General features: G+C 44.7%; 1 long non-coding RNA gene across 1 annotated transcript; it reads left to right on the top strand.

Annotated features, from left to right (window-relative positions):
- Positions 1-25,946: 25,946 nt before the first annotated feature.
- Positions 25,947-58,449, top strand: LOC122231527. The gene is made up of 3 exons (XR_006208764.1): positions 25,947-26,237; positions 27,615-27,716; positions 58,322-58,449. It is a non-coding gene; the product is annotated as an uncharacterized LOC122231527 (long non-coding RNA).
- Positions 58,450-72,089: the final 13,640 nt, after the last annotated feature.

The raw sequence follows: 72,089 nt of genomic DNA, 5'->3' as shown, positions 1-72,089 counted from the left end.
CACTACTCACCTTCTGCCTTGTCACTATTCCTCTGAGGCTGAATCAAGTAAAGGTGAGGAGGGGAGAAAACAGAAGAGGCCCCTTGGCTACAGGCGAAAGACCCATAGTTGATTAGGACTGGAGATGACCCCATTTGAGCGATTGGCTATCATGATGTTGTAGGGTTATTTTTGAATTTGTGTTGCCATACCCACGCCGTGGGGGATGGTGGAGAATTGACGGTCTTGATTACGGCCAACATTCAACTTTGCGTGGGCCATGCTTTTTAAAATTTCGCTTCAAAGAGTTTGTTTTTAAGGACCCCTTCTCCCCAAGGTTCTTTCTCTAGAAAGCTGCTCCAAGAGGGAGTCGTGCTCTGATATGTTTCTCCGCACTTCTCTTTCCAGTTCAGAATTTTACCAGTAATTCTTATGCTAAGAGGGGTCAGGAGAGGAGGCACTTCTCACAGTTACCCTTGAAAGTGCTCATGAATAATGGCCTATATCACCTCCATTGTCTGCCTCAAAACAGAAGCAACCAGACATAAAGGCAGAGGAGAAGTTAAAGATCAGTGAATCAGCCAGAAGAGCAGGCCGAGGCAGAGCTAGTGGGAGGAAGAGGTAAAAAAAAAAAAAAAAAAAAAAAAAGCAAGTTAGAACAGATGGTTATGTAGGGAGAAACGTCTAAGTATATGGACTACTCAACAGCTAGAGAATGAGCCAGATTCCCCGGTTTAAAGACAAGAAGCACAACCGAGAAGTACTCGGAAATCTTCAGAGTGAGGTTAAGGGCATCCCGACCAGAGAGTAATGTGGCTAAAATAAATTAGGGGGTCATTTTTCCAGGCTGAATGCGAAATGGACTAAGAAGCCCACTGGGCTTTTTCCTGCCCCTTCGTATCATTTCCTGTGATTTATGCTGCCAGTTTTTGCTGCGTAGGGGAAATCTGTCTCTCTGAATACTTTTCTTCCTTCATCTGTGAATTGATTTCATTGAACTCCGACTGGATGGAGTTTAGGCTGGGGTGGGGGGGGGGGTGGGGTGAAAGGGGGAAGGGGCACCGTGAGCACAGGGGTAGGTACTAAGCAGGACTAGAACAGTCCAAGGGAGCAAAATAATTCCAAACTGGTGGACCAGTAGGAGTCATCCCGGGAAAGCACATTCCCATTTCTTTGTGGGGAGGCTGCGTGTATTTTTTTTTTTTTTTTTTCCCTGCCTGCAGGTAGACAATAGGTAGGAAAGCCGTGACTTTCTCTGACTTGAAAGCCTGTGACCTGCCTGGCAGAAAACTCATCTGAGACTCCCAAGAGAGGGGCCACCATTTAAAATGAAAACTTAGCTGGGCTTCAGTTCTGTCCTGGCTGAGTTACTCTGAAGGGAGGGGAGGAAACAAAGAACACACCAACTGAGGAGGTCACGGAGTGTGACCAGGGGTGTGTAAGAGGCATACTGCGCTGCCTAACGAGAGAAAACCAAGCCCTTTGTGCTGGGGCACGAGTCCAGGGAGTGATGGATGCTTTCTGTACGGAGGCTCAGACCTTTCTGTCCCGCAGCCTGGCCGCTGCCGGACCCTGGGACAGGACTGGCCCTTTGTTTCAGCGGCTTCCGAGGCAGTGACATCGTATTTGATGGCTATTGGCGCCTTCAGAGAGGCAAGTTTTATGTTCCTGTGTGTCTTCCTAAAGCTTGTTAGAACTAGGTAGAAAGGAGTCCTTTAATCCTACCTGGGAATGAAAGAGCTAGGACTTTTAAATGAGAATAATCAGCTCCCCCAAACTGTCTCAAGAGGTTACCTGATGGGGGCGCCTGGGTGGCTCAGTCGGTTGGGCGTCCCACTTCGGCTCAGGTCATGATCTCCCGGTTCGTGGGTTCAGGCCCCACATCGGGCTCTGTGCTGACAGCTCAGAGCCTGGAGCCTGCTTCGGATTCCGCGTCTCCCTCTATCTCCGCCCCCCGGCACCTGCCCCGTCTCTTAAAAATGAACAAACAATGGGGCGCCTGGGTGGCTTGGTCGGTTAAGCATCCGACTTCGGCTCAGGTCATGATCTCACGGTCCGTGAGTTTGAGCCCCGCGTCGGGCTCTGTGCTGACTGCTCGGAGCCTGGAGCCTGTTTCCGATTCTGTGTCTCCCTCTCTCTCTGCCCCTCACCTGTTCATGCTCTCTCTCTGTCTCAAAAATAAATAAAAACGTTAAAAAAAAATTAAAAAAAAAATGAACAAACATTAAAAAACATAGAATTAAAAAAAGAAAAAAACCGGTCACCTGCTACAGTACTTCTATTAAGACAGGAAGAGAGTAAAACAGCACGTGTACCTCGGCCTGAATCTTCCTTGTTTTGCTTTCAAACAAATTGTTTCGGGCAACCAGTTTCTCTTTCTCCTCACTACCCCCCCCCCCATGTAAGCCCCGCGCCGGTGAAATTACCCCCCTGGCCGCACCCTGATGGTTTCTGAGAATATGCTTTGGTTTGGTGCTTGGGGGTGCTGGTGGCGGTGGTGGAGGCTCTTCCAGAGCCTAGAGGGATCTGATGTGTTCAGAGCATCTTTTGAGTGAGACGGTTCGGGACCCTGTTCCAGGGTTTGGCTAACATTCACACCATGGACTGTTGGGATTGAGAGGCCAACAAGTCCGAACCTACAGACCCAGAATTAGAAATGGAAGGGCTTACAAAGGTCTTTCTTGTCCATCACATGTTGCTAGGCGAAGAGGCCCTCTAACTGCCCTAGATAGATGTCAATCTCCACATCTAGGACGTTATGCCCTCCATTTAAATAACCAATCCGCAATGTAACACACTCTCCTAAAGTGACTCTCTAGCCCTAGCCAGGGGTGGCTCGGTTTTGTTATACTCAGAGCACCTTCTTCTTTTTTTAACCTATTGAAACCTTACAGCTATATGGATTAATTAAACCATTCAGTTCTCCAACAGGCATTGATATGTTAAATGCCTAGATTGGGCACGATGCTAAACTGAGCACCTCGTGGAATACAAAGGAAGGAAAGGGATAGTACTTGTCCTTGAGGAGTCTATCATACTGAGCGGGTAAGAAAATAATTCATTAAGTGACTGGAGAACAGTGCAGCACAGCGCCGTGGAAGTAGGAGATCGCAGGGGAGACGATACGTGCTCTGGGAGGTAGGGAAGTCGCATGGAACCAGGCCAGTCTTGAATTGGCTCTCGGTAGGATGAAAAAGGGTTTGGAAGGAACATCTTAACTTCTGTGTAGACTATCTGGGAGTTTAAGATTCCATTCCTTTCTTCCTCAGAGGCTCCTCCTATCCAAGCTGCAGGGACCATCCCATCTATGTTATGGTCAATAGTCTCCACCCTTCCCCAACCACCAAGGCCTCTGTTATTCATGTTGACGGAGCTTTGGGCTGCCCGGTCTCCAGAGAGGACCCTGTCTATGAGATGCAGAATAGGGGCTGTAGGGGGAACTGGCTCCGTGGAAAAGTCTCTGTGACTGGCCATCTTGTTTCCTCTGTGACCGGCCATCTTGTTTTCCCTTCCTCGTCCTAGGCAGTCCTGGACTGGCATGTGCTTTTACCTTTGTATCTTTTAACCGAGGGCTGGTAAGCGTAGGTAGTAAGGCTTCTTGCATTGCTAGACACGTGCTCACTAAGAACAGCATAACTTCTGGAGGGCACGATCAGTAATTTCCTCAACCTTGTGGATTGCTTCCTTCAAGCCAATGGATTTTTTTTTTAATGTCTATTTTTATTTTTGACAGAGAGAGAGACACACACACAGACAGAGCGTGAGTGGGGGAGGGGCAGAGAGAGAGGGAGACACAGAATCCGAAGCAGGCTCCAGGCTCTGAGCTGTCAGCACAGAGCCCGACGCGGGGCTTGAACTCACACTGCGAGATCATGACCTGAGCCGAAGTCGGACGCTCAACCAACTGAGCCACCCAGGCTCCCCCCTTCAAGCCAATGTTTATAAAAATTTTATTCTCAAAGCTGGTGTTGCTTCATGCTTCAAATAAGCTTAGGCGCCACTTGCCTGGGGCGATCTTCCCCTGCAGATGCACATGATCTTGTACTTTGATCACAATTTGTAATTATATGTTTACCTGTGTGGTTACTATATTAGCGATTGGCTCTCCCTCTAGAATGTAAGCTCCATGAGTCAGGAATCTGATTTGCCTAGCCCCTGGCCTAGGCACAGAAATAAATGTTTGATAGTTGGGTGAATGAATTTAAAAATAAAAGCGTGGGACGCCTGGGTGACTCAGCCGGCTAAGCGTCCGACTTTGGCTCAGGTCATAATCTCACACGATCTCAGCTCCTGAGTTCGAGCCCCACATCGGGCTCTGTGCCGACAGCTCGGAGCCTGGAGCCTGCTTTGGATTCTGGGTCTCCCTCTCTCTCTGCCCCTCCCCCCACTCATGCTCTGTCTCTCTGTGTCTCTCAAAAATGAATAAACACTAAAAAATGTTTTAACAATAAACATAAAAGTGTGGGTAGAGATGCATGGTTTTGGGAATCAGGACACTCAGGGTCTCCTCGGGATGATTATAATAGGCAGGGAGGTTTCCCGGCTCCTGGCTGGGAAACCACCCATAGGACCTCCAAGAGAGCAGTTGAGAGAGAATGCCTGCTGTCACAGTCTAGAGAAAAGACATCCCTGTGCCCTCCGAATGAACTCACTAGACCCTCGGAACCGTCATCCCAGCTGTTGTAGAGGGTGCTGCCTTGTCTGTGATTACATGCTGGAGGCCTCTAGCATTGCCACAGGAATCCGTTTTATTGCAATGTGGATTTCCCATTAGGGGTGGGAAAATCAACTCGGAACATCAGATTCGGTTATAGTGTATTTCCGGAGGAGAAGCAGTTTCCCCTGATTTCACGTTTTCAGTTTCTTACTGACTTTTGACCCCGGGGATTTCAGCCGCACGTCCTGGCTACTAAAACAAGAGTAAGAACAACAGCTGACTTTTACAGAGACAGGCGCTGTTCTAAGTGCCTCTGTGGATGTATCATTTCATTAAACCTTCGCTGCGGCACTGTGGAGTGTGGGTGGCGGTACACGTATGCCCATTTGGTAGACGAGACGTAGAGGGATGTATCCGAACAAACAAGTAAGAGAGCTACCATTTGAACTTGGGGTTCGTTCTCTGGCTGGCATTCCTTATATCGCCTCCTAACTCAGCCCGATATTTATTTGAATGCTGCGACGTTGTCAGACTCACGTATCGTGTGTATAGACCACAGGGGCTTTCTTACATAGGGTTAGAACGACGCTGTGAGGTCAATACAATTACTGTGCCCGCATTGCAGGGGATGGCACTGAGGCTCAGAGAGGTCAGGGAACTTACTCCAGATCACACAGCAAGCTGTTGGTGTAGCAAGACTCACGCTCTGATCAGCTTCCTCGAAAGGCCATGTTTCCAGCCACAGCGCGTTGCTTCCTACGCGCTCCCAGAAATGCGCATGTGTGACCATTCAGAGTGGTGGCAGCGGGGGACTAGTCAGTTGTGTGCCGTGCAGATGGTCCATCAAAACTGCAGGAGAAAGCTGACAGGTTTTTCCACAATTACGCCACAGCCTTTCGCTCCCTGCACCTTCGAAAGGGGAAGTGTTCTTTCTTTTGACAACCATGCATCGTCAGATTGACCCGTTCCCTCCCTTGGCACCTCTTCTCTTTTGCAGGACTAAGCACACTTCAGTGAGCTGCTTCGCCGTTCATGCTTTCCACTTGAATTGATTCTGCCGCTGCCTGGGAGAAGGTGAACTGAGGCAGGTCTCCCCTCCGTTCGTTGCAGTCAAAACTCAATCTTTGTACCAGAGAAGAAGAGGGGACTCTAAATGACCCACGTCAGTTCTCTATAATACATTCGTCATGTATTTGTCTGGGAGAAGTATAAACTTAGCAAGGGCACCCAAATGAATTTGTGCTTCTGGGCCTTGACTCACTCTGTCTATCCATGCAGAGTCCCTATGCCAGCTCAGGAGGTGAGCTTGGATACCCCTCACCCCCCCGACCCCCAAACCGTTCCAACACGACTTTCCTATTCTGTCTTCCTCTCTTGGCGCTGCTTTGGCTCCTGTCTTCATCGAGTTCTGTGAGGATGAGCTCAAGTCCGGTCTGGTCCCTTCAAACTTGAATTTGTAAGTGGTCTTGTCAGTACCCGAGTCTTGACTCTCTCCTGCAGATGTTTATTTGATTAACCCCTTCGACTGTTGCCTCTCCCTGTTGCCTTAAGGTGGAATCTTCTGCCCTAATCTCAGCTCCTATGAATTCAATTTCAGCCCTTTAGCCATCGAGGCCAATCCTGAGACCCAGCTAGTTTTAGCAGCTGTCTTATCACACCTAAAATCAGCAATACAACTCAGCCCAGTCCTTAATAGTAGGTTATTTTTGTCTCTCACCCTGATAGAAGTCTTCCAGTCTGAGAGATGAGGACATAGAAAACTGCTTTGACGGTTCATTTATTGGAAAGAATTTAAATATAAGCATCTGAATGGAATAGGTAGCCCTGAAACAGGTTCAAACATATACACTATAGGACACTTAAAATATCATGGAGATGGGGACGGACATTGGAAAATTGCCAGTTGAAGGGAAACAAACCCTCAAGTTATATCCGTATCTTACAAAATGCACCAAAATATATTTGGGGCAGATTACGTGTAAAACGTCTTCATATAAAATAACTTGAAGACGGCGTAGGTGAATATTTAATTTTGAGTGAAAAGTACTTCAAAATGTAAAAGCATCTGATGATCCCACAAAGGAAAATATCAATACATTTGCATATATAGAATCCAAAAGTTTGGTAAACTAAAAAAGTCATAAGCAACTTGGAAAATGTATTCTCAATAGTTTACAATATGTGTGTGTATAAGGTGTATATATATATATATATACACACATATATATATATGTATGTATATATGTATGTATATACACATATATATAGGTGTATAAGGTGTATATATATATGTATATGTGTGTGTGTGTATATATATATATATATAAGATGTGTATATATAAGGTATGTATATATAAGGTATGTATAAGGTATACATATATATATATGTGTCTGTGTGTATAAGTATACATATAAATACATATATATTTGTGTATATAAGGTAAAGGTACACAACTTTATATACACATATATAAGATGTGTATAAGGTATACATATATAAATATACATATATATGTGTGTATAAGGTATACATATATATGTATGTATATATATGACACAAACAGGTAATTAATAAAATTTTCGAGATGACTAATGAGTTCTTAAAATATCAGTCCAAACTTACTAGAGTCAAAGAAATAAAAATTAAACAGCTCTGCTAAATAACTAGTAGCTATTAAAGTAAATAAAACTCAAGGCTTATGATACTGCAGAGAAATGAGAATTTCCTCCAGTAACTAAGTATGTGAATTGGCAAAAAGGTTTTGGAAAGCAATTTTGCAAGACATAAAAAAAAAAAACCACTTCGGTCCAATCTGATCCACTCCCAATCTGTCCTAAGGAAAGAGGTCAGATAGCGATGTAAAAAGATGTCTGTTACAACCTTATACATAATACAGATCCTAGATGCATCCTAAATTTCCAGTATTGGGAAAATAGTTAAATAACTTATATCCAGAGAATAGAATATTAGATAATGTGTTACAATGTTTTGAAAGATACTAAACGCCAAAAAACGCTCTTAAAATGATGTCGCACTAAAAGGGTAGGAGGCAGAGTTATTCACGTGATGACCCAAATGCTGTAAAACATACATAAACATATGAAAACATGAACATCCACCTATATAAGAGAGTAGAGGGAAATGTATTGAAATAGCAGACGTGGCTACCTTTAATTGCTATTATTATGGATAATTTTAATTATAATCTTTAGATTTTTGTTATTTTTCTTTTCAAAGTTTGGTAGCAAGCGTGTGTTGCTGTTGTAATCGGGAAAAGTAATAAATATTAAAAAGCGTATACCTGCATTATTTGAATTTTTGGTTTTTTTTTTTTTTTTTGAGCGTCTGTTAAACATCAAGGGAGAGAGGCAGAGAGGAAGGAGTCTTCCTTCCTTCACTTGTAGTATCTGGGCTGGGGTAGGTTAAGAAGCAGACGACCCGTATCTTCAAGATACTCAGCAGGGACTCCAGCTGAGGAACCCATAGCACGCGGGTACAGAGACAATAAAGACAAATTAAAAGAAGGGACTGTGGTTAGAACACCACCAGATGAAAGTTCTATTGAGATGTGTTCCTCTCTGAGAAGTTTCTGGATGCACACATTGCTGATCTCCTGGAAGTTATCCTGGGTGGAAAACAAATATTCTGATTTTTCAATTCTAGTTTTTCTAACCAAGCACTTACATTATACTTGTTTTAGTGGCGGTCTCTTCCACTGGCCTGTAGGATTTGATGGGGGTGGGGAACCTGCTTGGTCTGGCAGGTAGTGAGCATTTGCTGAATAAATGCACAAATGCATGTGCTTGGAAACTAAACTAGAGGAAAGAAGACGGGCTTTCTAGCAGCTTCACAGTGTTGTATTTTGCTTCTGGCCCTACATTTTATTTGACCGTGTGTACTATTTCTCTTTTTCTCTCAGAGCTCACCCACAGTAGGCTTGGCTTGCTGGCCATTCAGTCCCACCTTGTGCTGCACATTAGAATTGGTGGGAGTCTAAGGAGAGGAGAAAAGAAATCTGAGGGATGGCTGAGTGCAGCGGTCAAGAGCGTGGGCTCAGGCATTCCGTTGCGTGGGTGTGAAATGTGGCACCGCCGTGTGCTAGCTGTGTGACGGGGGGCAGGTCACTTGACTTCTCTGTGCTTTAGTTTCCTCATCCGTGTAACAATGATGATAGCAATAGGATGTACCTCCCAGGGATGTTGTGGGCATTAGGTGGGTTTTTAGGCCTCAAACGCTTAGCACATTGCCTGGCACTGCTTAAATGCTACTTAAGTAGAAGCTTTTCTTCTTATTATTAATTTTTTCCTAACAAGCAGCAGGCGTTCTCTTCAGTTAACCATTGCTATAGTTTCCAGTGTCTCTAAACCTCCCGATGTTTTCCATCCAACCATGCATAGATAATGAACTTGATGTCTTTATAAAGCTGGATATTTTGTAGCAACTATTTTAAGCTCCCTCATCTATTGTCTCATTTCATTAGTTAATAACTGTCATGACAAAGTGATAGAAAGGGTCCTTTAAAAATATTTCCAATACTGCCGATGCCAAATATCAATTGCCACAAAACTTTATGCCAAGACGTGTGGTATTTTTCTTACTTAACACTTCGTAAATTATTTTCGTTTTATGATTTAAATTTTTTTTCCCTGGACTTCAAGCTCTTCGTGGGCCAAATCTTTCTTCCTATACCTCCCACACAGACTGCTCTCTGTGAATATTTTATTGTCATGCCAATATTAACAAATGAATAATTAGATCCTTTCTCTAAAAAGAATTTAATATTTTTGAGAGAGAGACCGAGAGCAAGTAGGAGAGGGGGAGAGAGAGAGAGAGAGAGAGAGAAAGAATCTGAAGCAGACTCCGGGCTCTGAGGTGTCAGCACAGAGCCTGACACGGGGTTTGAACTCACAGACCGTGAGGCCGCGACCGAAGCCAAAGTTGGACGCTTAACCTACTGAGCCACCCAGGTGCCCTGGTCCTTTCTCCTTCTATTACAAACACAGGGAACACTGAGTAGTGATAGGCTTACCTCTTAGCACAGGTGTCTCTGACACATTGCTAGATTTCGTCTTGGAATTTCATCGAGGAACTTCCAATCCTTATTTCTTACCTTTAAACAGTGTCATCCTCAACTAAGGGAGAATCCACTGAAGGCTGGTTGATGGTGACCAAGTCCTTGGCACGCCTCCATCGGTAGAAATGATGACTGAGATTTCTGAAATATATAATTGCACCCACGGTGAGATACTGGACTACATTATTCATCTTATACGTCTTGCACTGAATAAGGTGTGCAGTTTTAAAAAAGCCTGATTGTTATTTTATAATAATACTAATAACAATAATAATAATAATATACTTTTGCTATGTAGTGCTGGGCACTTTAGAGAGCATCCTAGACATTATCTCATTTAATCTGTGCAATAAGCTTGGATTTTTATTGCCGTGTTACATGTGGAAATTTGAATATCGGCAAGAGGGGGAGTTGAGGTGTCTCAGTCAGCGAAGCATCCAGCCCTTGACTTTGGCTCGGGTCATGATCTCACAGTTGGTGAATTCAAGCCTCATGTTGCTTGGGATTCTCTCTCTCTCCCTCTCTCCCTGCCCCTCCCCCACTCGTGTGCTCTGTTTCTCTCTCTCTCAAAATAAGTAAATTGAAATTTTTTTTAATGTTTGTTTTTGAGAGAGAGAGAGAGAGAGCACGCAGAGGAGGGGCAGAGAGAGAGGGAGACACAGGCTCCAAAGCAGGCTCCAGGCTCCATGCTGTCAACACAGAGCCTGATGCGGGGCTTGAACTCCTGAACCGTGAGACCGTGACCTGAGCCGAAGTCGGACGCTTAATTGACAGAGCCACCCAGGTGCCCCTCAAAATAAGTAAATTTTAAAGAAGTTAAAAAAAATTTAGCTAGTACGTGCACGTGTGTGACACACACGATGTCGTTCAAGCTCATAATAGCCCTTGAATTAAGCCATAATATCTCTATTTCGCTAACATAAATCTAAGGTTCAGAGTGTATGATACAATTGAGATTCAAACCCTAGTTTGGCAGCAAAACCTAAGGTCTTTCTACTATACCAGTGGTTGATTGGACCATATCAGAACCTTCATTTACTTGAGTCTGCCTCTTACCCCTGAAGTTACTGGGGTTTCCCCCAACTTTATGAGGTGTAATTGACAAGTAACAACTGTATGTATTTAAGGTATAAAACGTCGTGGTTTGATATATGTATACATTATGAAACGGTCACTATAATCAAGCTAATTAATACGTCCATCACCTCACATACTGTTTATGCGTGCGTGTGTGTGTTAGCAGATTTCAAGTGCACAATATAGTCTCATTAATTATAGTCACTACACTGTATACTAGGTTCTCAGAACTTGCTCATCCTGTAACTGGAAGATCGTATCCTGACTGACATCTCCCCATTTCCCCCATCCCCCTGCCCCTGGCAACTGCCTCTCTTCTCTCTGCTTCTGAGTTCATGAAGTCACTGTGTGCTCATCTCTAATGACATCAGGGTCTGGACGTGCCCATGATTCTAGAGGACATCGGAGGACAGCCTTTTTTTTTTTTTTTTTTTTTTTGCCTCATCCTTCCCACAGAGAATTCCTACTTGCCCCATCCTCTGTCACTCGTGGTAAACAGGGAGAGTGCAGACACTGTTGTATCCTTGTCTGTCTCTGTCCGCGTGGTCTGGGACCAAGGCTAGCGACTGGGGAGGTGGCCGAGCTCCATTAGCCTTCTCACCGTTCTTTCCCCGTCCCGCTCTTTCTAAATCTAATTCCTCTATGCACAATGCCCTAGAAAACTAAGATCACAAATTGGGCAGTTGGGCTGTCCTGGGAGGTAGAGAGCAATGGCTACCTCAGCCTATACTCTGACTTGCCTTTCAAGGATGTTTGTTCCAAAATTCCAGAAATTGACCGATTTTGTAAAATTTTGTAAAAAACAAAAAACAAAGTTAAGTTTGCTCCTTCCAAACAGTCTGATCTTTAGATCCTAATAACCCTGGCTGGAAGGTAGAAACTCCAGCGTTCACTTTTGGGTCAGGGTGTCATTGCTCAATATGCTAAGAGAATTCATTTTCCTTGAGTGTTTTTCCTTTCAAGTCACGTTTTACGGCTGGAGTTACTCAACGAATTAATAGGTATAGAAATGCAAAGCTCTTTTCTTATTACATTCTATCGATCTGATTGCAGTGTCATTAATTGAAAGACCAGGGAAATGTGATGGATAGTTCAGCTCAAGATTCTACATTCGTTTTGGCCCAGAGCTGTTGGAAAGAAAGCTGCATGAAACTGACTGAAAGAAGCCTTTTGGTCCGACATGAATTATTCTTTCTCTGTAAATCCTTGTAAGAGCATTCAGTCCTAGTGAGATTTACAATGTGAAATTATAAACTGTTTCTACTCTTAAAAGGCAAATCAAAACTCAGAATGCTTATTTGTGGAGTTGGAAATCATCCATCTTGCATGTATATGACATTGAAAAAAAAAAACAAACCAATCCTGGCAGAAACAAATTCTGACTCAAAAACAAGGAAGTGGGCATTTTGCTCTTTATCTGAAGTAATTTCATTTGGAAGATTGTGGTTGTGAACCATTATTTTCATTCATCACCATTGCGTCCATCTCATTCAAGTGCTGTGTGAAACTTGAGAGAGAGGCTATGTGGTTAGGGATTGTTTTTTATGGCTATTTTCTTTTTGGATTGTTTGACCTACTATCCCTTGAATTTCTCCCATAAATTTAAATTAACTTGAGAATTTTGTATACGTGTAGATATGCGCACAAGCATATTTCACAAGTGTACTCTAATATGGAAAATTCAAAGGAATGTTTCTAAATATTGTAATCCTCCACGTGAAGGGAAAATTCTTAGGCTTGGACCAGAGCATATACTACATTATATCTGATTTGTTCACGAAGGCTGAGCATGTCTCCTTTACTTTCCACTCATTCTATTTTTCTGTTGTGTTTATTATCTTTAAGTATTTGAAGCTTCAAGTGAATGCGTAGAATACTCGGATGTAAAAGCACATCTAAGTCATACCCATTCCTTGCTTTTAATAAACATTTTTGTTTGGAGAAGTTTAGAAGTTTCGTGCACGTTCCTAATAATACATGTCCTACTACATATTTATTTTGCATGTATTTATTTTTTTATCCTTAGCCTATGCTGTTTGAATCGCCTTTCTCAAGGTGCGATCTCTGATCCTGGTTGTGCTTTTGGATGGTAGCATAAGTCATTTGTGGAAAGATAGGAAGTGAACCAATTGCCACATGGAATGACCTCATTTGGGAACGCATCTTGAAAATGGATTTAACGCTCTCTGAGCTCAGAGACAATGGGTCAGGGCTTGGGGTGCTCCTCACTGACCTTCGGCTTGGGAAGAAATGCGGGCTGCTTCCGATGATCATCAGCTAGTCTGAGAGTGAAAAAGAGAAGTGGATGCTATTGATGAATGCACAGGCTGCCTTACCCCTGATATTATGTCTAAAAATACATCCACAGAGAGGCAGGCATATGCTCGCGCCTTGGTGTGAAGGAGCTCTCTCCCTCCCTCTCTCTCTCTCTCTCTCTCTCTCTCTCTCTCTCTCTCTCTCGCCTGTGTTTCTTGCTATACCCATCTAAATTCTGGAGTGAGGAGTTAAATTATTCCGGAAGCCCTGCCAGGTTTTGATTTGCCATTGTCTCTGCTTCTTCGTTGCCTTTGAATGGGACCCTTGATACAGGGCTTTCAGAGACCAGCCGGTGCTGCTGGGGTCCGTGACTTGCCGATGGCGCCTGCTCGTTCCCGTTGTGTGTTCTGTCCGAGGCATGCTTTTCTTTCCTTTTTGGGAGGCAGAGAGCACTGGGCAGAGGTTGCACTTGGCACATGGCAGCTCCGTTTGTCACTGCTGTGGCTGTTATCCCCCTCCGCAAGCGCCAAGGAGCAAACAGGACGGTGGGTTACCTCGCCAGCTATTTAGCACTATTTCCCTTCTCCCTCTCGACCTCGCGAGGGTTTCTTTCTTTCTTAAGTGACGGGGTGTGCTGGGGGAGGGGAGGGGGGATCCTGAGCCTCCCTGTCTACCCCGGCTTTATCTTGCTGGGGACCCGGTGCACCCTCCTTTCTGACACGTCTCCTCCTTGTGGAAGGAAGCTTGCTGGGCTCACTGCCCTTCCCTGCGACTCCGCTTTCAGGCTCCGTCGTTGCGGTGTTCTCTTCCAGGGTTATTTCCAAATTGCACGGCTTGCGTAGTTACCTGCCAGATTAAAAGGGGGAAAAAAATGACTGCTTGAGCCATTTTGTCTATAGGAAGCAAGAAAACAGAAATTGCTCTTTAGGGTGGCAGACCCCAGAAGAGGGGTAAATAGCAGATGGAACTAAGGTGACACTGTTTTTGCAACCCCTGCCACCGCTTGGCTGTAAATGCATGCCTTCAGGCGAGACTTTTCTGTCTTGTTTATGGAGTTAGAGAACATGCGTAACTTCCAGGATGTTTACCATACCTTGTCTGCAAATAGTTTCGATTCTGGCAAGAAGTGCTGGGGAAAAAATGCAGCTCTTCATGGCCCAGACAAGAGGGAAAAATCACAGAGCACACAGAGCACACCCTTCCCTTTGAAATTATCCATATTCAAAAGTGAGTAAGATCAACTGTTACTTAGACCTCTCTTCTTCTGCCTGTGTATTCAAGTTAGCAATATTTTGATGTCCTTGAAAACTGTAAGGCAAAGCATTGTTTTTCAAAAGGGTTGGCTTTTCTTTTCTTTCTTTTCTTTCTTTTTTTTTTTTTTTGAGGCTTCTGCAAAATGAGATAAAAGAATTCTTGATGTGGCTTCAGATTGTTAGCACAGAATATATCCGGAGAAAGTTACCAGCGAACTTTCCACTGTACGCTGGGACTCCCAACACGTACAATTAAAAAAAAAAAAAAATACACATGCACACACACCCCAGAGCAGACCACTCAGTGTTAACACCCAGACCTGCATTTTAATCAAAGTAATTTTATCTGTTATGGGGGAGAATTGATCTTTCACGTACGCTTTTCTATAGCTGAATCCCTCCCCCTCCTCTTTGTGTCACTATTTTATTAGCTTCTTTCATAAAAGCCACTGAAATGGACAAAGAACTCTACCGTATACTTAATTGAAGCTCTACTTACAGTTGTTAAAATGGAGCATGGATCAAATATGTCATAAACTCTGATTTGTCACTGGGTATTTCCTTTCAGTTCAGCTTAATGCATTTCAATGATGCCAAAGAAACATATATACCTAGAGGCGCTCCCATACCTAATTATGCAGCTGGATACATTAGTAACCTGTAATATCACATAGATTTGAGAGTTAAACAGAAAAAAAAAAAACAGGAAAAGATGCCCCTATTTGTAGCCAGCAAGTTGCGTGATCCAGGTGCCAGGGTATTTGCATGTCTTTCCACCTTTGTTCCTTCAGAGGCGTTGAGGGTCTCTGCTATTGCTGACTAATTGATAGTTCTAGTAACCGCTATAGGCTCCTTAGATTAGAAATGCATGCGGACGTGGGTCTTGATTCAAACACCAAGGAACGCACACTCTCACTTACTTACACAGGCAGAAAGTCTTCATACTAATAGAGGTGTGATGGAGATAGCAGGACATAAAACAGGAGAGAGAGAGAGAGAGAGAGAGAGAGACAGAGAGAGAGAGAGAGGGAGAGAGAGAGAGAGGGAGAGGGAGATGGCTGGCAGCAAGTATACCCCTGCAAATAGTTCTAAAATGCGTTTGCAACATGCAGAAGCCTTCAGAACCATCCAACAATTCAGACACCCTTTTTATTTCTTCTCCGCGGGACGCCTCCATCCAGACTATTCGCAAACACATGGAAAAGGTGAGAGCCCTGCCATCGTAGCTCAGAATTCATCTGATCTCCTTTTTTCCCCCCTGCCTTGTATTCCTCAGTCCATTGTCCACGCATCCGATGGCAGCCACCCTTGCTCTTGAATGCAAGTGTCACAGCAGGAGCAGAAAGAGGGTTGAGGGAAGGCATTGTCAAAGCCATGGTTGTCTATTGTTTCTTCGCTTTCCCTGATCTGCCTTTTTTTTTTTTTTTTTTTTCCTGAGGCTTTCCCTGACTAGTGGCCTCTGTCCAGGAGGAGGGAGAAAATTGCAAGAGTTCATAGAGTAGTAGAGTGAAGCCGATTTTATTGCACACTGTTTGATAAACAGCTCAGCAATCCAGTCCACGGAATTAGGAAATAAAGCAAGAGTGGAGGGTTCTGGTGGGAGAGCGAGGGGGGTGGTCTTTGGAGATTGTTTGCTCCAGACTAGATGCCAAAGGCAGTTTGTCTGCAAGGACTTCCGTGGTGGGATTTGTTTCCTGCTGCATTTTCGGGTTTAAAAAATCATGAGAAGAGTCTTATTCATCTGTCAAGGTTTCCATTTGTTTATTTTTGTTCCGTTCAACCACTAGATGGAAATTTTAAGTAAGGCCAGATCTGCTGTTTGTGATTTGCTCAAATGTTGAAATCAGTTCAGCCTGAGCCAGTGATTGTCTTTTTCAGATCATTTAAGCTTGCATGTGAAATGTGTGTGATAACTTGCCAATGTATATTATAAAAAAAAAAATGCTTTTGACCATCCCGGGTGTGGTTACGAATCTTGGGATTATGTTATTTTGCACCTTAATCAGAGAGCTGTTCTTTTGGGCGACATTTATGCAAAAGTGATTATCTGCTTTGAGCAGGCCAACTCCTCTGATAACTCCCAAACTTTTCAAAGGTTATAGAAGCATACTCTCAAGTAGATTTTTAGCATAGTATTTCAAATGGCCATTTGGCATAGGCATGAAAATGCTGGGAATTGTTTTCAGCCACTTTAACTTAATGTAATCCATATTTCTTCAAATGCATAAAAGCGATTAAACCGATTCTGCCTAGAATCAGAAAGCAGATTAAATTTGAACTCCACGTTCAAGCGATTTTGCCAAAAAGCAAACAAACTTCCAGATTCTTATAAACTTAGTTGTAGCCTGGAAAAATCACGTCTAACATTGATTCTCCATAGTTTTCTTCCTTCTAAATATTGTACTATCTGTAATTCTGTAGAAAATTATTCCAAATCGGTCATTTTTTTTTTTTTCTCAAGCCATGTAACAACTTCTTACAGGAGCCCAGGACTCTACTATTATCAGGATTTGCTAACATTCAGCCTTCCCGTCCTAAAATGTATGTTAAGTAGAGGAAGACATTTTTTTCTTTCAAGGAACCATTCCATTTTGTAACACATGCTGGTGGGTTGATGTTCCATATGAGCTCATAATTTCTTTCTTTTCCAAATAATGATTGTAGCCTGTCTGCGAATGTAGGAGAGAATAACTTTTGGGCTCCCCGAGAAAACACCCTAAATTAGAAGTCTGAGCATCCATGTATTTGAACAGCTACTTTGACACCCCACAACTACACTCCCCCCTTTCTCTTCTCACTGCCTTGATTTAGGGGACTTGGGCCCAGCCACCCTGCCTCCTCCTTTTGTGAAGGAACATTTCGAAATGTCTATAGAAAGCAAAGTTCTCGAGGAAATGCAGCACAGGGCATGGTTTGAATGCAAGTCTGAATTTAATTGCGGCCACCCTGGTAGTACCCTGTTTAATTTCCAACACACATCTGCATGATCCCCACATCAACTCCAGGCCAGGAATTGTGAGCAAGGAAAATTTATCTGTGATAAAGTTACATATCCCTTGCCAAGGAACAGTTGCTTGGGGTGGATTCAAAAGTCGAATTTAAACAAATGTTCCCAAGGCCTTTTGTGTATGGGGAAGTTGGTATTGCTAACTTCTTCTGAGCGTTTTGAGCCGAGAGAAATGGAGAGTCCCATCTTCTGACCCGTCTACTTTGGCAACATTGTGAAGTGAGGGGAAAATGGCTGAAATATTACAAGGCTGGCTAGTATTTCCACTTTAAAATGCTGACGGCAAAGAGGTTAATGACAGGCTCAGGGTCTCCCTCTGGTTGAAGTGCTGTAAACAAGTTCCTGCTGCACTCCAAACAGCGTGGTTCTCCAGGGAGCTGGAAGGGATGTTCAGAGCCATGGGGGAACAGACTTGGAGGGAGCCCCATCTCTTAGCCTGTGCCCCCCTGCAGATATTTAATTTCTGCTGGATCTACTTAAAAGGAGCAACTGCTCTTGTGGCCACGGTCAGTCCCCAGACATTTTAAAGGCACAAGTTCAAGCAGTAATCCAAATATTTTACACAGCTGGCTCTAGCTGTTTCAGTAGACGTAGAACTTACAAATCAAACAGAAGACTTAACCTGGGCATTTCTGAAAAATGGACCGCCCACCTCTATTATCGTACATATTGAACACAACGTGGTTGGCATATTATTGGTGCGTTGTATCTTCTGGGCGCTGAAAATACAAACCTCTTTAAAAATCAAAGGGAAGAATGGTTATCTGTTGGCATTTTAGAAGAATACCTTGCCAAGAATCAAGCAAAAGATCACACGTATGAGTGTGTGTGTGTGTGGAAGATAAAAGAAGGACGTAGCTGTTCTATTTCTGTTTGTCCACATGCCCTCAGGCTGATTTACTATAGCCACCAAAATGGCAGGGTTTGGCCCAAAATGCTAAGGAAACTCATGCTCAGTCCCCTCATTAATTCCAAACGCGTTCATTCAACTGAAAACATTTTTCCCCCCGAAAAGCATATGGTTTTTGAGACTCTGCAGTTAAGTACCAGACACACCTTTCAGGGTTACCACCTTTTAAACCCTTTTGGATTTCTTTTTTCTTTTCTAAATTTGTAGGTGAGCTGTGTTATCCCCTTCCGAATGAATAGTACACCTCCTACTCAACTGTATGAAGCCTTCGGAGATAAAGTCCCTCATTTAACTTCCTTTGTGACACAGGGTTCCTTGTACTCACAAGAAGCGTAAAATGAGGACTTTCTACCGGGATCATCAACCAGGACAACAAACTGTTCTTGTCATCTTTTGGGAGGCAAACCGAGAGCTTCTAATGGCTTGTTAAATTAGCAAAGAGGTGGTACTTGGATATGATGTTTTATGTTCAGGACTTGGGTTTAAAAATAAGCAAATATGGAAAACGAGGTTTCCATGGACAAAGGATGCTTTGACTAAGCTCTCTTTTCTCCCCAGATTTATTTTTCTAGGGTCGGAGGGATGTAGGTACTATTTCATTTATATAGACTTGCTAGGGTCACTGCAGATATTTGGGATTTCCTGGAAAAATAACTATATTATTTTGACAGTTGACATTTTAAGCACAGCATAAGGCTCCCAACAGTATTCTAGGAGAAGTTAATGTGGCACTCCAAGGCTTTATTTTTTTTATTTTTTATTCATTTAATGTGGAATTCTATGTAAAAGAAACACTGATGATTTGGAGAAAATCCCTCCTCTACCAGCTTCTCTGAGAGTAGATCTGGAACGATGAGAACAGGAAATGTAATATTACCTATGCATATGCATGAGTATGTAATCCAGAAAATGCTTACTCCGGCAGTGCCGTCTAGAAAGTTTGTGGGAGGCCATTAAAAAGGGATATCTCACTCTTAAATATGGAGACCAAACAGAGGGTTCCTGGAGGGTTGTGGGAGGGTGGGGGGCTAAATGGGTAAGGGGCATTAAGGAAGTTACTCCTGAAATCAGTGTTGCACTAGGCGCCAACTAACTTGGATGTAAATGTAAAAAATAAATTAAAAAAACAAAAGGGATGTCTCAAGCTAGCCATCCTTCCAAAAGTTAGCCATTTTGTAATGCCTCTCCGGTATTCCCCAATCCCTTTTACAAGTCCCCATCCCCTTGGGCCCTCTTGTCCTTCCCTCCTCGCTCCAATGACTGGCAAGGTAGGACTAAAATAAAGCCTGCCAGGAAATACCGGTGCCATTTGCCCAGTGAAACCAGGTCATCCAAGCATCCAAGAACCCCTAGAGTGAATGTAATTTATTCACTTTGTTTAGCCTTTCGAAGGAAACCGATTATTGTCACTGTTGCAAAGCTTATGTCTCAAAAAGCTGAAGTCATTTGATGACCACAGTCTAATGTGTCTTTATACTCTTGACAGGAGTGACTTCCCCCCACCTCACATACATAAGTAGGACCCAAGACCTGGCCTGCCCTTAAAAACTCACGATCGAGGGATGCCTGGGTGGCTCAGTCAGTTACGCGTCCAACTCTTGATCTCAGCTCGGGTCATGATCTCATGGTTTGTGGGATGGAGCTCTGCATTGGGCTCTGTGCTGACAGCGTGGAGCCTACTTGGGATTCTCTGTCTCCCTCTCTCTCTCTCCCTCTGCCCCTCCCCTGCTCGCCCGCTCTCTCTCAGAATAAATAAACATGAAACCATTTTTTAGAAATTCACAGTCGAAGAGGAAGGTTGTTTCAGTAAGATGCACTTTATTGGTTTCAGAGACCTATTCCCCGGTAAAGAGGATCAATCTTTTCGCACATTGGAGAGACATTTAAGATAGTTTTGAACTTTCTTTTCATGTAAAGCCTGGACAAAGTGGAACATCTAGGAACATTAGGATGGATTAAAGAAAACTTCTAAAAATGGTTCTTCTTGCCCACTCGTTGCTAATCTGAGAAATGACCTAAAATGGCAACTCAGCATGGGGATCTGAACTGGGGCCTGTCCTTCCCTGATTAGGACTGGTTGGTTGGATATTCCATGTCACTTTATTTTATACCAGTGAGTGTTGGTGGTATAGATGGTCAGTTACAATCCCATAAGCCAAGACTAATCTTTCTTTCTAGTATCAGATTTTATAAGACTAATCTGGACTAGTGCCTCAATTCTTGACTTCATTTTGTTCTTCTCAATGGGGCCTTAAAATACAGCACTGCAGCTAATCACACAAATGACTTCACTGCAGAAAGACAATCATCTGTCCTAGATCCTAGAAATTGAGAGTAATCATGACTCTGGGGACTTTTAAATACAGTCATAAAATGTGAATTAAAGTTCACCAATATCCCATGTCCTTTATCTTAAATAAGAAGTTCAGGGTCATTATTTTCTGCCTCCAAGTAATTTCACACCTAGACCTATCTGGAAGGAAACTCTAAAATTTTTTGACATCTCTGCTATTGTGATATATTATGATGGCTACCGTGCTTTCTGCCCTCCTCCCTGTCTGTGTGCTGTGACTCATGGTGAGCTTTTCCTTTTTATTTAACACAAGTTAATGCGATTTCCCAACTTCTAGAAAAATGATCTCCTTGGTTGCTCGGGAGCTAACGATGTTTTGAATGATGGTGGCCACTAAGTTGTGCCTCAGCATTCAAAATGGTAGAGCCGTTTATAAACTTGTATAAGGTTATGTGTATTATTTTATTTAAATATGGAGAAAAAGGGAGGTTTTATCATGTTTACGCTTTTAAAAAACAAGGTAGTTATTACTGCATAAAATAAAACATACCATGCAGTGTCTCCATAACTTTTAATAATAAGGTGAGATTGAGTTTATGCTTATAAACGGCCTGGTATTTGTGGTGTATTTTTTAAAAACAAAATTTCAAAAATTCTTCAGTTGTGGGGAAAGTAATGTTAAAAGTTTTCATTACTCAGTAGGCCTGTGTACTCTGATTGCATTGAACAGTGACCCAACCCTCGGTTTCGAATAGAACTTGTCACATAAGTAGGCATTACTTTTAATTTATCTGAGAATTTTATTTCTGTGTCTCATCTAATTTTATTTTATTTTATTTTTACTCCTGGGCAAGGTTAGTATGATACATGCCAATCTGGTGAACATATTGGGACAACTGGAGAGGAGCAAAGTGGCTGGTGTCGGACCATGTAAATGAGCCGGAAATGAGGACAGTGACAGATTCTCGTTTGTGGTGACTTGACTAATCACACTGAAATACCAGGATAGATACAGGACATCACTTAAGGTTGGGGGGGGGGTGTAGCCCTGAAAGGCTCAATCCGTCCTTTCCTGGAAACACAGCTGAGAGGGACATGGCGTCCTCTCAACTTATTCTGGAACATTCAAGAAGGGTCTGCCACTTGACAGATACTTGCTAAATGCTTGCTCTCAGTCCAGGGCTGGAGGAGATGTCAAAACGTAAGAGTGGGGAAAGATGCGGTGCGTATGCCTGAAAAGAAACAACGGGAAACTCTGTTCCGCTGTTCTCGAACATTGGTCTCCAGGCTTAGTCAAGGACACGAACTCATCGGCAGATAGTCTCAGTTAAAGCTGGTATGCACAGTGTGCTGTGGTGACTGAAGCCCACTTCTTAGGGCTGGGAGAGGCTGACTAGGGGATGATGTCTAATTTTAATTTTGACTGAAGAATTATTTAGTGGCTACTAAAACTCTGTGCTCTCTCTTGGCGCGAGGGATTCAAAGAAAGATAAGACAGTATTGATCTTTGAGGAGATCGTGGCGTAATGTAGTAGACAGACAGGTTATGAAACTCAGTGCCCACTCACACGCACCCACTCAAGCACACACAGTGGAATAGGGTGTAAGTGTAACAGAGTTACTTGGTTACAGAGGAGACCAAAAAGAAGGGCCTATGTCTTTTTGGAGGGAGGCGAGAAAGGTAGCTTACCCAAACTGTTGGTCAGTAGGTTAGCCCCGTGAATAGAATGCTGGGAAGGTGTAGAAGAGGGAACAGCTAATTCTGCCTGAAAGAGGGGCGGCATTGGAGGAGCTGGCGTTGGCTTGGACATCGAAAGTTAAGTGGGTTTTTTTTCAGCGAGGTGAGTGAGCTGAGAACAGAAGGCGATTCCAAGGGGGAAATGGCGTGAATCGGGGGTATGCTGTGTCTAGGAGAACGAGGTCTGGTTGGTTTGTCTGGAACTTCCTGGGCATGGAAGAAATTGGAGGACACCAGGTCAGGAAAGCGGCCCGGGGCCACGTGAAAGCCAGGTTCAGGAATCTGTTGTCTGTTTGTTTGTTCCTGAAAGGCAATGAGGCGCCGTTGTTATTGGAAGTTTTGAAAAGTAAGTTGGGCAATAGAGGGAGAAAGGATTGGGGAGGAGGAGGGTTGAAACGCTGGTTCTCAGCAGTGATGAGCAATACATCGGAATAACCAGGGAAGCTTTGTGCAGAGGACACAGGCTGTTTTTTCCCCTCCCTGGTCTTCTGTCTTTTCCCTCAACCAAGTTTCTGATCTGATATGGGGTGACTGGAAGGTAAATAAGGATATTTTGAAAAGCTTGGCTCGGTGGTGCTGAGACATCCTGCCCTCTGCCATGCCATTAACCCAGTCGAGAAATGCTCCTGTAAGCCCGAGACAATGGAGTTGCGAAAGGATGATTTGAGTGATGCATGTAAATTGGGATTAATAGCATGGACTGGAGGGGGGTGTGATGGAGAGGAAACATGATAAGTACCTAGGTAGCTAGTGGAAGCAAGTGAGAAACTATTAACTGAAATGAGCCCTAGAAGAGGAACAGCATCTTTGGGATAGATTCGACTTGACACCTGTAGAATTCAAGGTCCCTGTAGGCAGTTAGTAGCATAAGAAGCTGGGGTTCAAGAATACTTACAACCATACACACCTGAGTCAATTATGAAGCCATAGAAAAGACCATACAAAGGTTTTAACAAGGCACCAAAAAACCCAGAGACAAGGGAGATTTGTATTGGCTGAAACAGACAGATAAGTCGGCCTGGAGAAGTGGAACTTGAGATGCATCTCAAAGCATTGATAGAAAATTCAACTTCAAGAAATGAGGCGATTAAAAATGGAGACGGTTTGCAAAACGGTCCGGGCTGAGAAAGAAAAATGCTGTTTCAGGAGGGCAGAACGGTAATATAAATGGCTTAGTAACAAAACTTCATATACCCTCATTTATGTCTCACTCCTAGCTGGAGCCATTATCATTCACAATTTACACATTACGAAGTAGGTTCAGAGAGGTTAAACAACTGACCCAAAAGGTTCCAAGGGAAACAGTGTGCCTTCACTCTAGAGCCTTTAATCTAGAGTCTTATTCTGATCCATTAGGTTGTGTGTGCTTAAAGGTAGGATTCATCTCTTACGTATCCTTAAATACCTCCTCACTAGCGTGTTGCCTGAAAATAGGGCGGCTGTCAATAACTATCTGTTGAATTAAACTTCTCATTTTTGTGTGTGCGGTGGTTTAAATGTTTGCCGTCTATACTTAAGACTAAACATGGAACATAACATTGTAGGACTGGAAAGCACCGTGATGCTTTTCAAACCCAATCAGCTCACTTTACAGGGCAGCAAGTTACGTCTCGGGAGAGGAAGTAACTTGACTGGGATTTCACCTGCATATCGCAGCTCCTATTGTGAAATCTCACGTCTCGTATCATCAGAGTGAATCAGTACCTTGATCTCCGTTGTTTCTTCAGCTAGGGCTTGTCTTGCATACCATTCAGTCCAAGAGAGTCATGGGTGCAAAGTGTGAGGCCGTCCTCCGTCCTCTGAGCTCTACAGAGTTAGTTGGAAAGGAGAAACATGGATAGGACGTAGGAGGAGTCACCTTTGTTTTGCTGTTTTTTAAATGGAAAAGCATAGTCCCGCCTGCCCAGGTCAGATGAGAAGAAATACCGTCCCAGGGTAGAGAACTGATGAGAGAGTAACGTGAGCCATGGTGGAAAGGGTCCAGAGCTGGGATTTAGGACCTCTGGGGGCACCAACAGGTTGTGAGATGTGGGGGCTCTCTTAGGTCCCTCATCTGGAAATCAGAGGATTAGATTAGATTTGTCTAGCTTTTGTTTGTCACTTGCCTTCTCGGCTAAACCCCTGCCCAAAGCGGATGAGCTCCTCCTTCCCAGCCAGCGAGGGGAAGAAAGAGCTTGAGACTGCTCTACGCTACCAGGAATGGTTCCTAAGGGTGAACAGAGTCCCTTGGGGCCACGTGAACATTGATTGGTGGGCTCTTTGCTCAACCAACCCCGCGAGGGTCCAGACGGCCGATCTGGTCCCTTCAGCCTGATCTTTTGGGCCTGTCCCCATCAGCCCGTCCTCCTGGCTTGACTCTGCTTCTGGTCTTCTGTGCTTTACCTCAGCTCTACATCCGTGATGCCCGTGATTCATTGATCTCGCTGTCTGCTTGTCCCGTCCTTCCCCTCATGTTCTACACCTTTGATTTTTGAAACAGTTTTTTTTAATTTTTTTTTTTTTAGCGTTCATTTATTTTTGAGACAGAGAGAGACAAAGCATGAACGGGGGAGGGTCAGAGAGAGGGAGACACAGAATCCGAAACAGGCTCCAGGCTCTGAGCTGTCAGCACAGAGCCGGACGCGGGGCTCGAACTCACGGACCGCGAGATCATGACCTGGGCCGAAGTCGGCCGCTTAACCGACTGAGCCACCCAGGCGCCCCTGAAACAATTTTTTTAACGTTTGTTCATTTTTGAGAGAGAGAGAGAGAGACAGAGCGTGAGTGGGGGAGGGGCAGAGAGAGAGGGAGACACAGAATCCCAAGCAGGTTCCAGGCTCTGAGCTGTCAGCACAGAGCCCGACTCGGGGCTCGAACTCATGAACCGTGAGATCATGACCTGAGCTGAAGTCGGATGTTCAACCGACTGAGCCACCCAGGCGCCCCTGTTCTTTTTTTTCTTTTTCTTTTTTTTTTTTTTTTGAATGCTGGGTGGTTTTCCGTTGTATGGATATACCACATTTGGTTTATTCATTCACTGCTCGCAGGACATTTGGCTCGTTCCCAGTTTGGGGTGATGATGAATAGACCTGCCATAAACATCTATGCACGAGCGTTTGCACGAGCGTAAGCTTTCTCTTCTCCAGGGTGAATACCCAGGATGGGGAGTGCTGGGTGGACCCCCTTTATATTGATTGCCTCCCACTAACGAGCCTGTTTGCCTTCCCCGGGGCTTCTGACGCCCCGCTCGCCTCGCTGCCTTCCCTCTCCCTCCGTTGAGCAGCCCCGTCTGCCAAAGCGCTTCTGGCAACATCCCACGCCACTTTCTGGCGAGAGAGCTCCCAGCATGTGCTGAGACTGGAGCCCGTTGCCATTAGTCTAAATCTCTCTGGGCTCTGACTTCTTTGCTGGGATTCGGCTTATTGCACCGGTACCTTAGTTCCCTCTGCTGGCGGATCCACAAAGCTGGCTTTCAGCCTGTGCCGGGGGAGGGGGTGGGGTGGGGGGAGAAATGGTAGGTGCAGTGGAAAAAAAGGAAAATCACCGGGGGTGGGAGTGGGGGTGGGGGGGGGTGGTGGGGAGGGAGGCTGTGGCGCGCTACCGTTGTAGTGACAGCCTGACAGGGACACTTCATGTATTTGATGCTACACATATAGATAAACGCTGTAATATTTTTGTGGAGCTTTACAATATTGTGCTTGTCTTCTCCATTGTAGGCAAAGATGGGCTGTCTGGAAAGCTGGACTCAGCCTGGAGCCTGCTACCCAGATTGCGATTTTGTGAAGACTTCCGCATACAAATGACTCAGATGCAAACATTCAGAAATGATCTTGGAGGGCCATCTGGTCCTTGCTGGTTCTAAAAGCTTCATTCAGCCTGGTGGATGGAGCCCGTGCAAAAGAGAGTGAGGGCCCCGCACTGAGGTTTAAATACGTTCCCCTGACCGAGGCGAGAAGCTGACTTTCGAAATAGCGGAGGCTCGAGGGCCGGCTGATGTCGCCTCCCTCTTATAGGTCAGTGCCAGTCTAATGAATATTTTTCACTGATGGTCATGGAGTTGCACGGAGGCTTCAACACACACACACACACACACACACACACACACGCACGCACACACAGAGTTTTGCGTCATCGGGGAGCATGTGTTAATTTGTTTGGGTGTCTGAAACGGGTGGGAATTAGGCTGACCCAGCATGTCAGGCGGCGAGGTCTATCAGAGCCGTGGGATCATGGGGATGTGTCATATTTAATTCGCGAAGACAGCCTTGCATTTGGGACAGTGGTGCTGATGGGCTCGCCTTGCGCACTGGCTGGCTGCTCGCCTTTTGACCCGAGGTATTATGACTGCATGTTCTGTGGCCAAGGGACAGGGAGCGTCTCCTTGCTGGGAGGCTACCGGGCTTGGGTAGGGATGGAGTCCTGTACTCTCAGCCTCAGCCACAGGTTCTGACCAAGTCCCGGCAGAGACTGGGCATGTAGGGAGAGGGATGCTGTGCACCGGGGAGCATGGCTTTGAGACCGCCACCTCATCTGGCCAAGCTCGTGAAGAGACGCTCCCTGTCTATCCTCTTGTTCCTCTGGGCTTTCGTTTTCTTGTCTGACGGCGGCAGAAGGGGTGGGGGGCACGTTGGCTTCCTTTAGTTTCGGTAGACAGAGCCACAATATGTCGTCCAAGATGACAGGGTAATTCATGCTTTTTCGCTCCGTTGGATGTAAACTAGAGTGCAAGGGGCTGCGTCTCTTCTCCGCGTACCCCCAGCCTTAGCACAGCATCGAGCCCACCCAACACATGAAAAGGGACCTTACTAAATGCTGAGGAGAGGGGCACCTGGATGGCCCAGTAGGTTGAGCGGCTGACTTCGGCTCAGGTCATGATCTCATGGTTCTTGAGTTTAAGGCCCGCATCAGGCTTGCTGCTGTCAGTGTGGAGCCCACTTTGGATCCTCTGTCCCCTTCTCTCTGCCCCTCCCCCACGGGCTTGCGCTCCCCCCCTCCTCAAAAATAAATAAATGTTAAAAAAATTTAAGGGGTGCCTGGGTGGCTCAGTTGGTTGAGCGTCTGACTTCGGCTCAGGTCGTGATCTCGCAGTTTGTGAGTTCAAGCCCTGTGTTGGGCCCTGTGCTGACAGCTCAGAGCCTGGAGCCTGCTTCGGGTTCTGTCTGCCTCTCTCTCTGCCCCTCCCCTGCTCGAGCGCTCTCTCTCTCTCTCTCTCTCTCTCTCTCTCTCTCAAAAGTAAACATTAAAAAAAAACCTTAAATGCTAAAGAGAGAGGCGTGATGTTTTCAAGGCACCCATAAGCTGGGTGAGATATATGAATGTTGGGACCATGGGGAAATTATTTTCCTTTTCCCTCAGTTAATTTGTCTTTCTTGAATTCCCTCTCCATAAAGATGCTGGCGTTCCGCATTCAGTCATTCCCGTCTTTCCACGACTGTGGTGCTCCAGGAGATCTGCCCTACAAGATCTGGAATACCGTCAGATGAAATAAACTGGTAAGTCCTTCTCTGCAAGTTGAATGTTTTGTTTCAAAAGCCGTGCCGGATACCTACAAAGATTTCCTCAGTCCCTCGCGCCCCGGCCCAAAGACAAGAAGCAAAACCTTGTAACGGTCAAAAGCAGAAGTTAATGGTTTAGAACTTTTAGGCCGTCCGGGGAGGTCTCGTCTAGCAAGATGGCGCCTTCAAGGGGTTTCTCACTGTTGAAGCAGAAGTTTAACGTTATTGGTTGTATGATCATCAGGTGAGGCTTATGGTTTGCGAGAGAGTAGGTAGGGCTCTGCCGTGTACCAGCTTTCTTCAGCAAGGCTTTCCCTCTTCTCCTCTCAGGATAACATGCTTTCACAGAGAATCTTGATGTTTCCCTGTGAGTGGTTTTATAGGGGCTTCACCTATAGCATGGGCTTTGCTGGGGCCCTAGAGACTTACGTTGGCCCCTGGTAAGTTCACTAATGGCAGTGCCTGTATTTCTCTTTTTTTAAATTGTTAAAAAAAATTTTTAATGTTTATTTATTTTTGAGAGAGAGAGACAGACGGCAAGCTGGGGAGGGGCAGAGAGAGAGGGAGACACAGAATCCGAAGCAGGTTCCAGGCTCTGAGCTGTCAGCACAGAGCCCGACGCGGGGCTCGAACTCACGGACCGTGAGATCATGACCTGAGCCGTCGTCAGATGCTTAACCGACTGAGCCACCCAGGGTCCCCCTATTTTTTTAATTTTTGGTAAAATATACACAACATAAAAATTACTACCTTTAACCATTTTTAATGGCGCTATTACAATATCATTGACTCTATTTCCTGGGCTGTACTTTTAATCCTTGTGACTTAGAATTGGAAGTTTGTGTCTCCTAATCCACCTTCCCTGATATCACCCTCTCCCCCTCGTGACTTTCCTTCCCTTTGAAAACTACCAGTTTGGGGGCGCCTGGGTGGCTCAGTCGGTTAAGCGTCCGACTTCGGCTCAGGTCATGATCTCGCGGTTTGTGAGTTCAAGCTCCCCGTGGGGCTCTGTGCTGACAGCTCAGAGCCTGGAGCCTGTTTCAGATTCTGTGTCTCCCTCTCTCTCTGCCCCTCCCCCGTTCATGGTCTGTCTCTCTCTGTCTCAAAAATAAATAAATGTTAAAAAAATTAAAAAAAAAAAAAGAAAACTACCAGTTTGTTCTCCGTGCTTCTGGATCTATTTCTGTCTTGCTTGTTTGTTTATTTTGTTTTTTAGATTCACATACCATTTGTCCTCACAGCTTGTTGTTCGTGGCTGGCTGCTGTCACTTAACATAAGGTCCTCAAGGTTCATCCGTAGTGTAACATGTGTTAGGAATTCCTTCTTTTTTAAGGCTGAGTAATATTCCATTCCACTCATCCATTCATCTGTTGATGGACACGTGGGTCACTTCTACCTTTTGGCTACCTTGACTAATTCTGCTATAAACATGGATGTACAAATATCTCTTCAGTACCCTGCTTTCAATTCTTTTGGATGTGTACCCAGAAGTGAGATTGCGGAATCACGGGTAGTTCTATTTTTAAGTGTTGGAGATACCACCATGCTGTTTTCCACACTGGCCGCACCGTTTTCCATTCGGCCAACAGTGCGCGAAGCTTCTGATCTCTCCATGCCTTCTCCAGTGCTTATCTTCTGTTTTTGGGGGGGTAGCAAACCATCTTAGGCATCACGAGGTAGTATTTCACTGTACTCTTAGTTTGCATCTCCCTGAGGAGTGGTGATGTTTTCGTGTACTTTTTGGTCATTCGTATGCCTCCTTTGCCAAAAATGTCTGTTCAAGTCCTCTGCCCGTTTTGGAATCGAGTTGTTTGTTTTCATTGCTGAGTTATAGGAATTTTTTTGTATATTTGGGATCCCTTGTCGGATAGATGATTTGCAAATATTTCCTTCCATTCAGTAGGTTGTTTTTCCACTCTGCCGATCATGTCATGCAATGCCCAGAAGTTTTAAATTTATATGTAGGGTGATTTATCTATTTTTTTTTCTTTTTCTGCTTGGCTTTTGATGTTATATTCAAGAAATCATCGCCAAATCCAATGTCATAAGACTTTCCCCCTATATTTTCTCTTAAAATGTTTTATAGTTGGAGGCCTTACATGTGGGTCTTTGATTTATTTTATGTAGCACCTGTTTTTGCCCTTCCTTAGACAGCGAGTTTCTTGAGCATAGAGGCCGCAGCTGTCCACCTACATATTCTTGGCACATAGGACATACCTGGACACGTGGTAGGTGATCAGTAAATCACAGCTGAATGAAACAACTTTATCAGACATGATGAGACTAAACAAAAGAATGTATTTATAGTGACTTTCCATCTCCATAGTAATTATGGCAGACTGCCCTGGGGACCCGTAAAGAAATCTCTGAATTAAGAAAGTAATACTACTTGCGAGGGCTTTTTGGCATTTTACGTATTTACTTTTTCCTGAAGATATATAACGGAATATCCGCACATTTGTCATCCTGGTTGTGTTCTTATCACACTTGACCCTGACCGCCTTTTTCATGCACTCTGTGAGCAGTTAGCTCTACCATGATGAAACCGTGCAAAGAGATTGTTTCTCCCGTCCATGTGGGTCCCCAACACCCTGGGTGGGTCGGTGGAGGAGGTGATAAGTTAGCTTCGTGACCTTGGGCAAGTTATTTCCCCATCTCAGAGCCTCCTTCAGTTCCTTCATTTATGAAATGAGCAAGAAACACATAGGAGAGTCCTTCTAGTTCGAAAATCATCCAGTATTTCAAACCGAAGTAGGAACTCAGCCTCCTCTGGGAAGAAACAAAGATAAGCTTCACCACAGTCTGCCTGGCAGAGAGGACCTGAGAGCCAGGTAGAGAGAAGGCTGGACCCTATCACTGGCGTTACGTTCCTTCTCACGCCACGTGTGCTCCAGGGAAGGGGACGGTTTGTGGAAACAGTCATACCATTGTTATCCTTGCACCGGGGACGTCTCCACGTCCCAGAGACTCCGGAGCCAATGGTCTTGTACGTGGGCTCGCGTGCGGTGCGACCAATTTAAAAGATAAGGGGCCTCTGGGTCACAATGTTAGTTACAGCTGTGAAGGTCACCCCACCTCTAACCCCACACATCCCACGTGTCTTCTGGTGAGTTTCAGCCACGTTTCAGAGACGGTTTCGACGCTGGCCCCGTCGTGGGCTCCTCTGTGAGGTACCCTGTGTATACTAGCATCTGATTCTGAGGTCTCCCTTCTGCCACAGCCCTTCCTGGACCTTTCTGAGACTGGGCACTGGGGCTTCTTGATGGTGCCAATCAAACAGCAAGGACTACCGAGGGCATTGGGGAAATCTGGATTCTGATCTCCACTCTTCCCTCTGCGTGAGCTCTGGGCAAGTGAATTACCCCTCACTGGGAATAGCTGTTGACAAGTGTCAAACAGAAGGGATTTTATCTACTGTTTTAAGCAGGGAATTGGGTTGTCGAAAGAGGGAAGAGTAGAAGGAACTACCTTTATCGAGCACCTTCTGTATACAAGGTCCTCTGCCAGCTGCGTGTACAAGCTATTATTCTGTTCAGTACTCAAAACAGTTCCATGAAGGAGCCCTTGTTAGACTCATCTTAGGATGGGAGAATTGATGCTCAGAGAGGTTAGGGGACTTGTTCAGAGTCACACAGCTTGTATGCAGCAGAATCAGGATTCTTGTGCACACCTAGTGCACATTTTCTCCTCTTAGGGCTCCTCAGAAGGAGGATCGCAACCTCCTGAGCCTTCTGGCTTTTACCTTTGCTGAAGAGCAGATGCCGCCTATGTTCCCCCAAAGCCACATTTTCCGGAGAAAGAAGAAACTTTTGGTCAAATTGCCAAATGCGGAGTGTTGAGGGGGGCTGTGTCAAAATTGCCCCAAAGACAAAGATCCAAGTGTAAGCAAGGCTTCATTTATCTGTGATTCCAACTCACAGTCATTTCTTTTGCTCTCTCTTCCTTTTTCTGAACATATTCTTCGCAAATGCGTTTTCACCGGGGGCCCTGGTGAGTGTTATGGGGTCCAGATTCCTGCTCTGGGGCCCTGGATTCACAAAGGCCAAGTTGACGTCCATTCTGCATCTGGCTTATTTGATTCCAGAAGAGTGCTGAGGTCCCCTGAGAGAGCCAGGAGAGATTTGCCTCCTGCAGAGGTTTGGATAAGCCTCAGCTAATCTCCGTGGCTTCTTAAGGGCACACCTGCTTGTCTGCGAGCCAGCAGCCTCCTCGCTCATTTCCCGTGGGACGGCTGGGGTCAGAGGGCCTCCAGAAAGCCTTTTATCCCCCACCGCCCCACCAGGCCCCCCTCAGCAGCACCTGGGTCCACACATAAGACTTTCTTTGAGGGGAGGTCTAGACGTTGCCCCTCCCAGAATGGGGGCCGGTGCCCTTTTCCCTTCTTTTCGAGGCAGCTTGCTTGTTCCTTCCTTCTAAATAAGCATTTAATTCAAGCTTTATCATGCATGGCTCAAACTTTATCCCACCGGGGCTAAGCTGATCTGAATTAGTTTCTGGGCTGCTGAGCTGTGAACGCATAGTAGGTGCTCAGTAAATAAAGATGCCGTCTGGTTATGATCTGCCTGGGACTCCACGAAACGCTGTGAGCTTTCCATCTGCTACATCGCCCGGATGCGATAGTAACGCTGATAATATAACACGTCAGAGAATTCAAGTCATTTCTGGTCAGCCTTGGGAGTTAGGGATTCTTTCCTCCCACCTTTCCCAAATCACATTGTCCTTCTTAATTACCCTTTAGAAGTAGCTAGTAGTGAAGTTGATTTGTATTCTATGAGCATTCTGCTTAAGATGGGCAGTCAGGGACTGTTGTTTGACATAGGAAGCTCTCAGGTGTTTGCCTTCTTGCTTTCTTTCCTTCCTCCTTCCTCCTTCCTTTCCTTCCTTCCTTCCTTCCTTCCCTCTCTCCTCCCTTCCCCCTCCCTCCCTTATCCCCATCCCTCCCTCCCTCTTCCCCCCTCTCTATTTTTTGTATATAAAATGGAGGCATAGACCATTTTCGACGAGGGTGCTATGAATGGTAATCTGTAAGGGTATGGCTGAAAAGAATCTAATTTAAAAAGCTGTGATCCTCTCTTCCTTTGAACTCACCAATTGTTCTGCAGGTTTGTAATTCCACTTGTCCCTAATTCCACTAATATTTGTTAAGCCCTTATTCTAAGTCCCTGGGCTGAGTAAGAGGGGGATGAACCCAGCCCCATGGAAACCAGTTTACCTAGGAAGCTAGGCCATTGGAATTAACATGCTAGAGCCATGTGTGGGTTGGTGGCTTATTTGAGTATTAAAGAAGGGGGCGGGATAAATAAATATCAGTTCTTCTGGTCACGGGCACAATATCACAAGCTCACACATATTTCAGTTACCTTCCCCAAACCATGCCAGATAAACAGTGTCAACCCCATATTATAGATGAGGACATAGAAGCCCAAAGGCATTGAGCAACTTGCTAAGTTGGTTACAGAGCTAAGACTATAGCCTGGCTGATGCAACCACTACTCGGAAATCCAGGTGTGATTTGAACCCGGCCCTAGATCTGAACAACCCTCGGGTTCTAGCGTCTTCCATCTACACAGAAAGCCAGCTGCGATGGAGACGGAGAATGCTGCGTAGGGAGTCCCTTTAAAGAGTTAAGGCTCCAAAGTGACTTTTAGAGGGGAACACATGTAAAGATAATTTACCAGCTAATTGCTAATCTTCCCTTTCAGTGTGGATTGTATACATATCAGGGTGTGTGGTGACTTTCAACTATGGGTTTTAGTTATTTTAGCTGGGGCACGCTACCTTTTCCTCTGCCTGCAGCATTCCGTTAGGATGCTGCTTCCTGCTCACTGAAAGGCTTTGGCATTTTCTCTCGCCTGGTATGTACACAAATGAATGTTCCACACCTCCCTTTTCCCCAGTGGAGTGCACAAACAGACAGACACTATCTAAGATTAGGCTGCAACTCAGGGCCCATAATATTGTGGCAGAAAGTAGAAAATAAAACAGCCAGTGCTGGGTGCAGGATAATAGCATAATAGGATAAGTGTGAGAGAGTCAGGAGGCGGTAATGGCCCTAGAGATGTAGAAATTCCGGGAAAGTAGGGCGGTATAAAAGCGGAGACGCCATCTGTGGGATCCAAGCAGTTGTGAGAGACTCTGAATGACACAATATGGAGATCTGTTACACAACACACAAAATAGTAGTAAAGTAATCATCTGGCCTTAACAATTGTCAGGCACTCTTTGAAACGCCACCTTCCTGGCCACCAGCGCCAGGGTAGCCGCGGATAAATGGCAAGGTTATAAATTGCCGCCTCCTTCGGCCAGTTAAAATTGCGGAAAGCGAGAAGCCAAAAGATCGATGCCTCCTCCCTTCGCCAGGTGGACTCTGGGCTCGACCAGCAGTGGGCACAGCACATGCTCTCACGCCGTCTCCTTCAGGGACAATAAACAGATCAGAGGGATTGAGAAGGAAACTCCACTTTACTGAATGAACGCGTGTATGTGCCAGGCGTGATGGCTGGCATTTTGTGTGGATGATCCCATTTGGTCCACAGAGCGCCACTTTGAGGTTGGTGGCATCGTTCCGATATGAAACAGGAAGACACTGAGCCTCAGAGAAGGAAAATGACTTGCCCGTCTTGACCTGGGTGGGGGGAGCCAGGATTCTCATTTGGGTCTGGACGACTCTCAGGTCCCCGCTCTTTCTGCTACCACCCCTGTTTCTCCGAGGTGGAACAGTCCGTAAGTGAGTTACGTCTGCTCATCGGAGATCCTTTTCCAAATAGACATTATCCATGAAAGTTTCTGTGGACAGGAAATGCGTCTCTTTAAGTCTCTGGGAATCTGGAATCAACTAACCAATCAACTAATCAACTTTCAAGTTATTGGAATGATCCTTCTGTATTTCGGTTTTAGGGGAGAGAGACAGAGGAGAGGCAAACCACTGAATGTAGGATTGTAGACAGAGCCTTAACTTCTTGACTTGACATTTATCTCAGTACAGTTTTTCAGTTCGATATGCTCTACCTTCTACTTAAGTGACTTACGATGGCTAAAGTTGAGAATGATGACCCAGAGGGGTGGCAAGGACCTAAATCATTAAAGAGGACCAGAGAAGTGCATAGAAGGAAGAGTACTGGGGCGCCTGGGTGGCTCAGTCAGTTAGTTAAGCGTCCGACTTCCGCTCAGGTCATGATCTCCCGGTTCATGAGTTCAAGCCCTGCGTCAGGCTCTGTGCTGACAGCTCAGAGCCTGGAGCCTTCTTCAGATTCTGTCTCCCCCTCTCTCTGCCTCTCCCTCACTCACGATTGGCCTCTCTCTCTGTCTCAGAAATGAATAAATGTAAAAAAAATTTTTTTAAAAGAAGGAAGAGTACTGATTTTGAATGTCTTAAGAATATAGGCTTGAGTCCCCGAGCAGCCACGTAGGTCCTGGCTCCGGGCAGACTGATCACTGAAAACTTCAGTTCCATCAACCTCCATGGAAGGTGGGTGTGGGGTACCTCAAAAGGTGGTTGTGAGAAATTGATAAGCTAGCATGTGGCTAAATCACCTTGCATAGAGGCTTATGCATCGGACCAGCTGAGTAAATCCTAGTTTCCTTCCGAAGGCCGAAGAGTAATTTTTTAATCGCAAGTAAAACAAAGTCGATATTGGCCGTATGATTTTTTTCCCTTTTTTTTTTTTTTTCTATGAGTGCAGCATCTGTGAAATGGGTCAGGAGGGTTGGGGAGACACAGACCGCTGGCCTCAGCAGAAGGGTCCTGAGAAGTGTGCTCCCAACGTGGAGTTGAAGTCTTGGAAATCGACACTGCCTCCTGCATCCTGTGTATTTCTGTTAGCGTGGGTTCTTACAACAATGTGTCATACGATAACAATGAAAATGTGGCGGTTTGAGCAAGCCACAATAGAATTTGCCAGTTTATCCTTAGTTCAACCACCCAAGCTTCTCTGAGGAGACTTGGCCAAGGGAAGCAAATGGCTTAGTGCCACGCTTCAACCTCCGTGCCCTGTGCATTTCCCTGTAAGCCATTGTTCTCTGCCTCCACCCTCCGCCCAGACAGCTCAGTGGCCTTTGGAGACATTTTGTCCTTGTTTCTGTGCATCAAGATAGGTCAAGGACACAACCACTGACCCCGACATGATGAAGACCATGAGGAAGAGAGGGGCTTTGAGAAACCCATTGAGTGGCATTTACAAGCGAGCCGTATGTAGAGCCGTGTGGCATCGAGTTAAGACCACTCTCTGACTTCGTAGTGAGTCAGCGCTGGCGTGAGTCCTGGGTTTACTGCTTACAATCCTGGGATGTGGGGAATGTGGCTTAACTTCATCAAGTCTTAGTTTCCTTGGTAGTAAAATGGACCTGGCTCGTGTGATAAGTCCTCAGTAAGTTTAAGTCATTAAATAGAATTTGCTTTCTGTTGATCCTACTGTTCCTGACTTCATTTAGCTACCTCCCAGTCTCTTCTGAGACGGAGGTATGGTTTGTCCTCATCATTCTCAAAATAGCTCACACTCTCCGTGTTTTCTCCTTGAATTGGCCAGATGGGCGCTAAACTATTTGGGGCTTCTCAGTGGGAGACAACACAGCAACTAGAGGACCACCCCTGGCTCCTGCTCTTTCTCTCCCTGCCTCTCTTCCTCATTCTCCCCTCCCAGGGAGAGGGTGTCATAGGGGCAATGCCAGTATGGTAGATGTAGGGCTTCCATCAGGAGCCCTGAGCACGGAGAGCGTTTTATCTAAATTTGCAATGATTTGTTTCTCACTGCAGACACTGCTATTTAGCATTATTGATCTCCTGTGTCTACTGAGCCACGTCAGATGTCTTTGACCCTGGTTTGCACCAGGAGCAGTCAAAGGGCCGCCTGAGACCATCTGGCATTGTGATTGAATTCAGTTCCTCTTTATGTTTGCCTATGCCGTTTTGTTCTGCCTTGAAATGGTTTATGCCATTGCAGGTGGGGTCCAAAGTGCACATGACTTTGTGTCATGCTTTTCACTATAGTAATGGCTTCTCTGGGTAGGAATCGCTTTCCTGCATGGCTTCTACTGTCCCAGGGAGGGAAGGGCTCTCAAAGCTTGCATTTCTTCTCCAGGAAGTTGCCAGTATGCTTTCGGAATGAAACTAGGAGGGGCTGGAGAAGACATTCGTTGATCAGCACATAGAAACCGAAATGATAGGGTGAGAGAAAGAGGAAAAGGGGAGTCTAGACCAAAAGTAGGGATGCCATATTGTTTTCTGTGTTTCTTCTTTTTTTTTTTATTTAAAAAAAATTTTTTTTAACATTTATTTATTTTTGAGACAGAGAGAGACAGAGCATGAACGGGGGAGGGGCAGAGAGAGAGGGAGACACAGAATCCGAAGCAGGCTCCAGGCTCTGAGCCATCAGCCCAGAGCCCGATGCGGGGCTCAAACTCACAAACCACAAGATCGTGACCTGAGCTGAAGTCAGACGCTCAACCGACTGAGCCACCCAGGCGCCCCTTCCGTGTTTCTTCTTAGAGTTGAAAGTTTTCCTGAATTACTTTCTAGGGCATTAATGAGAAAAGATGTCAGGAGAGTTTTTTCTTTACCTTTACCATTCAAAGAACAGCTAGCAATATTGGTCTCCCCAAAGTGTGCTGGCCCATCAAACATCTCTACTCCAGCTTGCCACATTTCATGAGCCCAAACCTGTTTCTTTTCTCTTTTAATTTGGATCCGAGCCACCTGCCCTTTGTGCTGTCTCAAGATTATTGCTTCCAGACATTTTGAAGCCCTAAGGTCACTCAGAGAGGAGAGTAATATCCCGGGGGAAGGTAGACCAGCCCTGCTTGAAACATTTAATTTTCATAAGAGAGTGATGATAACTTGAATAAGGAGCAAGTATATTGCAGAGAATTAGGCTCCTGGTCCACAGAGAAGGGATCAATAAAGACTCTCTGAGCATGGTGAAGTAAATCAAAGAGTTGGGGTAATTACTTAAGAAATTTGCTCTAAAACCTCTGCTCAGGAGGGGCTTAATTTGATTGCTTACTTCCAATTTATTGTCCATTCAATTCATCAACTCAGTCGGATTTTACTTGTGTAGGCCCAACGCATGTGTGTGTGTGTGTGTGTGTGTGTGTGTGTATGTATGTATTTTTCCAGAAGGGTGGAGATACAGTGGTGATCCTCTACCAATTGTCTCATCTTTACTCTAAAATCCATTTCGTTGTGGAACTAGCAGTACCGTCAAGATTGTTAGCAAATCGGTGCGTTCCATTATCGTTCCTAGAAGGCGAAAGACAAAGAGTTGGCTATCACACCATAACCCTTAGTAGAGTTTTCTCCGTACGATAGAATCATTTTATGTTTTTGCTGGCATGGCTAGCACCAAGCATCCCAGTACATCACATGCACTCTGTTGCTTTAACTTGTCGCCATGACAACCTCAACATTCTCCCACAGTAGCAAAATTTAAACATGTCTCTATGAATCTGAAGGAACATAAAAACCCTGCTAGCATCAGTCCGTTCCATATAGCGTTCTGAGATGATTTCCGTAATAACGATGAACTGGATGTCATTTCGTGAGATGCAGTCCCTGCTTAACCTTTCCCCTGCAAAGTACAAAATAATCAGGCTCTTTCATAGGAAAATGGCGGACTGCCCCATTTAGTTCTTCATTAGCTCTTGAATGGATATATATGCCACTGTATTAGGCTCAATGTATTAGTTAGGGTGTGCTCAGATAACAAATAGACCCTACAGTATGTAAAGATTTGTTTTTAAATAGGAGTCCATTTCTTCCTCTTGTCCTGGTCCAATACATTGCTTCTAGTCCGTAGTAGCTTTCTTCCATGCAGTGATTCCTGAGCCCTCATCAGGCGGGCAGCATCTCGCCTCATCAAGTTTTACACCTCGCTGGTAGCGGGCAAAAGAGAGTGTGGCTGTGTGGTGCGTTACAAACACCTCAAGGTCAAGTACGTCCCTTCCGCTCACATTCTACTGAGTGAAGCTCGTCCTGTGGGCAATCTGGATGTAAAGGAAGCTGGAAAAAGTAGTCCCTAGCTTGGCAGGAACTTCTCAGCAGCAACTCTGTGTTAGAGAGGGAGAATCACGAGGTTTAATAGATAGCTAGGTAGCCCTGACCTCTTGTAGACTCTTGTAGTTAAGTAGAAAGAACGGGGGGCGGGGGCGCCTGGGTGGCTCAGCTGGTTCAGCGTCCGACTTCGGCTCAGGTCGTGATCTCGAAGCTCGTGAGTTCGAGCCTCGCGTGGGGCTCTGTGCTGACAGCTCAGAGCCTGGAGCCTGCTTTGGATTCTGTGTCTCCCTCTCTCTCTGCTCCTCCCCTGTTCACTCTCTCTCTCTCTCTCAAAAATTAATGAACACTAAAAAAAAAAAAAAAAAGAAAGAAAGAAAGAAGAGGGAGACGTGCTTCAAACACATGAAGGGGTCACAGTTTGGGGGGGAGAATGTCACGTAACATGTATGTGCTGTGGTAAAGGCATGAGCTGAGTGACACGGGGGTGACTTCTGCCCAGCAGGATTGGGAAAGTTGGCGTCACCGCCTTTATAGTAGCTGTACCTTGGGCGGATAAAGAGAACCGTCTTATGGTAATTTTTAAATAATAGACTTGCTTAAAAGCATGTGTGTACGAATGGGAGGCTGGAGGAGATGGGACTGAAGAAGAATAATTAGATAATGTCGTTGTCCCCGTTGGTTCTTAAGCGATAAGCCTGTATTTCTCCCTCACTCTCCACTTGCCTTATCACGAGTGGGTGACCTTGATGAGACATTTTCAGCACAGTATCTTTGGTTCCTTTTAATCTCCTGTCAGTTGCTATCACTGTCAGCATGACCTAGCTCCAGTGAAAAATTCAGCTTTCATTGCAGCCTTACCAGGAATGCTAAATTATGAGGAAATGTCAGGATGGGAGGAAGCTATAAACACCGTGGACACATTACTTATGGGGGTGATTGAAGGACACAGATCTCTTCCTTCGACATTGCAGGGACTAAGAAGACCTGTATTTTGACCTTCTGGATCTTTCTACAGCCTGAGTTGATACGACTTGTCACTTGAGCACTGTCTTTCTCTAACGCTGATTGCTGTTGTACTCCAGCCAGGTGAATTGCAATGGATGTTTACTTGCCTGGAGTAGGAATGACCTACAGCTAACAGTTTACCAAAAGGCACCAGGCTCCAGGCATAACTTTCAGCGGGGTGGTTGGCAGGTTTGTGGTTGTAATGTTCTTTGAAGTCTGTTCACGAAGCAGACACCACAATGAAATGCTCTCCGTGAAAACGCTTTGAAAAGTTGCAGGGACTTCAAATACACATGAAAGAAGATACGGAGTAATTATTACTCACACTTTATTTTTTATTAAGTTTATTTATTTATTTTGAGAGAGAGAGAGCATGAGCACACGTGGGGGAGGGGCAGAGAGAGAGGGAGAGACAGAATCCCGAGCAGGCTCCGTACCATCAGCGCAGAGCCCGATGTGGGACGTGAACCCACGAACCGTGAGATCCTGACCTGAGCTGAGATCAAGAGTAGGACGCGTAACCGACTGACTTACCCAGGCGCCCCTGTTACCCACACTTTATTTTTATTTTTATTTATTTATTTTTAATTTTTTTTTTTTTAACGTTTGTTTATTTTTGAGACAGAGAGAGACAGAGCATGAACGGGGGAGGGTCAGAGAGAGGGAGACACAGAATCCGAAACAGGCTCCGGGCTCTGAGCTGTCAGTACAGAGCCCGACGCGGGGCTTGAACTCACGGACCGCGAGATCACGACCTGAGCCGAAGTCGGCCGCCTAACCGACTGAGCCACCCAGGCGCCCCATGTTACCCACACTTTAAATGGAGACTTTCCTTAGTGACATTTATATGAAGCGCTTCAACCAATCTCTCTTACCTAAGGACAAGCAGAATTTGGATTCGTGTGAAACATTTTTAGTGATTCTATGGGATGCTAGTCGACCATGGTGAGCACGGCAAGAGATATGAATGCAAATAAACAGACAATAGAAATTGAGGCAGATATTCAGACAACTGGATCAAAACCCCTTACCTGTGAATTACTGTACATTTTTATATATTTGCTTGGTTTTCAGATCTTGGCCCTTAGATTCTGGCTGTGGCTTCGCTTCTTCTTTACTCCAAAATAGTCACTTGAAAGCCGAAGCCTTTGTATAAACCTATAAGTGCATAGCTGAAATGATGTCCTGTATCCCACAGTTTTCTGGAAGTCTTGGACTCTAAGGGCATGCACTGAGGATTTATGCTTTTTATTATGATTGCTTTTGATATACCTCACAGTTGATTACTTGCACGGTAGAATTTGAATCATGATGTGGCCCCTCTGGCCCCTCCCCCGCCCGACTTCCTTCCACCTTACTTTTTCTTCCCTAGACTTTAATCTTTCCACATTCAGTACTTGGAGTAAAACCTGTGTGGAGACATCAAGGAGGGAGATTTGAGGTCCTAGACCTCAAAAAAAAGACCAAAGATCTCCTCCACTCTTTTAATTTATGTCCGTTCAACACTAATGACGTACTGGTGGAACACTATTTTTTTTTTTTTTACTGAGTGAGGCTTTAGTTTCTGTTTTGACGGTTGATAGAACAGGTGAGCCCAAATTTCTAAGGTATGGCGCGCTCTAAAATTACTTACCTCGACTTTGCCCAGAGAAGGACACCAGCTGAGGTTCCGCTAAGGACAGATATTTCATTGGATGAATGGGGGCCGAGCGAATTTATCATCAGGTCATCAGGGTGCACGGAGCAGGCCCTCAGGGCTCAGGCAGCACAGAGGGTCACTGCAAGGTGTGTGGGTCACTCAGAGTACAGTCGACTCTTGTTTCAGAAGTTTCTCCATGCATTCAACAGGAGGTCTCTCCGGGAGGGATGCGATGTCCCGGTGATGTCCACATCACAGAATAATCTCGCGATTTGCCTGTGAGGTCATTGAATCATACAAGTTCACAGCTGTGAAGGGATATTAGAAGTCATTTAGCCGGACTTTCCAACAACTGAAAGGCTTCCTCATATGGTATCCTTGACTAAGGGCCTTTCCGCTTCTGTGTGGACCTTGAAGTCCTGTCGGTAGTAAGAACACGCCGTCATTTTCTCTCTCCAAGCTAATTATAAGTTTCCAAAGGAGCTCTGAGTGGCTAACGTTAAGATCAACTAGCTAATGTAGATACCAAGCAGACTTTTCATTAGAGCCGTCGCAAATTTTCTACATTTGGTGTTGCAGAACTACAGACAGTGAACTGCTTTGATACTAAGCAAGCAACCTGCAGTGTTAGAAATAAAACCTTCTGGGGCGCCTGGGTGGCTCGGTCGGTTAAGCGTCCGACTTCGGCTCAGGTCATGATCTCACGGTCCGTGAGTTCGAGCCCCGCGTCGGGCTCTGTGCTGACAGCTCAGAGCCTGAAGCCTGTTTCGGATTCTGTGTCTCCCTCTCTCTCTGCTCCTCCCCTGTTCATGCTCTGTCTCTCTCTGTCTCAAATCTCTGTCTCAAAAAAATAAATAAACGTTAAAAAAAATTAAAAAAAAAAAGAAATAAAACCTTCTTCCGTGTCACATACATAGCCAATTTAAGGCCTTTCTCAAACCTGAAGTGCCCCCATTCTGAAGATGTCTGAACGTGGATTGAGAATCAGTCTGGAAAAGAATTGGGACCCCTGACTGACACAGAAATCTCGTAATAAATTCTTATTCTTATCTTTCTTTTTTGTGTCACATTCTTTTCTTCACTTCTAACCCCCATTCTTTTTTTTTTCTTCTACTATTCTTTCCAGCTCCGATCTGTTCTATATATAGTCACCTTTTGATTAACTGTGACAATTAAAAATTCTAGACTATCTTTACCCATTATTATCACACATATTACGAATATGGAATGTGGGTATCTGGGGGGCAAACTAATTATGAATTTATCTTCGGCAAAATCAATTTTAGAGGAGTGTGCGTGTGCCCACGTGCCTCTTTGTGTGTGTAGAGAGGAATTATAATATTACTCAAACACAGACGTTTTAGAATTATCATCTCTAAACTTTTCCATTGCAATGTTCCTCTACATTTAGGACCAGCCATCCAGAATACATTATGCCTTCTATTTCTCTGGCCTTAGAAATAAGTGTAAAATGTGTCAATCATAAATTTGTTGTTTTTAAAAAGCCCAGAATGCAAACGTGTCTTACTACTCAGCGTCACCTTGTTTTTGCAGCTTACCTGGAGTAGGCTGTATCACATCTTGGGCAAATAAGCTGGTGGCTGTTTTGAGGGCTTACCTAGGTATCTCTTTATCTAGCTAACACTTGGAAAACGGCAGTGATAAATGATCGTGTACTTCCTGGGAGCACGAGTGTGTTTCCAAGGGTCAAGCACATTGAGTGGCTTCTGTTGCTGCTCTAGAAAGGCAGAAATCGGGAGCCACAAGACAGAACAATAGAAAAAGCTGGAAGTTAAGTAGGGAGCAGATCGGCCCTGAGCTGGGAGGTGCTGAGTAGCAGGACTCTTGTGCTTTCTAACAGATAGTCTTTCACAGCCGTTCGTGAACTTGGTGAACACATAACCTTGGGACCTAGGGGCGCAGGGCCTTTGAGAGGGCTCTGAGTCCTCTGTAGCTGCTTATGTCAGAGCGAGATGTGGGGGAAATCCTGGAAGAAAGCTCCTCCATTGTCCCTCAGACGCATTTTTGTCATCTTTCTCCCTCAGAGGCATTTTCTGTAATTATCTGCTTTGCCACTTAAAAAGCCCTTTCCTGGCATTCACTAATGAAGCCCACAGTTCCATGGATCGTGCTCCCATTTTTCAGAGCTTGGGTTATTAGATGCAGAGAGGTTAGGGTAATTGCCCAAGAGCAGACTGTTTTCTATCTGAAACGAACCTAGACATTTAGGATGCTAGTTCGAAAACGTCACTCCCTTTCTGGGTCCGAATTGGAGTCCTTTTATGTATGGCTTATGGACTGATGTCTTTATTCGTTCGACGTGCCATTTACTGCGTATCTTTTAATACTGGTTAGGTGGGAGAGAAATTAAGGTAAGTGTAATGTGGTCTCCACCATCCAGGGCTTCAGACTGAAAGAAGAGAGAGACGTAAATGAAACTGATTACAAGACGGCGCGACTAATGTAGTAAGGGAGGGATAAGTGAACGAGTGCGGGTGACCGAGCCCCGGCTTTGCCTTGGCACCTAGGAGGCCCGAGGAGGTGGTCAGAATTCTGAAGGGTTAGTAAGAGTTTGCCAGCCGGCCCAAAAGGGGAAACGGCGTCTCCATCGTGAGCTGTCCAGACAGCGTCCAGCAACATCCTTGCTTCTTTTCCCAGAACTGTCCGTGCCGAGAAGGTTAGAACCAGCTCCTGGGAGCTGTCTCACCGCCCCTCCATATCAAAATGTCTCTCTGTCTCCTTCCGTCTCGTCTTCCCTCTTGAATCAGAGGCAGGAGCGCGTCCCTCTTGGCCGAGGCCAGAGCCCCCGCTGGAGCCACCCCACAGAAGCTGTGCACGTTCTCCGCTCATTCATAAATTGTCCACAACTGTCTCCCGCACCTTCGCTCTTTCTCTACGCGTAAGTTCCATTCTGATAACAAACAAAGGACCCTCGTCTGGGAGGGGAAAAATCCTTTGAACTGGCATTCCTCTCTCGCCTCCCTTTTGTTACTAACCTTTTCAAAAGGGAAGTCTACAGCGACTGGTGTCGCTTCCCTACCGTCCCTTGTCATTTGGCTTTACCCTCCGCCCTCCGTGGTATCTGCTCTCTCCCTTAACTGCGCTCCTCGCTGTGCTACATCCTAGTTGTTCTGAAGGTTCCTCCACCTTTCCATCACTGTAGTACCTGGCGTGGCCGGCCACCGCCTACCTGCTTCTTTCCGAACTCTTTTCCTCTTGCTTCCACGACGCAGCACGCCCCTGCTTTCCTTCACGGTTCCCTTTCCTTGATGTCCCCGTTTGGGTTGGGTCAATCTCATCAGCTCTTCTTTGGGTACTTTGATGATTTTTACTTCTCCGGAGACTTATCATATGTCAGGTTGCCTTCCAGCATTCTTTTCGAGGGTCGTGTCTGATTCGTTGTGACAAGAAGCAGCACCCCAGGGTGGTTGGGAGTACAGCTTGAGCCACCCTCCCATCTGTTGGAATCCTGGCTTTGCTGTGTGGCCTTGGGCAAATTACTTAACTTCTCTGTGGCCAAGGTTTCTTACCTGTAAACTGGGGATGATAACACCTTTCCTAGTGTCGTGAGAATCCAGTGAATTAAAATAAGACACGTAAAGTGTCCGGAACAGTGACTGGCACGTGCTAAGAGTCTAAACGTGGCCATTAGCTGTATTTGTATCCACCGTGTCACCCAGCTCAGGAATAATATTACTTAAACGCATTTATTTAAAAAGTAAATAACTATAAGTCATAAGCATCCCGTAACTTTATTGTTATTATCGAGAGCTTCCTCTTGGTAGACCTTGACCCAGACACTTTTCTTGCTTTATCTCAACTTTCCTCACAACTACCTTAGAAAGGGGAGCCGTTAGGATCTCCATTTTGAAGATGAGGTGACACAGTCTCCGGGAGGTTAGGTGGCTTGGCCAAGTTCAAACAGCGTGTGGGGGAGCTGACCTGACTCCAAGGCGATGGTTAAGAACCATGTTCGCGACTGGGCTCTTTGTAGGCGTTCCCGTGGTGCCAGCTGGCGGTCACATTCAGGAGTGTTCCCGGCCTCCCGCTAACGCTTGGCTTCCTCTTACTCTGTAGCGTGTGAAACGTTAGAAGGCTTTGCAGAGTGGTAAAGCCAAAGTTGGGATTGTATCGCTATCACATCTTAAGTGTCCGGAGGGAGGGGGGACCTATCTCTTACTTATTTTGTGTGTCCTCCACAGCCTCTGAGGGAGCTCTGGGTTCCCATGATTCTTACTGATACGCACAACAGGCAAGAACGTTGGACGGAGCCAGATTTAGTCGTCAGGACCTCAGTCACATACTGCCTCACCCTCGTCTTTACCCGGCACCTCCTCTGAGAAGCCTTCCAGGATCCCACCCCCTGCCACCACCCCACTTTCTTCTACCTCCACATCAGAATTAGGCACCCCTGGCCTTCGCCGTCTTTCCCAGGGCTCTCCGGACACCGGTCCCTCAAATGACATAATACGGTCCGCTTCAGTGTTGACCACTTAACTCCCTCCTCCTCCTGCCACAGGTCAGGGACCTAGTCGATCCTTTTTATATTCTTTGTGCCTGGCACTTAGAGGGGTCTCAGTAAATACTAATCCAATAAGGAAACGAAGGAGGCTTCTAAATAAGCTTTCTGGGTTTCCCTAAGAGTTTGTAGATTGCAGGAGCACCGGATTCCTTGCGGGCGTCTTCACATAGGAACAGGGAAAGATTTAGAGCCTCTGTGAACGTATTTTCTGAGTATGGGAGGCAGGGAGTGTGTGGTCAGGCGTTCTCTGGTATGGCTAACTGGGTTGTGTCCCTCGGCTCTGCTCGCCCTCTCCCTGCGGCTAATGCAGAAGCACCGTCCACATCACCACCTGCACCCAGCTGAGGCGGCCGTGACGCCAGTGTCTGTAGACCTTTTGGCCATACCTCTTGGCCGCGCCGCCTTTAGAAATGAGCTCCCGTCCCCGCCCCGCCCCCCGCCCCCCGCCTCCCCCAGGGAGGCCTCAAGCGCTATTGATCTCCACGGAACTTTCGAGTCAAGAAATGTTGTCCGTTATCCTGTGTGCCAGTTCCAGTCACCGTAATTAACTTTGCTGCGTTTGCTTTCGTAAAGCCTTCAGTGACCGAAGCCCCGTCGTGTACTTTTCTTCATTTGGACGAAGCCACAGAGGGAGGTTGACAATTAATGTTGGCGATGCAAAATGAACGCTCAGTAATATTGCTGAGTGTCTTGTACCAGAATCAATACTTTGTATAGGATTTCACTGGCTGATAGTTCCCTGGAGTTTGGGCCGACTGGGTTTGAATCCCACTTCACTTTCCAGCTGCAGGACTCTGGATAACTTACTTCAGGTTCCTACGCCTGTTTCCCTGTAAGAAAGAGGGGGCGTTGGATAGGAAGTATTCCATAGGCTTGATGAGACACCATGTATCAAGTGCCAAGCGCAGTGTTTGGCACATAGTGAGTATGGCACGTATTATTATTATTATTATTATTAATCCCCACAGCGAACCTGTTACCAACTGTATTTTGGCAGATGAGTAGAAAGAGGCTTGAAGTCTGGATTCAGGCTCCATGGGGCTAACTACCATGCATCCCACCTCTTGGGTGTTGGCAGTCATACGTCCTTATCAGATTGGGCTTGAAGACTTGGGTCAGTTGGTCTTGAAAAGTCAATGAAAGCTTCCGGCATGTTATTTGATAGTTTGGAATTCTCCTTTTCCCAGGTGTATGTGCCAAGCCCTCTGATCTTTCCGCCTTATCCCTACCCCCCTACCAGACGATAGGAATAAACTTCTAAGTTTGCAGGGGCAGCACAGTCAACCCGCTACGGTTGAGCAGTCACATCCCAGCCGCCGACCTTCCCACCAGCTGTCCCACCCTCTACCTGCTGCCAAGTGGCCCTGGAAGAATCATCCAAGTGATTTCCTGCCCCGGGACACATCAAAGCCATCCCTCTCCCTCTCCCCATTCTTTCTACTGAATGCGCCACTGGTTGGAGTAAATGGAGGCAAGTGCTCAGTGGCCTCAACGACTGGGGGGGGGGTGGGATTCGGGTCCACGGGAGGGCGGCTCAACGGCCAGGGCAGGGAGGTGAAGTCCTACGCAATGTCCGGGGATGTGGCCAGACACTCAGGCCCAAAAGGCAGCCAGTAGGTTAGGCGTGTAATCACAAACCCACATTCACTGCATGGGTTTCAACGGGAAGCCTGCTGCCTTGAGTTATGATTTCTATATTGTATAATAATCAGGCCACTGTTTTGAGATCGTGTCAGAGATAACAAAGCATCAGAAGCCTCTTCTGTTGCTGAAGAACCAATCAACCTAAACTAATACCTTAATGACCACTTTTCCCAACGAGAAAACAAATTCAGGCAAAAAAAAAAAAAAAAAAAAAAAAAAAGAAAGAAAAAGAAAAAAAAAAAAGCAGGGCGCTGAGAAGGACCTTGTCTGGTCAATGAAAAGAAGAAAGAGACGTCTGCAGCCATGGCAATGGAGTAGGGATTACTTTGATCTGGAAAATAGGTTGCTTTTTTTTTTTTTTTTCCCTCCAGTGCTTTTTCTCAGGCAGCCAAGAGATGCTATTGAGCTTGACGAGTGAGCCCTTTCAGAATGAAGGGGCACCTCAGAGGAGAGTTGAATGGGTGCTTTCATGGACAGCTACTTTAATAGTCTTGTGTTTGAAAAATATGCAATTAAAGGAAATACTATTACAAATAGCCCCTATTTGCTGCTTTAAAAATGCTATCGATTAACTCAAAAATGAGAGAGAGGTGTGCAAGATTATTATGTTACGTGTAAACTGCGGATCGTAGGAGGGAAACACATACATACACAGACACACGACCTGTATGCAACACCCGAGGAGATGGGAGGGGGGGACGCGCGTCATGAGTCCCAAGCTCTTTATTCCTTTACGTATGAAAAAAATGACTTTCAGGGAAAAATCTTGCCCACCACAGTTTTTAATCACTTTCTTCGTGTCGCTACAGTTAATAGAAACGAGAGCGTTCTCGGTGAAGATTCAATTTCTTATAAAGTTAATCTGCGGCGGTTGGGGGTCTTTGTGGGTGAGGACGATGCTTTTGAGTGAATGCTCTTTGGGCATTTTAAATGAAACAATGCAGATCCTGGCAGTTTGATCTTGCGTTTTCCACTGATATTGCCTCTACCTCGCAGCCCCCTGCCAACTCTCTTTCCATCCCACCACCTGCTTGCTCACAACGTCCTGTCCTCGCTCCTCTCAGATGTTGCCCTGTGTTAATTGGGACACATTCAGCATACAAGTGCATTTTAGTGGAAGATAAAGAAAGACTCTGTCCCTCCCCAAAGAGATGGAAACATCTCTGGCTCTTCTTTTAAGAGACTTCCAAAATCTTTGTCCAGGTAACCTGCCTCGTTGTCATGGCAACAGCAGGATGGTGCTTGTGTCTTTCTCTTTTTTTCTTTGCCTTCATGGATTTATTTAACACTTTTATAACTGACACGTAACTGATAGGTAACCGCTCCTTACAAATATTTCTGCATACTGGTAGAAAAGAAGGCTACAGGTGTACTCACTATTTTCAGGCCTTTGATTTGTTGTTGTTTGTTGTTGTTGTTGTTGTTCTTTCTGGAAAAGCTGACCAGAGCTTTGTTAGTCCCCAAATTGTGTACGGACCTGCAGGTGCCCAAGAGATTAGCTTTTTCACTTTTTAGGCTCCAATTTGGTAAGCGTTTATGATGAGTTAGGCACTGTGTGAAGTCTTTTGTCTATATTTCGTCCTCAGAGACAAGTAGGACTGTGCCCATTTTACAGATGAGAACCTGAATCACTGAAAGGTTGAGTGATTTGTCAGATGTCACACGGCTCGAAAGGGGTTGGGCCAGGAGGAAAATCCAGATCCCGGGGTCCAAGGGTGGCTGTGTCACAGGTGTTTGAGGCAGTCTTTTCAGAGGTCACCTACTGTTCTGCCACACACGAAGACAGAGCTGAGAAGCCAGGCTTTTTGAGCAGGTAGGAATCATATTAGACCCAAGGAAGTGTGTCTTCATAGAAAGGGTGGTTTGACATGGCAGTGGGAGGTCAAGGTCAAGGGAGTTGTGGTATCTTCCCTAGGAGTCTGGCAGTACAGAAAAGTCCTTTCTGGAAGCAGAGAGATGAGCTAGGGTAGCTCTTGGGATCTTTCCGGATCCCTTCATTCCACGGGGCTGAGGCAAGGTCAGAGATCTGCTTGCTGATGCACAGCAGGGACCACACTGGGCCACGAGGACAGGCGGGCAGGGCGGACACCGCTCACAAAAGGCCTCTGTGCGGCACAGCCCAGGGCTGAGTGGCTACGCTGTTCCTTCATTGGAAAATGACGAAATGTCCATCTCAGAGGAACCAGAGCCTCACCTGGAACTGTCAGAGGCTTGTAGAAAGCTCCTTCAGCTTCGCTATGCAGGCTGCTTGAGCTTCTCACGTGTCCTTTACGTGTGCAGGGCCTTCGGCCCGGACTGTCCTTTCTCTCCCTCCTCAGTGACTAACCTCCCTGAGAGGAAGGCGGGAATACTGGTTAAAGCAGTGGGCTCTGGGAGCCAGCCTGCCTGGGCTTCAGTCTTCCTCGTCCCGCTTACCGATAACCCTGGGCTTAATTATTCTACCTCAGCCCCCAGTTTTCTTGTCAGCAAAATGGGATAACGATAGCATCTTCCTCACAGAATTATCGAGAGGGTTACGCGAGGTGGCACGTTTGAAGTGCCAGGAAGGGGGGGACACATTCCATAAGCATTTGTTGTTGTTACCACTACACAATCCTTAAAAGTTCAGTGTCGGGGCGCCTGGGTGGCTCAGTCGGTTAAGCGTCCGACTTCGGCTGAGGTCACGATCTCGCGGTCCGTGAGTTCGAGCCCCGCGTCGGGCTCTGGGCTGACGGCTCAGAGCCTGGAGCCTGTTTCCGATTCCGTGTCTCCCTCTCTCTCTGCCCCTCCCCCGTTCATGCTCTGTCTCTCTCTGTCTCAAAAATAAATAAAACGTTAAAAAAAAAATTAAAAAAAAAAAAAGTTCAGTGTCAGCATCAGACTTGCCAAATAACCTTCTTGTGGCCCCAGAGGTTGGGGTGGCTGTGCCCCTGGGTGCCTAACACGTCTTTCGCCTCACACATTTTGCTCGTTTGTCTGTGTTCCCAATCACGTGAAGAGGTTGGTCTTGTTCACTCGTGCACAGCGTGTCGTTTGGGCGTATTTGCCTGGAGTGGCGTCAGGAATGGGAAAGCCAGGCTGGACTTGAGTAAGGCCAGTAAAAGCCTTGTTCATGTCTGCAAGCAGTTGTTTAAGAAGTGGTCTGTTAGGGGCGCCTGGGTGGTGCGGTCAGTCAAGGGGCGGAGTCTCGATCTTGGCTCGGGTCATGATCTCGCGGTTCATGAGTTCAAGCCCCACATCGGGCTCTGCGCCGATGGTGCGGAGCTTGCTTGGGATTCCGTCTTCCCCTCTCTCTGGCCCTACCCCACCTGTGCTCTCGTTTTTTCTGTCTCTCTCAAACTAAATAAATAAACTTAAAAAAAAAAAAAAGAAAGGAATGTTCTATCAACCGAGTATAGGCTTAGGCACTGGTGGGGGGAGACGGGAGACACATCTGATGCCTTCACAGAAGAGCCAAGCTGGAGGACACATCTAAGACGTGATTGACAAATTAACGCAACAATAGACAGTGATCAGTATGAAATGGGATTTTGTTAGAGACACATACGCTCAGGCCAAGGCTCTTGGTGAGTCTGACAGGCTGCAGAGGATCCAGCAAGTGAGAGGAGACGAATTCAGGAAGAGAGAACAGGAGTAACGGCCCAGAGCTGCAGACAACCGGTGAGCGGATGTGGAATGGGGAGGAGGGTGAGGAGGCTGCCCTGGAAGGTGCTGGGTTAAGAATTCACAGCTCTGTAGGAGATCATCTAAACAGTCATCACAAGCATGGATTCTCCCCCGAGTTTTACCAAGAAACAATTGGCACACGTCACTGTATCAGTTGAAGGCATACAGCGTGATGGTTTGATGTCCATATATTATGGAATGATTACTACAATAGGTTCAGCTAACATTCACCTTTCTGTATAGATACGATAAAGAGAAAAGAAAAAGAAAAAGAAAAAAGGGGGCAAAACCCTCCTTGTCAGGTGACCTCTTTAGTCTTTATCAACTTTCCTGTATACAATACAGCAGCACTAGCTATAGGCATCATGCATCACATCCCTAGGACTTACTCATCTGAAAACTAGAAGCTTGCATCTTCTGACCCCCTTCCTCCATTCCTCTCTCTTCCCACCCACCCTCCCCCTCTGGTCACTATAAACCCGATCTCTTTTTCTGAGTTTGGTTTTGTTTTTAAAATTCCACGTATGAGATCATAGAGGATTCGTCTTTGTCTGACTTGTTTCACTTAGCATAACGCCTTCAAGGTCCATCCATGTTGTTGCAAATGGTAGGATTCCTTTCCTTTTTTTTTTTTTTTTTATAGCTGAATAATATCCCATTGTATATGTCTACCATAGCTTCTGTATCTGTTCAACCATTGATGGACACTTAGGTTGTTTCCACATCCTGGCTTTGTAAATAATGTTATGTGAACGTGAGGGTGTAGATATCTTTTCAAATTCGTGTTCTCATTTCCTTTGGATATATTCCCCGAAGTGGAGTTGCTGGATGATATTAATCTGATGAAGATTCTCCATACTGTTTTCCATAGTGGCTGTACCAATCTACATTCCCACCAGTGGGGTACAAGGGTTTCCTTTCTTCTACATCTTTGCCGTAATGTCTTATCTCTTGTCTTTTTGACGATGGCCATTCCAACGCGTGTGAGGTGAATTCTCATTGTGGTTTTGCGTTTCCCTAAGGGCTAGTGATGTTGAGCAGCTTTTCATGTACCTGTTGGCCTTTCGTGTATATTCTTTGGAGAAACGTCCATTTAGGTCCTTTGCCCGATTTGTGATTGAGTTACTATGCTGTTGAGTTGTATGGGTTCTTTATATGTTTTGGATATTAACCTGTTACCAGGTATGTGGTTTGCAAATAGTATTTCTCATTCTATCGGTTGTCTTTTCACTTTGTTGATGGCTTCTTTTGCTGCGTAGAAGCTTTTCAGTTGGATGTAGCCCCGCCTGTTTATTTTTTATTTTGTTGCTTGTGCTTTGGGTGTCACTATTTAAAAAGTCACTACCTAGACCAATGACAAGGAATTTTATTCCTGTTTTCTTCGAGGAGTTTCATGGTTTCAGGACATACACTTAAGTCTTTAATGCATTTCAAGTTAATTTTTGTGAGTGATGTAAGATATGGGTCCAGTCTCATTCTTTTACATCCAATTATCCAAGTACCATTTATCGAGGAGATTATCTTTTCTCCACTGAGTATTCTTGGATCCTTTGTCAAATATTAGTTGACCATATATGCTTGGGTTTATTTCTGGGCTCTCGATTTTGTTCTGTTGGTCTATGTGTTTGTTTTTATGCCGGTACCATACTGTTTTGATGACTATAGCGTTATAGCGTAGCTTGAAATCAGGAGGTGCGATACCTCCTGCTTTGCCCTTCTTTTTCAGGATTTCTTTGGCTATTTCGGGCCATTGTGTATCCATATAAATTTTATGAGTGTTTTTTCTACTTATGAAAAAAATGCCATTGGGATCTTGATGGGGTTTGCATTGAATCTATAGATGACTTTTGGTTTTATTGACATCTTAATAATATTAATTCTTTCACTCCATGAACACGGGTTGTTTTTCCATTTATATGAGTCTTCTTCAACTCTTTTCATAAATGTCTTATAGTTTTTAACATAGAGATCTTTTACCTCCTTAGTTGAGTTTATTACTAAATATTTTATTGTTTTTTAAAATTTTATTTTTTATTTTTTTTTAAATTTACATCCAAATTAGTTAGCATATACTGAAACAATGCTTTCAGGAGTAGATTCCTTAATGCCTCTTACCCATTTAGCCCATCCCCCCTCCTGCAACCCCTCCAGCAACCCTCAGTTTGTTCTCCACCATACACAAAAATAAACTCAAAATGGATGAAAGACCTCAATGTAAGACAGGAAGCCATCAATATTTTATTGTTTTTTATGCTATTGTAAATGGAACCCATTTCTTTTTCAGAAATTTCATTGTTATTGTAGAGGGATGCTACTAATTTTTGTTGAGTTAATTTTGTATGCTGAAACTTTACTGAATTCATTGATTAGCTCTAACAGATTTTGGGTAAGTCTTTAGAATTTTCTATATATAAAATTATGTCATCTGCAAATAGAGATAATTTTACTTCTTCCTTTGTAATTCTGGTACTTTTTATTTTTCTTGCCTGATTGCTTTAGCTAGTATTATCCTGAATAAGAGTGGTAAGAAGGAGGGGTGCCTGGGTGGCTCAGTCAGTTAAACATCCGACTTCAGCTCAGGTCATGATCTCACAGTTCATGGGTTCAAGCCCCATGTTGGGCTCTGTGCTGACAGCTCAGAACCTGGAGCCTGCTTCAGATTCTGTCTCTCTCTCTCTCTCTCTCTCTCTCTGCCCCTCCACTGCTTGTACTCTGTCTCTCTATCTCTCAAAAATAAATAAACATTAAAAAAAAAGAGTGGTGAGAATGGGCACTCTTGTCTTGTTTCTGAAATGAAAGGAAAAGCTTTTAACCTTTCACCACTGAGTACGATGTTAGCTGTAAGCTTGTCGTATATGGCCTTTATTATGTTGAGATAGGTTTCTTCTATGCCTAATTTGTCGAGTCTTTTTTAAAATCATGAATGGATGTCAAATTTTGTTGAATGCTTTTCTGCATATATTGAGAGGACTATATATTTTTTTTAATTCATTATATTAACTCAATATAGCATATTGAGTGATTTATGTATGTTGAACCATGCTTGCATCCCAGGGACAAATCCCACTTGATCATGGTGAATGATCCTTTTGATGTGCTGCTGAGTTCAGTTTGCTGGTATTTTATTTAAAATTTTTGCATCTGTATTCATCAGGGATATTGGCCTTTATTTTTCTTTCCTAGTAGTGTCCTTTTCTGGTTTTGGTATCCAGATAATGCTGGCCTTCTAAAATGAGTTTGGGAATGTCCCCTCTTCTTTAATTTTTTTGGGGACGAGTTTGAAAAGGAATGGTGCTAATTCTTCTCCATATGTCTAGGAAAATTCACCCGTGAATCCATCTGATCCTGGAATTTTCTGCATTGGGAGATTTTAAGTTACTGATTCAACCTTATCAATAGTAATTGGTCTATTCAGAGTTTCTATTTATTTTTTATTCAGTCTTGATAAGTTAGATGTTTCTAAGAATTTTTTCATTTCTTCTGGGTTGTCCAGTTTGTTGAAACAAAGTATAATTATTTATACTTCTTATGATCCTTTGAATTACTGTGGTATCTATTGTAATGTCTCCTTTTTCATTTGTAATTTTGTTGCTTTGAGTTTTTTCTCTTTTTTCCTTAGCTAAGGGTTTGCCAATTTTGTTTATCTTTTGTTTTGTTTAACTCTTAGTTTGGTTAATATTTTTTTCTGTTGTTTTTTTCTGTTCTCTGTTTCATTTATTTCAAGGATGGGTTTTATAGTCAGATTATCCAAGGCTCAAATGCTGGCTCAGCTACCTACTAGGGAGGTGACAGGGGGCAGAAACACTTAATGTGCTAAGCTCCACTCATATTTCCTAAATCAGGAGTAAGAGTATTTCACCCATATGTTGTACCTCTGAAAGTAACATCACGTTGTACATCAACTATACTTCAGTTAAAAGAAAAAAGACTAGAACCAGGACTACGGTGTGTCCATCAGATTTATTAAAAAAAAAAAAAAAGATAAGCCTAAAGCCCCAAAATAACAACCACACACACACAAAAAGTCATATAAAAAACTGAGAAAGGGCTTGACTTATCCCCTATCAGACTGTTTAAAAAACACAGTTAGTTAAAAATATGGAAAAGGCTCAGGAAAAATAAGTCTTCCTTTGCTTCATATAAAACATACAACTTTTGTTAAAAAAGAGAGAGTATCTCCCTTGTAAGCTTCCTGTGAGAATTAAATGAGATGAGGCAAGAATGAATTAAATGTTCACATAGTAAGGGCTCAGCTATTATTGGCTTTGTTACCAGACATATCTCTCAGAATTAAAAAAAGAAATTTCTTGACTCTGGAGATTGAGGAGATATATTTGATTTCCAGGTTCACAAGGGAGAGATTTTTTTTCTATTCGGCTTGTTTAAATTATCCCAATTTTATAATTGATTGATCATACATTCAGCTACATGAATTGAAATTAAAATTTGCAAAAGGAATGTAGTATTTCACTAATCTTGTGAAGTAGGCTGAGGAAATAGGGTTATTCCCGTTTTCTAGCTGAGGCGACTGAGGCATGGAAATGTTGGAGGAATTTTCCAGGGTTTTGCAGTTAGTGGGTGGAGACACCGTTAATACACTTAGGACTTGTGACACCAGAACTCCTCTCTTCCCATCCCAGATGGGTGTGTGTTCATGGTGACTGGCTTTGATGAAACCAAAGTCCTCCTCCCTGATGTTTGCCATATCCTTTTAAATTTTATATCGCATCATGGGTGCCTGTGTGGCTCAGTCAGTTAAGCATTCCACTTTGGCTCAGGTCACGATCTCACGGCTCGTGAGTTCGAGCCCTGCGTCGGGCTCTGTGCTGACAGCTCAGAGCCTGGAGCCTGTTTCAGATTCTGTTTCCCTCTCTCTGTGCCCCTTCCCCGCTCACACTTTGTCTCTCCCTCTCTCTCTCAAGAATAGATGAACATTAAAAAGTTAAAAAAAAATTTCATATCGCATAATTTTAAAACTTGCTAAAGTAAGCATGTATAAAGGCATTTCAAGAACAGTGATTTTGCATACATTATCTCTGAAAGGACTATTGAAAGAAAAACGTATAGAAAGAAATCGATTTACTAGATATCAACCTCAAAAGTACCAAACATCTATTGGACCAGGTAGATAGAACCTAAAGGGACCAGGTGCTTGTTGCCTCTCCGTAGACTGCAGGCATTACATACGTCACGTATATTCTGGGTCACTGTAGAGACTCTGTTTATTTTGAGATCGTGGAGTTGATGCTGTTACCTATTAGAGTATTAGTTTGGAGTATCTGGCTCCAGTAAGTGATGCTGGCAGAAGACCTCGTGGCCCTTCCCTACTTTTTTGCAGGGGATCATCCGGCAACCAGAAGAAAACCTTTTTAGGAGAGAGCTGGCAGCGTCTGGTAGTATAAATCCTCTCTCGGGTACCACAAGAGCAAACAAATGCTGCTTCCAACCTGGAAACTGAGTAGCTCCTGTGTTTGAAACTACTCCGGGAGCCTGCTGGACATTTTTTTTTTTTAAAGCCCCGTTTCTGGAATCTATGTGGTGATAGACTACTTTCATTTTGTCTTGAAGCAAATAAAATAAAAGATCTGAGGCCACAAGGGTGGCTTCGCTTCTGATGGTCTCTGGGATAAGAGCACATGTAACAATTGTACCTGTCATTGTTCTTCTAAGACCTTTGATAATTTGATACACGGGTGGGATTACTGTAGCACTGTTTTGTTGTTTTTTTAATTCCAAGAACCATCAGTCTTTGTTCGGAGGCAAATTTCATAAGTGAAATCAACAATCTCGTTAGGATGTTGCTGCTTATACTGCATAACTAAGCCATCTGTCTCAAACTGCAAATTTGGGAATTTCTTTTAGATTTTGTTGTGGGGAAAGGGTGGCATTTCTTGGCGAAATCTTCAAAACACATGGTATAAGGTGATAGAATGATTAAATGTTGGAATGGGACAGGACCACGAGATAGCAGATAGCGCCGGGGTCCCGATTGTTTCCTCCTGAAGAATACTTTGTATAAATACCTATATAAATACAGAATCACAATCCAAATCGAGAAGGGATCTTTGCTCTTATTATAGGACTGAAGAAATTCGACGTATGCTGTGGCAGCAATGGCTACACATTTGTATTACTTTACAGTCTTCTTTGGGAGTTTCATTCAACGATGGGTTTTCATCGCATGTATAAAATCAACTTTGCGTTTCAAGACTTTAATGAGTACACGTGGCCACACACTTCCCTACACATCTGGGAGCGCTGTAAGACCAGTGCCCTGAGTCTTGGGTGCTGCTCTAGGTTTTGGTGCGTTTCGTGTATGTAACACATAAACTACATACTTTGGGCCTATGATGAGGCTTGCCACCACCAGACCATTCCTGACTCACCTCTTCCAGTTGATAAAATCGTATGACATATTTCCATATTTTAAAGGATCTAAGATTGATTGACCCCGAAAAAGGGGGTAGGCAAATGAACAATTCTGTGAAGAACTCCTCAGCAAGGAGAATGATTTTTCTGCCCGCGGTGTAGAAACTGCACTGTTATATTAGAAGGCAAACCATCCTTCCGTTGGCTGAGCCATTTGCATGCAGTTGAATGAATTCAAATGAGAGCATTAATAGGTGCCTTCTGTGTTGATGTATAATTGGTGATGACGTTGGAAATATTGTCGATGAGTGTAACATATTCCGGGCTGTATGGCCTATTATCCCAAAGGTTGTTCCTTCAGGGGAATGGATGGAGGAATCTTTGTCGGTGACCCATACTGTTTTGTGGAACTTCTCGAATGTGCTCATGGTAGGCACTCAAGATACCCTTTTGAAACACACTCCGGCAGACTCCCTCAAAATGTTTTGCGATGCTCTTACTTCCATTGCACAGCATTGGTTTGTGTGTTAGTTTTCTATTGTTGCACTTAACGCTGGGAAAGTTTTCTTTAGGGAAGGAGTACTTTCTAGAGCAGAACACCATTAGGTCCCAGGAAGAAAGGATTGATAAAGTTTACATCTTTGAGGTTACTTTAGATAATTGTTTTATTCCCGAGGAGTCGCCCTAGAAAATTCCAAGGTCTACGTATGGATAAATATGTTGGTGCTAATTAGTCCTGAATGAACATGAGGTTTACTTATGTCTTACTGAGTTCCTCGTTGTGTTCCAGTTTAAACCCATGTGCCCCTGACGTGGACGAAGGTAGCAGCCATCGTTTTTATCTGCCTAAGAATGTGAACCATCGATGGATGAATGGATAAGGAAAGTGTGGTATACATATATACAATGGAGTATTACTCGGCAATCCAAAAGAATGAAATCTTGCCATTTGCAACTACGTGGATGGAACTGGAGGGTATTATGCCAAGTGAAATTAGTCAGTCAGAGAAAGACAAAAATCATATGACTTCACTCGTATGAGGACTTTAAGAGACAAAACAGAGGAACATAAGGGAAGGGAAACAAAAATAATATAAAAACAGGGAGGGCGACAGAACAGAAGAGACTCGTAAATATGGAGAACAAACTGAGGGTTACTGGAGGGGGTGTGGGAGGGGGGATGGGCTAAATGGGTCAGGGGCATTAAGCAATCTACTCCTGAAATCATTGTTTCACTATATGCTAATTTGGATGTAAATTTTAAAAAATAAAAAATTAAATTAAAAAAAAAAAAAGAATGTTAATCAGGGTGCCTGGGTGGCTCAGTAGGTTAAGTGCCCGACTTCAGCTCAGGTCAAGATCTCACGGCTCGTGAGTTCGAGCCCCGCGTCGGGCTCTGTGCTGACAACTCAGAGCCTGGAGCCTGCTTCGGATTCTGTGTCTCCTCTCTCTGCCCTGCCCCTTCTTGCGCTCGCTCTCTGCCTCTCTCTCTCAAAAATAAGTATATTAAAAAAAAATTTTAAGAATGTTAATCAGCTGCCTTGAAAACACATCTCTAACCTTTTTGTTTCTGTTTCCACTCTACCACACTCCCACTCACCACTCTTTCTCACCTGGGCTATCATGTGAATACTAGTTAAGTACTGGAGGGCTAGCTGGACCTCTAACTTATTACCTCGCATCTTCTCTTACCGCTTCAAGATCCATTCTTCACATGGTAGCCAGAGTTACTTTTTTTTAAAGTTTATTTATTCTGAGAGAGAGAGAGAGAGAGAGAGAGAGAAGGGGGAGGAATAGAGAGAGAGGGAGAATTCCAATCGGTCTCCGCACCGTCAGTGCAGAGCCTGATGCGGGACTCGAACTCATGAACTGTGAGATCGTGACCTGAGCTGAATGAGAGCAAGAGCCGGACGCTCCGCCGAGGGAGCCACCCAGGCGCCCCGCCAGAGTTACGTTTTTAAAAGGCGTGGCAAAGCTTATCATTCGTCTGCCTAAAATTCTCCAATCACGCTTAGAATAAAATCCAAATTCTTTACTTGGGCCTACAAGGCTCCACCGCATTCGTGTGTATGATTGGGTGCTGGTATCTCAGATCTGCACACAGTTAAAATGGGAAGCTTCCTAGAGTCTTAGGTATCAGCTGGCTGGGAGAGGGTAGACCAGGTCTAGGAGAAGAAACACAGCTGCAGGAACGTACCCAGTCACAGCATCAAGGCAGGTGGCAGATTTGGGTCCAACACAGGCTGGGCTCAGTATTCTTAGGGGGTCGGTCTGGGAGCCGGGTATTGCAATAAGGCTCTCAAAGCAGTGACACTACTCCCCAGGCTGATGCTTCCAGGCCTGTTAAGGTCAGAGTGCTGCTTCGTGGGTTCCAGCTCCCCAGCGACAGCCAGCAAATCACCTGTGCTCCAAACAGGACTCCAGTCCAGGAGGGAGCTGGTTTGCATTCTGGAATCCAGTGGTTGGGAAGTAGGGAGGAAGAAGGAAGGTTAGATCTTGGTAGACTGAAGTATACTCAGGGCGGAATGAGCCCCTGTGGGCCGCATCTGCTATGGAGCGTCACAGGGCTCATATTAATTCGGGGTCAGGCAGAGAGAAGCCCCGTGCTTGATGGTTTTCAACACCTGTAGCTGGATGGGGGCCTCTGGAATCCAGGCCTCGCTTTGAGCCTCAGATCATCCTCTTTCCCTCTGAGCGGGGACCCACTTGCCTCTTTCACTGTGGCCTGTTCTGCCATAGTGTTCAGTCAGTACTTGGTATTCAGGGGGAAAGGTCCGAGCCAGAAGAGGGTTTTTAAAATGAAAAGCTGTGCTGACCCACAACTGTCCCTTCCTCCATTCACTGTGCCAGTCTTCACAGGGGAACACTTAGTGATTTTTATTTTATTTTATCCTATTTAATTTTAATTTTAATTTTTTGGCTAAGGCTGCAGGGCTTCCCCAATGTTTGATGTCTGGTGAAGATGTTTGCTAAGCCTTTGATGGTGACAACAGAGTCTACATTTCCCTTTGGGCTTAATGCAACCTGTCCCATAATTTCTTTAAGCATCTCCACGTTGGCCTCTACAGTCACCTCTTCACGTTTCCGTCACTTCCTTTGTATTTCTTTCATGAGCCGCATTCGTCGTAGGATTTGCCTCCAGCACCCTTGTGAGATCAGACCCATCCTAGTTTCTGCATTGCTTCATGTGTTTTCTTGCTGGGATCTGGTAACACTTCCATCTGCATCCTGATTCTCTGTTTTCTGCTTAAAAAAAGAAGTCAAGCCTCTCAAAACCCCGAGGCACCGAAGACCATTCATTTTCAGCCTCTGATTTCCTGGTGGAAAGAAAGACACGGGTAGTCCCTGGGAAGGTGCGTCAGACATTCTTCAAGGGACAGATCTCGTCCCGGAGGTGGACGGCAGAGAGGTGCACAGCAGGAGGTGGAGGTTGATGTAGCTCGTCTTTGAGAAAAGAGAGTTTTACCGTCTTGAGCTTCTTCCGTCTGAAAATTAGAGGTAAAGGCAAAGAAAGGAGAGAGCTGGATTGTTTCAGTGGAAACATTTTCGGTTATTAGCAATAAAAACGGTAGACCACTTACGAGTCATTAGAGTAGCTTACCATTGTGGGTGCGGGGTTCTTGGAAATCATTGAGAAAAGGGAGAGAGGGTCACCTGCCTAACTGGTTCTGGCAGTGTGCTGCCTTACAGGCAGGTGGAGGGGATACATTGGAGATAGAACAAAGAACAGCTGACAGGAGAAGGGAAGTCATAGGACACCTCCCACACGAAGATACGGGGCCATGTTGAGCATCTACTGGACCAGGACAAGCACATACTCTCATTTTCCTCCTCTCCTTTACCCTTGTGTCCAGCATATACAGACTTGGGATTGTAGTTTGAATTAATTTGATCGCCCCATGGGGCTCGGGGCTGCCATACTGGGGAGTACAGGATCCTAGGGGAGCGCACTACCTGGAACAGAGAGGTAATCAACAAATGGTCATTGGCTGACAGAATCAATGAAAGGACAGATGAACAGTGGAACCATCAAGATCGGTCTACTTGCCTCACGGGGTTGCTATGAGGGTCAAAGGGTTTAATATACATCTAAGAACTTTAACAAACTTTTCAAGCTGCCATTCTAGAGGAAGGTGGTATTTCAAGCACTACTTGCGAAATTTGCACACAGGCGAACTTAATTTATCATTTTTGGATGGAAATATATTAAAATGGAGAAAACACTTTGTTATCTTCTTAAAGCTTTTAACTTGGATCCCAAGTATTTTATCATTTGAGCAGGGGAGTATAAGCAGGTTGAACTTTGACTATTTTTAAGAGCATTAACTACTGGGAATAGTTGTGTGTCTGATGTCAGTTCTTCTTACCACATTATCAACTTTCAGCTTCTCCTGTCATCTCCTGCTTAACTTGAGAGCCCCTCTCCCTCCCTTCCCTTCTAGTTTGTTTATAATCTGATATGTTCTGAACAACCACGGAAAGAAGCTGATAAGAATTATATGCCAGTCGCTGAGTGTTGGGAAGGCTCCAGCCGACCCACTGCGTATGAGCAAGACATACGCGAAGACATGTGTCTCTGTATCCAGAGGGGACAGAGGTCAGGAAGGCATTCTTGTGACATTTAATTCAGAATTCGGACATTGTTGGCCCTTATTTACTGCTGGGCTAAGGCTTCATCCAGAGGGCCTTGTGTGTGGTTGTGATTTTGTTGTTTTGTGTTATTTCTAGGCACCGTCCAAGTTGGGTTCTTTCTAGCTACAGGCACCTTGCACTTTGTACAGGCCTTCTTTGCAAAGGGATGAAGTAAGGACTAGATTGAGTATTAGGCGATATTGGCCCTCTTGCTGGCTTAGACAAAGCTTCTATTTGACGTTGAATACAGAGGATACATGCTTCATTCGTTGGGCCACTTTATTGTGCCGTTAAAAAGTTAAGTACTTTTGACAATCTTGATGCATATTAGCAAGAACTGTGTCCTGCAGGTTTTTCAGGAAAGGTTCTGACTGATGCATGAGGAAGTACAAGCATCGTCAGAATTGGGCCCGGCCTTCAGGCTTTGTGGTGCCCGGGACAGTGTGTGCCCAGCACTGAGGACAGAGATGGGCACAGATGAGAGTTCCATAAATAATTGTTGGGTGACTAGTGAATGAATGACGAGTGAATGAACCAGCGTGTGTGTGAAAGAACCAACAGTGCACGTAAGTTGCCCCTCGGTTTTCGTGGGGTTAGGCATATCCCAGTTCTTAGCTAGTCTGAGGAATTTATGCTGACCTTACTCGATTGCCTGGGAAGGTTTCCCCTGGCACACTCAGACACAGCTGTCTGTTCAAATATTATCCAACAGCAGCCTGCTTTGTCAAACACCAGAAGCTGGTAGACTTGGTCTTTTTCATATCTTTAAGCAACGTGAAATGAATATTACAGAGAGTTGCTCTGAACCACCTGCTGGCAGTCACTGTTTCCCTAGGGCCAGCTGAGTCAGAGACATCCGCTAGATCCAATTTAGTTTCTCTGATTTAATTGGCAATTTTGCTGGGTAGCTGGAGGGGGCTTGCCTTCATCTCTGGCAGATCTGGCTAAGTTGTACATAGCAAAGGGTCTGGAAGGGAGCTGCTCTGGGCCACTTGAGCCTCATTGGGCAGGCTGCTGGACTCCTACTCCCTCAGGGTCTCATAGAGGAGAAGCAGGGAGTGGACAGGCTAGTGCTGTCATGCCAATGGCTGGCCCTGAAACCAGGACAGCTAGGAGGGGGCGGTCACTGCCCTCTTCTTGCCCAGGGTCCCCAGTAGATGGGAAGCAGAGAGCCCTGGTCTTGGGTGTGGTCAAATTCACATTGCTGTCTGACCCCAAGCAAGAGACAACCAGTGGCCAACATTTTAATTTTTGTCCTTGGAGGGATGTAGTTTCATGAAAGTAACTGAAAAATCGATCACGTGAAATAATGCTCACATCAGAGGCACAATGAGAGACTTGGCTTTCTAAGACATTTTGTTTGGACTTATTGAAGCCATTCTACTGCTAGGGGAGGAAGAACCTTTCTTCTACCTTTTCTCTTTCCTTTCCACCCCAATCTTGCCCTGTGCAAGTTTTGAAGTATTCCAGACCATGTAAGGACCAAAGTAACTCAGAATCAGGGACCTCATGGAGGAGAGAAGATCAATGACAGTGGTGTTCAGCAATGAAATCAACAGATCCCAGGGCAGCCAGAATGGAGGCCATCAAGCAGGGGAGAGACTTGATCAGCACCATTGGAGGGGACCCTCAGACTTTCAGGGGGAAGAGTGAGCTATCCAGAGGCCCTGAGGTGGTCCTGGAGGAGCTGAGGCTCCAGCAGATTCACCAGAGGGACTCAGTGTACTCCTCTCCCCATGTTTGATTTTTAACTCTCTGGACCTTGAGGTCTGAGAAATTGAGTTATACTTAATTAGTAATTCACATGACTGCATTGTCACCTGCATAGAACTGAGCATCTCATCTTGGATTTTTTCCCCAATGCTTTTGGGAGAGACAGAGGATAGAATGAAAGAAAAAAAGACATACCATCATTCACTTCCCTCGGGGGGTTTCAGTCATGTCACGGAAGCCGTAAGTACAGTGTTGACAGAAGTGCAAAACGTGTCAATTCTGCGAGAGGAGACTGGATGAAAAACTGCTCTGAAGGCTTGCATGAGATTCTGACTCCCATCAACTACTGTTAGACGGGGCTCCTTCATAAAGCTATGCCATGGCACGCCCAAGGAGCACGACCTTCCGGAATGTAGACCTAGATATTTATTAGAGTGTACTTTTGCATGTTTTACCCCTGACTGAATATAAAAATCCACAAATAACCCCCCCCCCACCAAAGAACCCTTTCCATAAGACGTAGACAAAGCAGGTAGAGAGTTGATTGAAGGAGTAAGCATGACCCAAGCTATTAAGAAGTCACACTTGACTAGTTGCAAGCTGATGAATTAATTGAGTCAAGTCAAAACAAAAGAAAATCACAGCATTTCAATGCACACACATAAAAACACACACACATACACACACACATCACTTAAGTCAAAGATCCATTAGCTTCTCTTTATTGGAAAAATTTAACTAATCAATCCATGCCAATCAGATGGCAAAACAGATTAAAAGAGAAACTGGTTTCATGCATCTGACATCAGAGATGGATTGAACACCGGAGAGGTGTTTGGAATATCAAAAATATGAGTCTTCAAACCAGGTAGGAACATGAAGCCTTGGGAATAAGACTTCCTCATACATTAGAACCATCGTTGCTTCCGGTTGACTGAAGAGTTCCAGCAAAGCCAAAAATGATGCTTTTGAGACAACAAAAGCAAAGCAGAGGCTCCCTAACCAACCTGTGCCTAAGAATCATGTGGAAGTTTATTAAAATTGCAGAGTCCTGGGCCCCACCAAGAGAGGGGAGGATTCAGTAAGCCTCAAGTAGGGCTTGGGAATCTCATGTTTTGACGAGTTCTTTGGATGATGCAGGACTATATTCTGAGAAACCCTGACCTATGGCCACCATCCAAGTAATAGAAAATACTACATTAGCCATTTTCTTATTTATTTACTCAAAACTCATTAATCTGAACCTCGCATGTGCCAAATGCTATGCCAGGGATACAGAGACCCGTATTACACAGAAGGTCAGAGTTGAGCGGAGCCTAAAAGTCTTAGAGGGCAGTCTAGTCGTCGTTATCGCTTACAAATAATCTAATGCACGAATAACACTAATGCCCCAACAAATGAATTTGAGGGCAGACATATCATTCTTATTCGTTTATTATATGGAAAAGCCTGGGAAGGGTAGAAGCAGTGTTATTTGGGATAAGCAATTAAATGTGAGCATCATATGACATACTCTATAACGGACACCCACCCTCCACTATACCAATTTTTCCCAAGACAATTTTGGCAGAATCTCATTTCCAAATGCGTGGGCTCCATCACGTCTCTCTGAATCCTTGTGCAAGCAGAAACGTGCAAATGCTGCCTGGAATAGGAAGTTGAGACCACCGGTCCACCACCTAGTAGAGGAAATTAGTACCTAGACGCCACAAGACAGAGGTTTTGACTAACCTAGGGAGAACCCGATAATCCAGTACCCAAGATACTACACTATTGCGTGGGCAGGCGTAAAAGATTCACCTCGGTGTCACAGAAAGTGTTATTCTCTGGTCTGGGGCTACGGAACCCATGGCAAAAGTAGTTTTAAGTGATATTTTAAGGTTACACTGAAAATGAGTCGCAAAACTAAGAAGTGAGTTTCTGCTCCTGTGTGCTGTTCATTAAGGATTTGTGATAGAGTGTCCTTTATGTTTTCTCTTGACCGTGTTTCCCCGGGGGAGGTGGGAATGACTAAGATAGATGTCTATGAAAGAATGAATATTGATGATACATTATGTAAGGCTCAATGAAAGTTGTGAATTCACCAGATGCTTGGAAAGTCAGCAGCTTCTCTATTATGCATTTCCTTGGCCTCAGCTTGGATGTTTTCCAAGAAGCAGTTACAGAAGCAAGTGGAAGGACCTGGTGTGAGTGAGTGTGTGTGTGCATGTGAATTGGTGTGTGTGTAAACTCTAACTTGTTAAAATGAAGAATGTGTGAGCAACTTTCAAATCTTTCTTTAACTGAGTGATGAGCTTAGATTTTATAGGAAATCAAATTAGAGGCTGAAAAAAAAAAAAAAGAAAAAAGAAACAAACCCAGGATCCTTACTTCTAAGCAGGCTGGCCTCTGGGCAATCATTTTTACGGGAACCAGGTCCTTACTGCTAAGTTTGCTTAGCAACACGTTTTCTTGATGACGGTTCTCAAAGCAGAGGGAAGTGAATGGAGGTTTGATTAACCACAGGCCATAATGGCTATATCAGTTTCTTTTGTAAGTGAAAGATTGTCTTTGCATATTCATAAGGGGGGTGTCTAACCAGCCCTGCTGGATCTGTCAAGGCCTCTAAGCTGTGTTGGATTAGTAAGTGTATGGGAGGCCTCCCAATGGGTGGCCCCGGGGACATTTTTTCACAATCAAGGAATTCAGATTGTACAGAATTTACTCACTGTAAAAGTTGTTAGGCGTAGAAGAAGGTTATAGAATTTATTTTTCCCATAGATCTTTAAGGACAGGACAGAAACTCACTGAATAGATTGGACTCAATACAATGCTGAAGCCTTTGAAATTAACTATTACTGGGGTGGAAGGGGCTAAAGGAACCGCAGAAACCCAGAAGCATGAAAGTCAATCCAATTATCTCAGCAGCTGGGGGTGGGGGCTCGTATATAAATTGGGCATTGTGTGGGATGAAGGACAAATTTCGTATTTTAGGATAATTCAGATTCTCCTAGTAATGTGCTAACAGTAACGAGCTTGGCCATTTGGGTCTAACCTGTTAAAATTTATCTATCTACCAGAGTCATCTGAATTAGAAAAATAAATACAAGGCTCCTATTATTTATACCAGAGTCAACCAAATGCTAAAGTTTTATTTCATTTATGTAATAGTTTTCCTTTTAAAGTTACTTTCAATGTATTATTCTCCAAACAGGTTCAACTAAATGATCAGGATCTGGGCTACCTTATTTACATCCTGTCTTAGAATTATTGGTTAGAATCCAATGCTCTTTCCACAAGATCATGTCACTTCCTTCTGAACAGTTCTCATCTTGGCATCTTTTAATTCTACAGTTTTTTTTTTTTAATTTTTTTTTAACGTTTATTTATTTTTGAGACAGAGAGAGACACAGCATGAATGGGGGAGGGGCAGAGAGAGAGGGAGACACAGAATCGGAAGCAAGCTCCAGGCTCTGAGCCATCAGCCCAGAGCCCGACGCGGGGCTCGAACTCGCGGACCGCAAGATCGTGACCTGAGCTGAAGTCGGACGCTTAACCGACTGAGCCACCCAGGCGCCCCTTAATTCTACAGTTTTGCAAGAGCATTAATATGTCAAAGAGTATTCCATTCTAGAGATTTGAATCTAGAGAGGTGATCACAGGTACCTGTCTAAAAGTAGATAACAAACAGATTTCTATATCACTGGCTCCTCTCTGCTCTACATTTCATAATATCTACAGCGAGACCATGTTTACCAACATTTTGCAAGAGACACATGTAAAGGTAAGACTTACTCACAGCAGTATTTTTTTTTTTAAGTTTATTTATTTTGAGAGGGAGAAAGAGAAAGTGCGAGAGCTTGGGAGAGGGGCAAAGAGAGAGAGAGAGGAGAGAGAATCCCAGTCAGGCTCCGTGCTGTCAGCACAGAGCCCAACACGGGGCTTGAACCCACAAACTGCAAGATCGTGACCTGAGCCAAAGTCAAGAGCTGGGGGCTGAACCAACTGAGCCACCAAGGTATCCCTCGCAGCCGCTTTAAAACAATTCCTTCCCGAGATAAAAACTTAGTTTAGTGAATACACACGCTGAGTAGTAAATGCTTTTCAGAGACTTGGTTTTGCCTGTGAGCTCGTAGAGACCATTATTGGATCCCTAAATTCAGCTTCCAGGAACCTTGAAACAAATGTACGCTGCATTATTCTCATTATTCAATTATGACAGCCTTTCCCCCAGCATTTTAATTAGCACTCATTTACTGAGAATTAAACTGTCATTTTAGTTGAACTCAAAGGAGTACCCCAGGGACACGCATTCCACAAGATAATAAAAGCGCCATATAATTCTGATGCTTCCACAATTTAGATTGGAGCCACGACAGGACTTTTCTGTCAGCCATTTCTGATGGGACTTAATCATTACGCTTAAGCCGGGAGTGGGGGCAGGGAGCACCATGATTCTATACCTGAAAACGTGAGGCCAAATGATGCTGGATCAAGACAGTCCGATCTTTGGTTCCTACTTGACGCTGTTCAGCAGAAAAGTCAAAGGAAAGGATCAGCGTGTTGGACATGTGGCTTGCACCCTGGGTTTTGCCCCATGACAGCTGTGTTTTCCAGGGAAGTATTAGGCTCTGCTTTCCCACAGGTGCGACGGATGCCGTAATGACTGGGCTGTGACTGTGGCCTTGGCTGCTTTCTAGATCTGCCCTTGCTTCTTCAGATCCATCCCTTTTCCTTGCTGCTCGTGGTATAAACCATTTCATGTCTGAGTGTGGCGGGAAACTCTGTCACGGCGATGAAATGGAGAGGCACAGTAGAATGTCCCATTGTTATGTCTGACAAATGCCATTTTCTTTCATTTCTCAACATTCAAGGTAGAACCAGTGGGCTTTTTTTTTTTTTTTTAGCCCGCTTTGAGACCTGGTTCATCTTACAGACTTTCATGCCTTTCCACTCCATCCGCCAAGTAATTCACCAGTTTTGGAAAGCTGAATGACCTTAGTCGATTCTAACAAGTATAAATCACAGGACCACAATTAAAAGGCATAGACTTCCAATTATAAATAAGTCCTAGGAATGTAATGTACAGCATGGGGACCGTAGTTGACATAGCTGTATTATATATTTGAAAGTTGCTAAGACAGTAGATTTCGACACTTCTCATCACACACACACACGCACACACACACACACACACACACACACGTTGAAATTATGTGTGGTGATGGATGTTAACTAAATTTATTGTGGTGATCATTTCACATTATATACGCATTGAATCATCGGTTGTAAACCTTAAACCAATGCAATGTTATATGTGAATTGTATCTACATAAAACTGGAAAAAAATCACAGAGCCGCAGGACTGTAGAAGAAACATGACCTTAGGAATCCGGTCGTATCCAGCACCCCCATTTTATAGTTGGGAAGATTGAGGGTCACAGAAATGAGATGACATTCCCAGGGCCAAATTAGGTGGCTTAATTTATGGGAAATTAAAACTGGAGCTCCGTTATTCTGGTTTTCACGTGTTTGCCTTCTCTATACATACCGTGAGGCAAGCAGTATCTTATAGTGGGGAAGACCAGGAAGTCTGGGCTCCACATGCCTGGGTCTGAGTTCCAGCTCCATCACCTTCTACTGAGTCACTTAGAAAATGCCTTAGTTTTCATGAAAGTCCTATCTCATTTCTAACATGCAGTAAGAGCTCAGAAATATTATCTCTGGTCTTTACTGTATCTCCCTGTTTTCCGTGAGTCCTTACAGCCGCCGTAGCGTAGGAAGCAGGCCTTTGGGTTTTATCTGTCTGTCCCCCAGGCCTTAACTTCCCACCATGCTTTGTACCAGCTCTTTGTGCTTTGGCTCTAAACCTCACATGCAAGGTAAGCGGTATCAGTCCATCTTTAAGATGAAAACAATAGGCACAAAGAAATAATTTGCCCAAGGCCCGTAGCGCACAGATTAGGAATCTCTTTGATTACAAAATCTAGACCACTTCCATGTAGGTAAGGTCATTATCACTTGTAGCTCTAAGGCTAGACCTTTCAGATGTTGTCTACTGTCTCAGATGTTCAGTAGACAACATCTGAAATAAACGCAGAGTTTATTGTTGGTGGACGACAAGGCAGTGTGCCTCTTCCCATATCATGCTTTTGGAAGTACGTCCTATTGTTTGCTGGTGACACGGCTTCGCCTCTAAACCTCTTGCTCTTTGGCAACAAAAGATGAGTCTTTTCTCACCTCTGATTCCCTGCAAGTCATGTGCGTGGAGAAGGAAGTTGAGAAGTCCTGTGAGAAAGAAAGGTGAAGTTTTAATAAGAGTGAGAGTATCTTACATTTTTGTTGATTGGGGTTGTAGTTGGCTTTAAAAAGACAGAAGCAAAGAAGAAGTCTTCTTGGGAAAACAGACTAGCGCAACTTGATAGAGGAAAATGAGAAGATTCGTTTTTTTTTTTTTTCTGCTTGTCACAAAATTCTCCAGGAATATTTGCTCCACTCTTGCTGATAGCCTGCCATATTGATGTTCCCCGCACAGACCGCTGAAGTACAGAGCCCTTACAAGACTTCTTGTTAAATCCTTGTTTCCTTTTAGTTCAAGTGAGCGCTTTTATTCTTGTGTGTGATTTTGAAATTTCTTGGCAAAGCTAAGGGGGGAAAAAAACTCCTTCTGAACAGATGAGCATCTCTCCTCCTCGTATCGATTTGAGAAAAGGAGCTTCTGCCAGATAATTTCATCAGGATTAAAGAGTTCTGATGTCTGCCCTGCAAATGTGAGATTGTAGGAAGTGGCCAGGATGGAATGATGGTTTGTTCAGAACCCAACCTGAGGCAGGCCGGCTATCCTCTTGAATATAGTAAAGACAACAGTCAGCCCATCAGCCAACATTTACCTATTTTAGAACCACCAGTGGACATAATGGCATCTTCGACCTTAGGAATATACCTCTTCGTGAGAAGAAAAGCAACAAACACATAAATAAATCCAGGATCAGACAGTAAGCTAATTGTACCGCATAGGAAATAGCAAGTTGTAGTTCACTAAATGCCCTTCTCTGCATCATGTCACTTAATCTTCACAAGGGTTGATTGTGGTTTTCGAGGTAGGCGCTGGGCACCGGGGTGGGAGACACATTCTCTCTGGCTGTCTCTCTCTTTTCCATTCCATTCGCTCTGGGTTGGTATCGTGCCTTGAATCACCCTTGCTTCCTGTCATGGAGGTAAGAGTCTCTGCCTCTATTTGAACTCTGGGTCATCCTCTTGTATCTGTGACTACTCCCTCCCGAGGTGAGCTCATCCAACTCAAGGACTTTACATAGCATCACCATGTGGATGCTCCCAGATTTATATCTTCATCCAAACTCTCCTCTGAGCCCCACATTCACATATTTTACTTGATAACTAACTACAGAGGATGCTGTAATTGGATGTCTCACAGGAATCGCAGTGTTAAGATATCCAAAATGGAACTCTTGATTTTCTCCTGCTCTCAAACTCTTTCTTACCGTACCCTACCTCCATCCCTCCTGGTCCTACATGCTCCCCCGTGGGCCCAGGCTGGAAACTTAGGAGTTACCCTTAATTTCTGTCTTTCCATCCTTGCCAACACGTAGTCTATGAGCGAGTCCCCTTGACTGGACATCTACGATATACTTCACGCTCTTTGTTCCTCCTCATCTTCTCTTGTCATCATCTCAGCTCACATCATCATCGTCTCCTGGCCAGGCTACTGCGGTGGCTCCCTTATCTATTTCCCTGTGGCCACTCTGCCCTTCCAACCACCCCTGACATGCCATTCCCTACATAGTATCTAGAGAGATCTTCTTTTTTTTTTAAATGTTTATTTGTTTTTGAGGGTGGGGTGCACGTGCATGTGTGCACATATGCGTGGGGGGCGGGCAGAAAGAGAGAGTGGGAGAGAGAGAATCCCAGGCAGGCGCTCTGCTGTCAGTGTGGAGCCCGACATGGGGCTTGATCCCATGAACCGTGAGATCCTGACCTGAGCCAAAATCAAGAGTTGGACGCTCAACCGAGCCACCCAGGCAAGGCGCCCCTCTAGAGGGATGTTTAAAAAGCAAAACAAAACAGAGCAAAACAAAACCAATTCATGTCTTCCCCACGCTTAAATCTCTTAATGACCTCCAGTTCTACTCAGAAAACATTTAAACTCCTTCCCCTGCCTTAAATGCTATATGGGATATGGCTCCTGTCCACGTGCTAAACTCCCCAACCTCATT

This window comes from Panthera tigris, chromosome D1, assembly GCF_018350195.1.
Source record: "Panthera tigris isolate Pti1 chromosome D1, P.tigris_Pti1_mat1.1, whole genome shotgun sequence".
NCBI lineage: Eukaryota > Metazoa > Chordata > Mammalia > Carnivora > Felidae > Panthera > Panthera tigris.
This window is presented reverse-complemented; position numbering and strand designations above follow the sequence as displayed.